Source organism: Balaenoptera borealis, assembly GCF_965194805.1.
Source record: "Balaenoptera borealis genome assembly, chromosome: 9".
In the NCBI taxonomy this organism is placed as follows: domain Eukaryota; kingdom Metazoa; phylum Chordata; class Mammalia; order Artiodactyla; family Balaenopteridae; genus Balaenoptera; species Balaenoptera borealis.
This window is the reverse complement of record NC_138873.1, coordinates 23534494-23606582: the sequence shown is the minus strand read 5'-3', so window position 1 is coordinate 23606582 and position 72089 is coordinate 23534494. Positions and strand designations below refer to the sequence as shown.

Below are 72089 nucleotides of genomic sequence, written 5' to 3'. Positions count from 1 at the left end.
ATGAAATAATCAACACCCATGTAACCACTCCTCAGCTTATGAAACAAGACATTACAAATGGCTATGAAAACCTCAGTGTCTGCCACTCCGTCACCCCATTTCCCCATTACAAGGATACCGTTACACTGAATTTGATATTTATTATTTTTACGCACATATTTTTTAACCTTACTGCAGGTACTTATTTTTTTAAACAAGGTACTTATTTTTTTTCTGCTAGATTGCATAATTTTAAACTTTATATAAATAATATTATTCTCTTCATATCCTTCTACCTTTTTCACTCAAATTTATGTTTTTGAGATTTACCCATGTTGATACAAGTAACTCTAGTTCATTCATTGTCTGTTATATAACACTGTAAGGATACAAAATCTATTCCTCCTTCTTCAGTGAGCATTTAGATACCGTCCAATTTCTTGCTTCACAAATGTTGCTGCTTTGCACATTTTACACATCTCAATATGCATAAGATCTCGCGTATTTATGAGTGGGATGGAAGGGGTATTACTATCTTCAAATGTGCTAGCTATTCGTTAAACTTGTCTTTCCAAGTGATTACAGTATTTAACATTCTCATTAATAAGAAAACTTTTCAGTAAAACTAGACTATTAATTTCATGAGTATGAAAATTGTCTCTTTGTTATTGTAGTTTGTATTTTCCTGATTATTATTGAAATTTCTTTTCATATTTTTATTGGCTTTTCAGGTTTACTTGCATGAATTGTCCCTTAATGTTATTTGCTTACCTTGCTATTTATAGACTGGATAGTTTGCTTAATGATTTTAGTGTCTCTGACGTAATCTCTACTAGTCTCTTAAGAGTTACATACATTGCAAGTACTTTACCCACCTGTAACTCATAGTTTTTTTTTTTTTCTTTTGTTGCATAAGCATTTTAAATTTTAATACAGTCAAGCATCATTTTATGTTGTTCACAAATATCTTTAGCAATGGCCATAACAAGATTATTTTATACTTGCACGTTGATCATTATGTGTTGGGTAAATTGGAAGTTCAAATTTATTTTTCATAGAGAACCATTTGTTTAGATTTTTAAAATCATTTCCTCACCTCTCTCTTATGTCATTTTTTCTTAGCTAATAAGCCTGTGTCTAGGCTTATTTAGTTCCACTGATCTCTTTATCTATCTGTGAGCCAACGAGACAACGTCTTGCTTCTATTGTCTGTGTTAGAAATACTCTGAAATTGGCACCATTTTTTTTTTTTTTTTTTAATTTTTGGTGAAACATCTACAGAACTATCAGGGGCAATTTTTTTTTGCCTTCTTCCTTTTCTCCTCTCTCTCTCCATTTTTCTGTAGATTCATATACTGATTCAATTCCTTCAATGTACTTGTAGATATATGGATGTTTGTTAATTCTCCTTAAGCCAGGTTTACTCAGTTATATTTTACTAGGAAACAGTCTATTTTGTCATATTTCCATAATTTTCCTAAAGTAAGTTAATATATTCACTTTTTTCATTTCTTAGCCTCTAGTTTTGTCTCCTTTTTAGTTTCTAATATTTTTGTTATTTCTACATACACTCTCATTTTCTTGATTCATCTCACCAGGGTTTTATCAATTTTATGAGCCTTATCAATTCAATCACTGGCTTTTTTAAACCCTCTGTTGCATCTTTGTTTGTCTTATCTAATTAATTTCTGCTCTATACTATTACATGTTATAACATTTTTGTGGATTATTCTATAATCTCTTTTTTTCAAACTTTTAAATGAGGTATTTGTTCATTTTTTTCTTCTTAAATTTAAACATTCAATGCCATAAATGACATTCAATTTATTTCTCCTATATCCTGTTGGTTGAGCTCTGCACCATTTTCATTAAGATTTATACCTAAGTATTTTCTAATTTCCATTATGATTCCTTCTTTGATCCATGATTCATTCAAGAGGATATCTTTACTATATTTTCACTAAGTTATTTTTACTTATATCTTAATTATGCTGCTGTCAGATAAAACACTCTTCACAATAATTATTCTCTAAAGTTTGAAACATGGCTTATGGGCCAACATATGTTAAATTATTTTAAAATTCCATGTGCTCTTGAGAAGCATGTGGATTTCTAAATTACTAGATTCAGGCTCCTATACATAGCCCTTAAGTCAAGCTTATTACTAATGTTATTTAAGGCATCTGTATCCTCAAGAGGCATGATCAACCTGGTACTTGAAGAGGGGTGTTAAAATCTCCCACAATATTGGTGAATTTCAAAACTCTCAGTAGTTATATTCATTTTTGTTTTATATGTGTTTAAGGCTATGTTATTTTGTAATGACAAATTTAAAATTGTTTCTTCCCAATGAATTATATTTTTTAATGTATGCAGTAACCTTTATTTTATAGTTTTGCCACCTAGTCTATTTTACCTGATCTTTCTTTTGTTTAATATTATTTGCTATTTACTAATATTGTTATTATATTGTGATATATAATATATATCATATATATATTATTTTCTCAGACTTTCTGTGCTTATCTATTTTAGGTGTGTTTCATGTAAATAACAGATTTTTTAAAATTGTATCTACAATTTTTCTTTAACAGGCAAATTAAGTCCACATGCACTTCCTATAATTATTGATATATTTGTATTTTTGCTAATATCTTTTTTGGTTCTTGCTTTTTACTCTGCATTTCCATATTCTTCCCCATATCTAATTGCATTTCTTCCTCATTTGGGGCTTATCATTCTTCTCCCTCTAGTACTTTGGACATCATATTTTATATTTCAATTATTTTAACTGTTATCCATTATTAAATGTTCATATTATTTTAGCAAAGTTTACAGTTAATATATTTCTATACTTTTCTTTCAAATAATTCTAGAACATTAGAAATTCTTAACTACAATTAACTCTCATTTGACTTGCATTCTACTATAAGCCAATATTTTAGTTCCACCTTATTTTTACCTACAAAAGTGACCATTTTGATTTTTGTTTTATTCAGTGAAACTTTAATTTTACTCATATGTTTACAGTGTTGTTGTTGTTGTTGTTAACTGATCATGTTACATCTTAGTCCTTCTTCTGGCTTTCATTTCTTCCACCCAAAATACACACTTTGGAAATTCCTACATAAGGGTCTTTTAGTAATAAATCTGTTTTTGTTTGCCTAAAAATATTTTTGTTTTGGCTACATTCTTAAATTATTTTGTGCATTATTATGAAATACTATGTTGACAGATATTTCTGTGTTATCACTTTCAGTATATTATTTTACACTCTGGCTATTACTTACTGTTGTCATTTTAAAAATATGCTGTCAGTCTAAAAAATGTGTGTGGAGGGGTTGGCATATTCAAATATTGTTTTTTGTCTTTGTGAGTTCTATAGATTTACTAAAATTTATCTAAATTTGGATTTTACAAAATTTATTTATTGGCTTAAAATATTGTGTGAATGTATATAAAATCAAACCCCAGATCTGCATGCAGATATGCTTCTTTTGCTTAAAAATATGAGTTATAACTATTTTTACCCCACTCAGAATTTAGGCCATAACTGACAAGTCCTTGTTGTCTTACTTTGGTTTTTTTTTCTTCTATTCCACTATTGAATTAAGGGACTCACATATTGCTATCTTACATAGAAGACTCAATTACAGTACTCCAGCCTGCTGGGTCTCTTTCTATGGATTTCTTAAAACTCAAACTTTTCTGTTACCAAGACTGGCAAATGTAGTACCTGACTACCCACTTTATTTTCTATTCCCTCTTATTTTTGATTCCTAAAAGGTTATTTACCCATGATTTCTAGGTGTTACTTAGTGAGGTGTTTTTCAGGTTATCCATTTTACTATACATATCTGCTATATAAATTGCAGGTAATTAGTATCATCTGCATTTGATGTTTATTAAGGTAGCTTGCAAGTGTCTTACTCAGCTCATTTTGGGGTATTGAATTTAGTATTTACAGCGCTTTTATACTGTTTCTTTCCCTTCTCTAACACTTCTACCCAATGCCACCTCAAAAAAAATTAAAAAAAGAAAATAAAGAAAAAAACATGTAAAATGCTTTTAAAGGAGGTGAAATGGTAAAAAAGAAATACTTAGAAAACACTTTGAGTGTTTAGCATATGTGCCACCTACACAATGGAGCTTATTAAATACTACTGAATAACTACAGACTAAACCAATTTGTCAATCAGTAAATTAAATTGAATTTCATACTGTAAGAGATGGATTTATGCTAAGATTTATATGATGAGGGAGCTATAATCTGTGAATAAGAAGATATGTTCTCACACTAACATAAGTTCTTAAAATATGTATTCTGACTGACTAAATTGGCTTTATGATTCCAAAATTTATAGTACAATTTTAAGCCTAAATAGTATTTTGGTTTTTAAAAAGTAAAAAACAAAAAAGTCAAAAAAAAAAAACAACTTGATATTGTATTTTAAAAATAACTATAAATAGATTATAAAACATACTTAAAGCTCTTCAATTTTTCCTGTTTGCTGAATAACCTTATTTAATTATCTTTCATAAGCACATTTGGACATGCAGGTTTTGAATGAAAAGCAAATGATTTAGAACCTATTTTTGCCATTGAAATCATATTTTTGTCATTTTCATGGTTCATTTTTTAAAGAATATAGGAGACACCAAAATTTGCAGGTCTTAGTCATAAGTTCTGAGACTGGGCAAACACTAACATGAAGAATATTTTAGAATATTAAGGATAATGTCCATTCTTATAATGAGGTCAAAATGTTTTATTTTCTGCAAAGAAACTCAAATACATATGATTAAAATCTCAGATCAATGATAATTATATTATATAAAATAATATATATCCTATTACACTGGTATAGAATTTAGTAACCTAGAGAGATGGTGACAGTTTTGAGTTTCTACAAATTCTCCTACAAATGACTGAACAACTCAGATAACAAAACCAAAATATCCATAGACAATAACAATAACAAAACGAGTGACACAGTATATAAGAATGGGAAAAAACCCAGGAAGATCACGAAGACCTTTGTTGTATCAGCTTCTTTACAGGACAAAGTGGAAGGTAGAAAAAGACGTTTCTAGTGCCTTGAGAGCTAGAAGACCCATACATCATTCAAAGGTACTCACTGGATGATTTAGTAAGCCAATCTCAGAAGAAGGTTAAATGGGATTTTCCAGGTTCAATTTGAAGTTGAATGCAAGAAAGAAGTGCAAGTGAGTGCACATCAAGTTTATGTTGTTGACGCTTTTAGGTTCTATGAACTCACACAACTAACCAAATAAAGTTTCCTTCCAGGCATAAACATACTGTGAAGAATCTCTTAATGTAGAAACCATATTGACAAGACTAGAAATAACCCAAATGTCCATCTATAGGCACTGGTTGAATAAAGTATGTTTCGTTCACATGATGGAGAATTATGCAGCTATACAGGGAATAAAGAATAGCTATATAGACTACTACCAAATCTTCAGGGTACAAATTATGTGAAAACTCAAGAAAGAGACAATGTATACAGTTTGGTAATTCTTATCTAAGAAAGTTATAGATAGAATTAAACATGTTTGTATTCTCTTATTTAAAAAAAAAAACATACAGTGAAAGATACTGTTATTTATGTGGGAGAGGAGAGTGTAGGATGAGTCAGGGGCAACATCTAGACTTTTCTGCTAGATCTTGTGTTTTAGATTTCATGCTGGAGTCACGTAAATTTTTTACATAACAAATGAACTGAAATTTGCATTGAATTGACAGCTTAGACAAGCAGAAAGAAATTATGCCAAGTGACCTAAAAACATTGTAATTTGACTGTAATACCAATAAGGAAATATAAATTAAGAGTAAAAAAGAACTGTAAAAATACCCTAGAATTATGTTCAGTAAAAACATATTTGGGGTCATAATTTTGGTATTGTCATTCATAAACTATTATATGTATACAATATATAAACTAAGGTATTACTTAAAGTCTTTAAGAACCAGTATTTTAACCAAAGAGAAAAGAAAAATAAATATAAAATAAAAGAAGCTAGGTAAAATGCTAAAAATATTTTATTCGAATTGAAAATATCAGTATGAGTCAGTGAGGCAATTTCTGTTAAAGAAACATTATCTCACTCTAACTGCTGAAAAGGCCAAAAAATAGGGAACGATTCAGTAACCATCAGGAACCAAGAGCAAAGGCTATGTCTCTATTCTCTACATACCACAGGAACCTGTGCTTTTTGGAGATTTGGCTAATTTCATTTCTGCAACAGGAAGTGGAAAATATGAGCTTGGACTCCCTGTTTTATCATAAAACAATGAAGCCACCAAAAACTACTCCAGTCTTGTCAAAAATGCTCAATATCAACCTGAAAAGACTTGCATTGATAATACAGAGGACAGTTTGAACTCTCATAAGATTTTAACAGTAATGGATTGAAGAACATTAAGTATGTTACAATTTTTTATTTCAAAAATGATAGTACTAAAGAGCACAAACAAAAATCTTCTTTAGACATATTTGGAAGATGTTACAGAGCTTCCATTGTCCTGAAAACTGGTAAATAAAGGGAAAGAATCAAGCATCACCCTGCCTTCCCTTCAGGAACTGTACCTCAGGTTAACCAAATAGACAATGAGGGGAATTCCCTCTCTACAGAAGGAACCCAGCTGATAAAAAGAGAAATGGTAGATCAAGAATATCACCATTTTACAAACACCTGTTGAAAAAAAAAAAAAGATCTTGGCAAGTTTCCTCAATAGCCACTATAATCTCACAAAAATAGGAATGACCAGATCTCATGTGACTCTTGATGAAAGGACACACCACCACTTACAGTGAATCTTTTCAAAAACCCTTCCCTGAATCAGATCAAACCTCCAGAGCTATCTACCAGTGTTCAGGAAATATAGAGACAGAGAAATGTTTTTGGTTTTGCTTTTGTTCTCCTTTAAGTGCCAGAAAAACTCAATCAACAAAAAACAGAACGTGAGAAATTATAAAACCAATACAGAACCCACTGCAGTTTATTCAAAACAATATTTTGAAAGAAAACAAATAAGAGAGAAGGATAAATTATATATAAAAGACATTTAAGAACACATTTACTAAACACAATATTTGGATCCTAATCCATTGGAAAAAAATGAAATAATCAGGAAAATTTGAATATTGTCTATTGGAGACTTTTAAGGTAGGTATTGTTGGGTTGTTAGGGATTATAAATTAATCATGGATATCTGTTTCAAAGTGTACTTATCTTTCGGAGAAGCTTATTGAAATAGTTATGAATTAAATATTATGCTTGGCATTTGTTTCCAAAGGGTAACAGTGAACATGAACAGAAACATAGATGTATGAAAAAAGTGATGATGAATATTGTAGCTGGGTAATGGCTTCTGTGGGTTCATTTTGCCATTGTTTTTTCTTTGCATATGTTTGAAATTTTCCATTAAAAAAGCTAATCTGTAACCTTAGAAAGCCTCAACCCATTCCATAGAACATGCCACAATTATCTAACTCCATTTTCCTAGCCTTCACATCTGTTTTCACTGCGTTATTTCCCTAAGCCTAAGGATAGTCCAAAAGAAGTCATCAAGTTGGTGATATGAACTGATCAAGTTTAGGAACCAAAATCAGAACTTAATCTTTATTGTCATGACTGTCTGTTGTTCCACTTAGAATGAGAGCTTGACAAGGATAAAACCGCATCTTATTTTTTATGATAACAGCAAGGCTTACTACAGCATCTGGAACTTTTAGCTATTCAATCGGTGTTTTAAGTAAACAAGAAAATTCATTAACATATATGCACAATTATTTTCAAAAGGATGTTTTGATTAGTTTAACACACTTTTTTTTATTATGATTAAACTGGAGACCCCTAATATGACCAGTCACTCTAACACTTTTACATATTTTGAAGGATTCAAATTACAGAATTAACTGCACTCACAATTTGTTTTTGTTGTTTTAATAACATCAGATTTGTTTTGAGAGAAACTGTTTAACAACCTTGGCAACATATGTTGGTCAGCACTCAGTCTTCTCTGGAAAAACTGAGAGTCCTCAGACAATGTCTTATTTCCTTCTGATCAGTAAAATAATAAAATCTTTAACTGTTTGATGAGATTGGGTAATGATAAAAAAAATTCAAGATCTTATTTATAAACTTGTGGCTGAGAAACTTAAGGGGCATTCATGACCAGTAAAGGCGAATACAATGCATTATGATATCAAGAAGAGTTGGGTTGTAATTATAACTGAGAAAACTGAACTCTAACAAAATGGAGAGTATTCTGTTTGAAGGAAAAATATTAACCAATCACAGGGCGTAAGCTGTATTCAGTCATGAAAAAGGGTTTGGGTCAATGTATCTACAGCACTGAGCAGATGAGAGAGAGCCCTAAAAAGTAAAAGTGCCTACTTGACAGGTATATCCCCAGAATAAAAATCTGGGTTTCATAACTCAATGACAATGCTCAATATCAGCCAATAAAATGAGAGAGAGAGAGAGAGAGAGAGAAGAGAGAGAGCAGAGAGAGAAGATTTGCTGATAAGCTGACATAAGAATTCAGTTTCCCTCCAGTTATTTTTTATTGCGATTAATAAATTGATAGTCTTCTTAAATGTGTATTTGATGAGTATGTCAGGACCTAAGGAATGAATAACTTCTGGGTAGTACACTGATAATAATCACATTTCTAAAACTGCCTTAGTAACCTCATCAAGACTCTGAGGGAGAGAGAGAGAGATTTTAACGTTTCTAACGAGAGCTATTAAAAAAGAAAAAATCACAGTATGTGTTCTAGGCATTAGTAAAAAGAGCAAAGAATCCTAATTTTATGTTTTGACAAATAATTATCCTAATGGTAAACAATTATACCTTATAATTATGATTACTATGCCTTATTTTGTTTCTATTAACGTGTCTACATTATATTCATTCTTATTCCTGATATCAAACCCCTTGAATACAGTGAAGTCATGCTAGAATGGCCTGTTTAATGTTCCAAATAACCAATCATAATGATTTAATTTACAAACACGGGAGCCATAGTCCCTGAGCTCTAATTCTACCTCTACGGCTTACTAGCTGTGTGGCTTTGTTTAATAACCTCTGTCTTATTTTGACCATTTATAAATTGGACTTATTAATGAAACTTACTTCATAAATTGTCCATTGTTACACTGTTATTTTTCCTTTTACATCTGTAGCACCCATCACTCACCACCATTAGTGATGCATTTAGGCTAACACACACACACACACACACACACACACACACAAATTACTTTTAAGATTCTTCCTGCATATAAATTATTTCCTCATATAAATCTTTATCAATCATTATTGCCAAAAAGAATATGATATTTTAAATATCTTTTTCCAAAAGATTTTTTAACTTGTAAAGACCAAAATACTGGTAAAAACTGTCTTAGGAAATTAGCTATCTAAATGCTGCCATCTAGGGTTTCCCTGGTGGCGCAGTGGTTGAGAATCTGCCTGCCAATACAGCGGACACGGGTGCGAGCCCTGGTCTGGGAAGATCCCACATGCCGCGGAGCAACTAAGCCTGTGCGTCACAACTACTGAGCCTGCGCGTCTGGAGCCTGTGCTCCGCAACAAGAGAGGAGGCCCGCGCACCGCGATGAAGAGTGGCCCCCGCTTGCTGCAACTAGAGAAAGCCCTCGCACAGAAACGAAAACCCAACACAGCCAATACATAAATAAATAAATTAAAAAAAAAATGCTGCCATCTAACGAAAAATATTTTAAGGGAATTTTAAGGAAAAATATATTTTAAGGGAAATATTTTAAGGAAAATTTAATTCATCAAGTTTGTTATTCACGCTTATTGTATGAACCGGTCAGAAAATTTTTAGGGTAGATATCATTATTATTACCCTCATTTTGCAAATAAAAAACAGACTTGGAGAAGTGACTTGCCTAAGGTAGTTTAGTTAGTGGCAGCTGGGACTTGGGACAGGTTTGATATTTGCTGGTGGTCAGAGCCCTGTCCACCAAGTTGTCCACAACGTATCACAGAGCAAATCCAGAAGAAAAAGTGTAGTTATTAAAATGTACAGCCTACTGAAATGTACAGCCATTCGTATGTTGAAGCCCTAAGCTCCAATGTGACTGTATTTGGAAACAGTGCCTTTAGGATGTAATTAATATCAAATGAGGTCATAAATATGGTCCTCGATCTGGTAGGATTAGTGTCTTTATAAGAAGAGACACAAGAGTTCCCTTGCTCCACCTACCCTGCAACTGCCTTGTGGGACACAGCAAGAAGATGTCCACTGCAAGCCATGAAGAGACGCCTCATCAGGGTCTGAGGCTGCCAGAGCTGGATCTGGGACTTCTAGCCTACGGAACCGTGAGAAAATAAATCTCTGTTGTTGAAGCCACCCAGTCTGTGGTATTTTGTTATGACAGCCCGGGCTGACTAATTCTGAGCTTTGCTCTCATTCTCAGAAATATCAGCTGGATTTGTGTAAAATATGATGAAAAAGACTTGCAAATCTCACACGGAGGAGTTTTCTGTTTTATACGTGTACTTTCTTTAATCTTGCATCTCCTTTCTTATGTTCCCTGGGCCTTGAATTATTAGTTTCTGGGTACAGTTTAACATACGCTATTCCACAGGTCTGGGATTGTTCATTTTGCCAACCTTACATTTCCTAGCGGCTATGGCTATGCTCTCCTTAAGTTTCAGTTCTTTGGAAAAGCCTTCTGTTTTTATCATTTGGACACAGTGCTTGGTGATAATAGAGAGCCTATGATTTTTTGTCTTCCCTCTGAACTAGAATTCAAATGACGGATATGCTAAACACAGCTGTTGCTGTGTATAATGACGTTCAGTATGTGGATGCTGCGTCCAGATTCCATTTTAGGGCAGCCATCTGTCCGTTAGCTGGCAAAATATTGGAAGATTTATACCTTAATAAAACCACACGCATAAGTGCAACCTATACTCCTTCATGGGCCCTCCAAGAAGCTTCACATTCGCTAGTGAATTTTCTTTAGCTTTTTAGTAACTTTAAGACTATTTGGTAGTGAGATTTTAGACCTGTTAAGCCTGAATACGAGGATTTTAGCATAACATATTTCTCACTTGGTATGGTTTTCAGTAAATCTTCATAGATTGACATGAATATCATGAAATTTAAAAGATTAAGAAATAGTCTCTATTTTTCTAGACCTATGCAAACTAATATTTTTTAGCACTGCAGAGCTTATAAAACCTTTTCCCTTCTCTTTAAATTTAATATCCAGAGCAACCTGTGGGATTGCTCAAGGTCACACAATCCATTAGCAAAGAAACCAGGACTCAAAAGAAAATGTCCTTTCTCCAAATACCGTGCCCTTTTCATCACCCCTCATAGTTACCTATTTATCTATGCACTGAATTATTGTACATTATTTTAGTTAATTATAGCTATCAATAATAATGATAATTTACTGAACTCATTATACACTAGGAACTTTACTTACTGCTCTAAATTGCTCCATTTGATTGTTACAATATGCTGATGATATAGACATCATTTCTTAAAAATATATTACATAAGAACTTATAAAAAACAATTGTCTACATACATAAACTTACGCACTTTCTCCTTAAAGTATAAATAAATATTTTATGTGTGTGTGTGTGTGTGTGTGTGTGTGTGTGTGTGTGTGTGTGGTAGGGCCTACTAATACTTCCTCACCCCTAAATTCTTTACCTTCTTTAGTTAGGTTTTTTCCATATTTAAAAAATGTTATAATCTCAGAAGTCCTGTTTGTTTATTAGTTGGTTTTTATGCATTGTTAAAAGAGTCTGTCGTATTCTTTCAACCTCCTACTAACTCTAATACATATTTGACTTTCCTATTTGTTTTCCATAATTTTGAAGTACAAAGATGTACATTCCTGTCTTTCATATGATAATCCATTTCAATCGATTAACCACTTCTCAAAATATTATTATAGAATGCCTACCATGTGCTAAGCACTGTTATGAGCACCAGATTCATAGTGGAAACAAGACAGACAAACACCCCTTCCCTCATGGAGTGTATACCTTGGTGCGGGGGTCTATTCTCTTTATACATTTCTATTCTCTTGTCTTTGTATGAAAAGCTGGGATATCTTTCTGTCAGTGTTCTGGAGGCTGATTTGGGGTATTTATACATGTATACGTGGCAGCAATGCTCCAGCTGGGGCCTGAGCACCCCCAGCGCTGCCATAGTTTGGGTAGAGATGCCAAGCTCATGGCCCACAACAGGTCTACTGAATAGATCCCAACGTCATTTGCATTCACATTGAAATTTAAGAAGTGCTGCTTTATATGTATTCAGCAGAAACAATATTCACCTGAGATGTCTTTTCCTCTAGGTGGTCTTCCACTCCTTTGTGCTTCAGAAGCAAGAACATTTCCCTACAGATGCAGGTCCCATTGTGTCTTCAACTTGATCGCAATGTATTGTGAAGTCAGAATCTCTCTGACACATGCAAAAAGCTAGCAACTGATGTATTTTTTATTGAATGAATAAATGAATGATGAAACATTTTAAAATATATATTTTTGAGAAAATAACTTCAATTTAACATTTCTGAATTATACAATATATTGAAATAAGGAACAATATAGTCTGTGTCCATAAAAATATTTATCTAGATACCAGTGAAGCCTGAAATATAATGTATGGTAAAGCTGAAAAAGTTAAGTATTTTCCTAAATTTAAAAAAATATATACATATAAAATATGTATGTACCTGTCCACATGTATTTCTTGACATTGTTAAATAAAGGACAGACTTTTTCCAAACTGATAAATCACTACTTCGGCAGAAATTGACACGCAACCAAGAGAAATATATTCACAATTTGCCTTAATTTTCAAACTCCACATACCAAGCAACCAAAAAATTCACATATTTGCACTCACAGCTTTGTATCTGTCTATTTTTAGGACAGATGGCTACTTCTTTCTCTCCACACTGCAGGGAAACTAAACTTTTCTTGGAAAGTGTAGTGCATTAATCCTGCTCCATACTCAAGGCTCCACACAGATAATTGTTGTTGTGTATTAAGACAGCAGGCAGGAAAAATTTTCTTCTTCAGAACACAGTGAATTACTTTGCTTAAGTGTATATTTCTAACATACTAGTACAAGACTATTTCAAATATTAAATTGTAAAAATGACCAATTTTTGAATTTCATTTTCTTTCCTTATATTTTCCCTCTGTGCATAAATCGCTTATTGTAATCAATATCCCAAAATTGAAAAAAAATTGCAAAAAAATAGATGAGCAATATATACTCTGATTCTGCATCCACTTCCAATAAACACTTGATTTTATATATTAAATAGGTGTGTCTAACAGCAAAGCTTCTCTGATGATATAGCTTACTTTTTCTAAGGCATTATTCTGTAATTCTTTTAAGTGTAAAATCTATTTTAAAATTTTTCATTTTGATATAAATTTAGACTTAGAGAAGATAGCAAAGAGAATACAGTCCTACATATCCTTCACCCTGTCCCACATTATCTACCCCTACTATGTACATATTCCTGTCTCCTGGAATCTGTGACATTTTCTCCACCTTTCTTTGTTTTCCATGACCCGACATTTTTGAAAAGTACTCAAATTTTAAAATAAAATGAACTTCAGTTTTGTTTTGTCTGAAGTTTTCTCGTGGTTAGACTGAGGATATGGATTTGGGGGAAGCACAGCATGTGCCCTTCTCATTGCTTTGTATCAGAGAATACATTCTATCACTATTTTTACTACTGGTGATGTTAATCTTGATCTCTTGGTTAGGGTAGTGTCTGTTAGGTTTCTCTTCTTCACCGTCAAGTTGCTCTTCTTTTTTTTTTTTTTCTTCACTTGCTGTACTCTATTTATAGAAGTGGGTTAGTAAGTCCAGCCCATGCTTAAGGGGAGAGAATTAAGCTCATCTCTTGGAGGAAGGAGTATCAAAAAATTTGCGAACATGTTAAAACCACCACAGTAAATAATAAATATCTTGGAGGAGAAGCTTTTAAAAGTTATGCAAATTTCCTATTTCCCCTTAGGTTTCTTCTACTAAATTTAGTATTACTTAATCTATCTTTCCTGCAGCAATTATTGGTGTGATGCTCTAATGGCAATTTCTCTAGTTCCTTCCTTCCCTCTACATATATAAACTGGAATCCATCTGTAAAAAAGGAGTTGTCTTTTTTCCTCCATTTAATCATACATTGAATTATTTACTTATATCACTATAGCATCAGGGAGTTATAATCCAGGACTATCATTGTTTATCTTATGGATCAAATTGTTTCAGTTTTAGCCAGAGAAAGCTTTTTCCAGTTTTCTCCTTTGTCATCATCTCCTCCTTCTCCTTTTCTTTCTCTTTCATCTCCTCTTCCTTTTCCTTTCCTTCCCCCCTCCCCCTTCTTCTTCGTCTCCTTCTTGTTTCTGTTGTTGTTGTCACTGTTGCTACTATTGTTTTTATTTTTGATACTACCTTATCTTCTGGCACTGAAATTTACTCCAGGATCATCTTGTATTTTCCCTGTCACAGCAATTTCCCCAAGAAGCCCTGGTTGCTTTAATTGGACAATTGTATTTGGAAACCAAAATATGGGTGCTAACTGTTTTCTTTGGTAGTACAGAGACCATTTCTAGCCTCTCTTGGCATTAACAGGATTAAGAAATGTATATTTGTATACTAAGCCATGTATACACACATCTATATTCATCTCTGTATCCATCCATATGTATACATATTATAATGAATATGTGCTCCTACTCATATCTCCAAGTTCAATCCAACACCATATCTATCATTTGCCCATTGCTTATTTACAACTTTCTTCTCCTAAGGTGAGAGATTTGGCTCACATTATCTATATTATATTGAATTATTTGTTCAAAAATCATATATATGTATAGTTATTTCAAAATGACCTAGCCCTTTAAGCTTTTCCACTAAGGCACAGTATTTGGGTATTATTTTTGTCTTTCATCTTATAGTATCTAGTCAAAATATTCTGAGTTACTTAAGGCAGCTCTTTTATTTCCCACGTGTTTCACTGTGGTTATGTCACATATTAGTAATATGGTTAGATATATTAGCCACAGTCTGGATTCCATATTGGTGATCCCCCCTCTTTTTGTCAATCTGGTTGATTTTTTTTCAAAAATCTGCATGCAGTAAAATTCACTCTTTGTGGTTTACAGTTCTGTGGGTTTGACAAATGCATTGAGCTGTGCATCTATCACCACGATACTGTGCAGAATAATTCCATCATTCCTCAAACTTCTTTCTGCTGCTGCTGCTTTATAGTCGGCTCTCCCCTTCACACCCATTCCTGGCTATTACTGATGTATTTTCTGTCCCTATAGTTTGCCTCTTCCAGAATGTCATACAATTGAAATCATACAATGTATTGCCATTGGGTTGTGTTCCTTACACTTAATAAAGTCCTTTGAAAATTTTCCATATATTTGTAAATACATAGTTATTTACTTGTTTAGCTGAGTAATAGTTCACTTTCTGGATGCATCTAAGTGTGTTTACCATTCATCTGTTGAAGGGCATTTGGGTTGTTTCCATATTTTTTCAGTTATGAATAAAACTGCTATAAACATCTGCATGCAGATTTTGGGTGAATATAAGTTTTAAATTCACTTTAATAAATACCTAGTGGTAGAATTACTAAACCTAATGGTAAGTATAAGTTTAACTTTATTAAGAAAAAAACTGCCAAACTATATTTCAAGGTGGCTGTACCATTCTTGCCTTTCTCCCAGCAATACAGGAGAGTTCCAGTTTCTCAGCATCTTCAAGAGCTCTTGTCATTTCCAGGTTTGTTTTTGTTTCGTTTTGTTTTTAGCTATTATAATATATGTACAGTGGCATCTCATTTTGGTTTTAATTTGCATTTTCACGAAGATTAATGACATTGAGCATCCTTTCACATGCTTATTTGCTACCCATATACATTGTTCCGTGAAGTGACTGTTCAGATCTCTGCATGTATATTTTTGGCGGGAATTGTTTGTTTTATGATAGTGAGTTTTAATGATTCTTTACATACTCTAGAGAGAATTCCTTCGTAACACATAAGGGTTGCAAAAACTTTATTCCAGGCTTTGACTTGTCTTTTCATTCTTTTACCCTTTGGTGACTCTAAGTTTGTTTTCTATGTCTGTGAGTCTGTTTCTGTTTTGTAGACAAGTTCATTTGTATCATTTTTTTTTTTAGATATTCCACATATAAGTGATATCATACAATATTTGTCTTTCTCTCTCTGACTTACTTCACTTAGTATGATAATCTCTAGGTCCATCCATGTTGCTGCAAATGGAATTTGGGATTAACAGATTCAAACTACTATATATAAAATAGATAAACAACAGGACCTACTGTATACCAGAGGGAACTTTATTCAATATCTTGTAATAACCAGTAATTGAAAAAGAATATATACATTCTTTTTCAGAATCACTTTGCTGATTCTGACAGTAACTACACCTGCCACTAACAAAATATTTTAAATCAAGTATACTTCAATTTAAAAAAAAAGTATCTTTTTATCAGCTTATATGGTGTTCAAAAATTTCTATTCAAAATAAGAAAATCCTAAAATCCTTGTTTTCTCTGCAGTCACCTGTTTTTACCCAGGTTTTGTGCTATTTGATTGCCCTTATTGATCAGTTTTCTGAGTCCAAGGAAGTAATTACTTTTAAGTTTCTTCTGCTCTTTCTTTTATGTAAGGATGGAAATGGTGCTTCTCCTAGCTTTCTACATGTCAAAGTTGAGACAAGAAGTCTGCCATATATATTTTTAGCAATATTATACACTAGTGGAATTCTTGAGATTAAATTCCTCTATTTTTTCATAAACACAGAATATAGAAAATTAAGGAAATCAAATAACTTCATTTCAATTCCAGTTATATATAATAATGTGTGGTTTATTCCAAAATTAATCAGATGTATATGCAAACCTCTTTCTTTTCCTTTATAAAAGATGCAAGAAAAATATCTATGTCAGTTTATAAAATGTGTTTCTAAATGATATATTTTGTACTTTTGGATGTGTTTATGAAGTAGTTATGGAATTTTGTACTTATCCTTAAAGAATCTGAAGCAATCAGATTAAACTTAATGTTTAATTGGTAAAATAGAGGAAACTCTACAGAGCCTATTGGTACTCTATTTTACCAATTTTTTACCAAAAGTTTAACTGTTCTGTTATACTTTATTCTAGTAGATCATCTGGCTGCTTACAATTCATGTCCTAAAAAACATTAAGTATAAAAAGTATTTTTAAATAATTTAAATATATAAGTCCATAATACACAAAACAAAATATCCTTTACTTCATTTAAAATAGGCAATATTTTATTTTATTTTGTTTTCCTAGAATAATAGCCTATATCTGTTATATGCTTTTTAAAAAATATATTGTTTTCTTTAAAAAATGTATTTTAACCTCTGGAAAACACATCTCACTTGTATCTTTGGATATAAAAATTATCTTCCTAAGTTTGTTATTATTCTTTCAAAAAACTTATCTTTATTTAATAACTATTGTTGAATGTTTCCTAGGAGTGTTGTTACCCAGTAAGGAGAATTAAAAACAAATAATCCTTAGGGGTAGAATACTCAGAGAAATAACATTAGCATACTTTATATTTTAATTTTTCTTGTTAAATATTGGTGATTAGTGCCACTGAATCTGAATCTAGGTCACAGTCTAAAAGATTTTGGATATAAAAGACAAAGGGGAAAACAATTGAACTAATACTTATTTAGATGCCCCAGACACTCAGTTTCCATATGTAATAAATGTGTTATCCAAAATGGAGCAATTAAAGATGTAAAGAGAATAAAACTTGTTTACATTCTCCTTTATCACCAAGAATTTCCACCACTAACTCACTATGCCCTATATTTTGAATTTTTTTTTTTAAAAAGGCTTAGTATTACTACGTTATGTTTTCATACTAACTATCCTGTTTAGGCTGATTAGCAGGTATGGTAATGCAAATGAAAATATTCTGCACAATCCACAGAATGTTTCTCTGCAAAATGCTCTAACCACTTTTTGAAGCAATAGCTCTAGGCTAAATTTTTCCAAGTTAAAGTTTGTTTTCAATACTTTTACTCTCCAGGATGCATTTAAATAATAAAATACCTATAATAATAATACTCATTTTTAATAACCCTGAGATTAAAAATAATTCCCCAATTAACCTTCACTGATGGAACTGCATATATCTTGCAGAATATCTGAAAGAGGAATCTCTACAGAGCCTAATACCACAGGTGATGGATCTACCTCTAGTCAGTGTCACTGGAACTATAGTTAACACTGTAGTGCTATTGAACACTTGCGAAGTCACTTCAAATTAGCTCAAAACACAGAAGTTGACAAAACAATCCCTGTTTTAATTCTACGTAGACATCTGCATAAACACAAAACCATTTCTTTAAACACAAACATACGTGTTGACAGCCAAACTATTGACAAAATAAATCAAAATAAATATTTTGGCCAAAGCTTTGGCTTAGGGTAAATGTTTGATATAAATTGCAGCTCAAAATGTATATTTGAGTTTTCTTGAATCTTACTGAATGACACAATAATGGCCTTAGCTCCATTGAAGTACAAATGAAATAAGAATGCAAAATGAAATATAACTGAAAATAATTCAGCATTGGTTTCTCTGATAAGTAGTTGCTATACATATACAGTTTGAGTCATAAAAGATGAAAACCATAGCATATGAGTATTGAAAAGTCCGCATAGCAAACTAATGAAAAGTCTGTTGGTTACATTTTAGGGTTTTTTTTTTTTTTTTAATTATTTTTTATCTTTTAATGCTATTCTTGTCTGCTTACATTCTTTTTATGTATGTATGTATGTATGTATGTATGGTATGGCTGTGTTGGGTATTCGTTTCTGTGCGAGGGCTTTCTCTAGTTGTGGCAAGCGGGGGCCACTCTTCATCGCGGTGCGCGGGCCTCTCACTATCGTGGCCTCTCTTGTTGCGGAGCACAGGCTCCAGACGCGCAGGCTCAGTAATTGTGGCTCACGGGCCGAGTTGCTCCGCGGCATGTGGGATCTTCCCAGACCAGGGCTCGAACCCGTGTCCCCTGCATTGGCAGGCAGACTCCCAACCACTGCACCACCAGGGAAGCCCCATTTTAGGGTTTTAAATAAATAGTATCAGAATGATAACTTCTTCTAGAAAACAATGTTTTTTCAGCAAAAAATGTATAATAATTATAATTAACATGTCGTATTTGTCAAAACTGCGGGTAAGATTGAGCTGATCTCTGAATAAAAATTCACGAGACAAACAAACAAACTGGCCTTCATAGACGAATAATACACAGAAAAGAAAGATGGTGATAATACTGAAGGGCACGCCATTCTAAATCCAAAGGATACATGTCCTTCTGAATACGGAGATCAGAACAGTACCACAGTCAACCAAATACACTAAGTGCCAGCAATGCATGGGTCACTGTTCTAGGTGCTGGGGACATAGGGATGAAGAAGACAAAAAGCAAACTTGCCTTCAATGAACTTAATCCTACTGGCAAGAAACTAAAAATTGACAAAGATATAAAAGGGATAATAATATGTTAATGAGTGATTCAGGGAATGGGAAGCAGCTTCAGCTGGGAAGGGACAACTTCTTTTAGGAGTTGATACTTGAGTTGATCTAATGATGAGAAGAAAGCACCCATGAGATCAGTGGAAGGAGTCTTCTGAGCATAAAAAAGATAAAGTTAAAATATAAAATAATTCCTTGATAAATACATGTTAATGATGTTTGCAAAGTGAAGAGTCACATGGGAAAAAAATTTGTCATGATTTAGTAAAGTTAAATGTATGTACACATCCTATGACCCAGTAATCTCACTTTGTTTATATTTTTTAGATAAATTACAAGAATGTTCATGACAAAAAATTAAAATTAGAAACAAAGGAAGAACAGATCTGTATGTGTATGGTCGATTCATTTCGTTGTGAAGTGGAGTCTAACACAACATTGTAAAGCAACCATACCCAAATAAAAATTAATAAAAAAAAGGAAGAATAGAAAACAACTCAAATGTACATCAAAAAGCAATGAAAGTGAATAAAGCACAGATATAGATATAAATATATATAAATAAAGAAACAATTTTGAAGCATAAAAAATTTTTCAGAGAACTGCATGTAGTATGAGACCATTTGTATGAAGTTTAAAACTAGTAACACTAAGTAATATATTATTTAGGAATAGGTGCCTGTGAGATAAAACTATCAGGAAAGGAAAGGAAAATACTTAAGATAAAATCCAGAATATGGTCATCTATGGTGAGAAGGAGAGGAATAAAATTAAAGGAGACACAATGGATTGGTAAGGTTCTATTTTTCAAGTGAAGAAGTGGGTAAATGGGTCTTTATTACAATTCTCTAAAATATATAGATAGCATATATTCCCTTCTATATATTATTGGTACTTTTCAAACAAATTGTTCAGGAATAAAACACAAGATAAATAACAATATAACAAAAAGAATTGGGATAAAAGTTACAGCACAGTTAAATGTCATCTTCAGAATAGCTCTCAAAACATAAAATAAATTGAATTTCAGTGACACCACTGATGTTGGATGCAGTAGCAGATGTCATCAATTATTTTCCAAATAAGTATAAATTTAACAAGGATTTTAAAAAATCACTGATGAAACTTTATAAAAATTTTCTAAATTTTCATCATTGTTTTTTATCATGATACCTTTAATTCATTCTAAAATAAATATTGGGGTTGTAGTTAAAATTCACACACAAGAAAATACTATTTATCAAAAATAACAGCTCTTTTGTGTGCAAATATAAGTGGTATTATATTTTTAATTTCAAATTTTACTTGTTCATTGCTGGAATATGAGACTGAGATTGACTTTTCTATATTAGCCTGGTATCCTGTAACCTTTCTATAACCTCTTATTAGTTCCAGTTCCAGGAGAGTTGGGGTTTTTTTTCCTTTGTTTTGTTTTTTGATTGTTTTGGATTATCTACATAGATGATCATGTCATCTGCAAACAAAGACAGTTCTATTTCTCCCTTCCCAATCTGTATACCTTTTATTTCCTTCTCTTGTCTTATTGCATTAGCTGGAACTTTCAGTATAATTGTTGAAAAGGAGTGTTGCGAGGGCGACATCTTTATGTTGAACCTGATCTTAGTAAAATAGCTTTGAGTTTCTCACCAGTTTTTCTCAAATTAATTGTAGGTGTTCTGTAGATATTCTTTATCAAGCTGAGGAAGTTCCTTCTCTATTTAGTTTACTGATGTTTTTAACATGAATGAGTGTTGGGTTTTGCCAAATACTTTTTCTGCCTCTATTGATCTATCTATATCAATCTATATGATCATGTGCTCTTTTTTTAGCTTGTTGGTATGATGGATTATATTGATTGATTTTTTGAAAGTTGAACCAGGCTTGCATATTTGGGATAAATCCCACTTGTTTGTGGTTTTTAATTCTTTTAATATATTGCTGAATTAGATTAATTAATATTTTGTTGAGAATTTTTTCATCTATGTTCATGAAAGATACTGGTCTGCAGTTTTCTTATACTGTCTTTGTCTGGTTTTGATAGTAGCATAAGGCTGGCCTTACAGAATGAGTAAGAAAGTATTGGGTTAGCCAAAAGTTTCCTTTGGTTTTTAAAGTAAAAATGAAAGACACATTTTTCATTTTTGCCAAGAACTTTATAGAACAATGTATTCACCGTTTTGTTACACTACCTTCTGCCATTTTTCAGGCAGCTTCATAATTCCATCTTCCCAAAACTTTTTATCTTTTTGAGCAAAGAACTGTTCCAGGTGCCTTTTACAGTCTTCCAGGGAATTGAAATTTTTTCCATTAAGAGAATTTTGTAAAGACTGAAATAAATGGAAAACTGAAGTGCAACGTTTGTTGAATACAGAGGATGAATCAGAACTTCCCAACCAAGCTGTAACAATTTTTGCCTGGTCATCAAAGAAACATGCAATCTTACATTATCCTGATGGAAGATTATGTGTTTTCTGTTGACTAATAGTGGACGCTTTTTGTCGAGTGCTGCTTTCATTTGGCCTAATCGGGAGCAGTACTTGTTGGAATGAATCGTTTGGTTTTCCGGAAAAAGCTCATATAATAGAGGACTCCCAATCTCACCATATACACAACATCACCTTCTTTGGATGAAGACCGTCCTTTGGTGCAGTTGGTGGTGGTTCATTTCACTTGCCTCACGATCTCTTCTGTTCCACATTATTGTACAGTATCCACTTTTCACTGCCCATCACAATTTGTTTTAAAAATGGAACGTTTTTGTTACATTTAAGTAGAGAATCGCATCTAGAAATATGGCCAAGAAGGTTTTTTTTTTTGCTTAAATGAAACATTATAACAATTATAAAGTTATGTGGAACCCAAACACCAAAGCGATTCACATAACCAAGGTGGTGAAAATGATTTTCAATGCTTGATTTGGATATTTTGAGTATGTTGGCTATCTCCCACGTGGTATAACGTTGATTGTTCTCAATTAATGTCTCGATTTGATCGCTATCAACTTCAACTGGTCTACCGACCGTGGAGCATCGTCCAGCGAGAAATCTCCAGCATGAAACTTCGCAAACCACTTTCAACATGTTCGATCATTCATAGCACCTTCTCCATACACTGCAGAAATCTTTTTGTGCATTTCAGTCGCGTTTTTACTCTTGAAATAATAAAGCATAATATGCCAAAAATGTTGCTTTTTTTCTTCCATCTTCAATATTAAAATGGCTACACAAAAATTCACCAATTTTGATTTTTTTTAAAATGCATGTTGATATGACAGCTGTCACAATACAATCTAACAAAATTGTTTAGAATGAAGTTAAAGACAACTAAATACTACTGATGCCATCTTGCGGAAAATAACAAACGAACTTTTTGGCCAACCCAATATTTCCTGTTTCTATCTGAAAAAGATTGTAGAGTATTGGTATAATTTCTTCCTTAAATGTTTGGTATTGATATGTATTTCTATTATTTGGAATCTTTACAAGACATATAAATATGTCACAAGGTAGAAAATAATGACATTTTTGTACTGACATAATCCTATGAGAATGATAATGTTAAGAAATGTTGCTTATGTCAACAAAAATCTTAATTGTACTCAATTGTTTTTTATGGCAGACCATTTTAAATTCAACTTTCGAGTTGGTAATTGTTTTTATGTGACATTAACTGACTTTAATTAACATCTGAATTACATAGTATATACCTAAAAAGGAAATGTGAATTGGCTCTTTTTGAGGTGAAAGGCTCTGTATAAAATTCACTACATTAAATTCAGCAAAAAGATTAAATTAAGATGTTGCTTTTAAGATTTTAAGCTTTTTCTTTTTTTCCTTATTAGCAAATTATTTGGAAAGGAATGAAAGTATTTCAGTTATTTCCTAGAGGGAAGATTTTGCTTCATAGTCTCTAAAAATATGTGAATTTAGAAGATTGACTCACAGGCAATTAGAAAAATCTTTATTTTAATAATAAGTAATTTCTAATTATGAGGAAATTGCATCAAATTACCACATTATATTATGCAAGTTTATTATGTATAGTATATAAAAAGTGACTACAATGACCACTTTCAATATAATAAGTACTCTATTTCTGACCTTATTTCTCATCAGAGACTAAGGATTCTCTATGGGAAACCCAGCAGACCAATTAGTTGCCTGTGTGCTCTGGATGTTAATGAGGATTTGAGGGCTGTTGAAAATGAAACTGATATAGTAGAAGGAATAGGGGAAAGGGCATATTTTTTTCTATATTATAAAAGTAAATTTAATGTTAAGTTTATTCCTCTTTTTCTCACTTCTAGAAAACATGCAGCATTTTAAGTTAACTATTAGTATGTTTCAATTAAAAAAAGAAATTCAAGTCCATTATTATTATTATTATTGTTGTTGCTGTTGTTATCGTTACTATTACAGTAGTAGGAGAAATAAATTTATGCATAGAGTATTTTGTCTCCCAAGAAATTAAACTTTTCTTAAAAACTATACTCTGGCTTAATAACAAAAACAATAACTTTAAAAAAGAGATTTAAAATTTCTGCATACAATGTCTCTCTCTGAAGCAAGGACACATGTTCAAGCACATTTACAAAATGATCCATGTGTGCTAACATTTCCCTGCATTCACCTCCATCACTGCTAGAGCTCAACATTTCTGAATCTGTTCATGTTGAGTTCTTGGTTTTTCAGACTCTACCTGTATTTATCAGTTAATAAATTTAAATACTAATTATTTTTCTTACCCAAACAGTAATGATTGTTTTCTTCAAACTACTGAATTGAAATATAAGCAAACTACTGTTTAAAAAAAAATGAGGCACAGGGGAAAAAAATATTAGTCTTCCCCTCAATCCGGTCAGGCTTCTTTGGACAGAATAAACATACATATCTGCAAGATATAACTCACTAACGGACAGGGAAAGTATAAACTGTTATTTCTAGCCTACATCAGTGAATAGATGGTATTTAAATGGTGTTTTCCATTTAAATGATAGTAGAATTTTCAGAAGAAGAAACTATGTGGGTGAAGATATCATGGCTAGAGTTTGGGAGCTTGAGAAAATAAAGAGAATTTTTAAATCTTTCTCTGGATAAAAAAAAAAAAATTAGAGAGCTAAGTCTGAAAGAGAGAAAGATGATTTTTCTTATTAACTATGTGAAGTAATACAAGGAAAACCTTAGTTCTTTAAAAAATTCTCAGCCCAATAGCGAACACAAATCTTTCATTTACACAGATTTCCAATAGTAAACAAATGCATGGTATCTCTTTAGTGTATGTGTCTGTGACAAGCAGCTGCTATGGTCCTTCCCCGAATGCCCTGTTAGCCTAAAAGTTGTCATGCTGTGGAGGAAGCATCTGAGGAGTGTGAAGAAGCCACACCCTCTGACTTTGGGTCACGGTTCTTTCCCTGAACTAAGATGGGAAGGACTGATTCCTACTCACCGTCCAGCTTATCAGAGTCAGTGATTATGGTAAAGGTTGGGTCAGCTCTGTCTTTCTATGGATGGATAGCTAGTCATCCTGACCCGTAAAGACTGGGAGTTGAAGAAATTCACAACAGCCACTAATATTTTATTATTGTTTTTACTGTAAAATGAAACAAGGGAAATCTACTTAAAAATATCAAGGGAAAATATTATCCATTTTTAATAGGATTGAAGTTCCCTCTATGCAGTCAGTAGGCAATTAATTAACCAGGTTTTAAAGATAAATATTAACAATAACCTGTAACTGTTGTGAATACAGATATTTGGGAAACCTGGAATAGCAAAACATCATTTAAATGGAAAACGAATCAACAATAAGAAAAACCTGCTTATCTTTTAAGAGTGCAGGGAATAAACAGTATCAATACCATTTTTAAAGCCCTTTTGCTTTTTGGCATATGACTGAAATTTATCATATATACTGTCATGGCTAAATCTAGTTAGATAATATACAATAACATGAAGAGAGGAAAAGAAACAACTTTTGGGACCCTGTTACTTAACTGGTAGGTTAAAATAAGGGAAGAAAGAAAAGGTAAGTAGAACAATTTAAATAATTTCATTCAAAATATAAGTTGGATAGAAAGTAGTATACATCCCTAGGGGCCTCAATAGAAATGTGGAATAAACCCCAGAGGAAAACAATGGACTACAGCCTTCAGTCAAAATATAGAATTGTGTTTCTTTTTTTTTTTTTTTTAATCTTTGACCCTTTCCTTGTTAATATTGTATGCTGTGTTTTTTAAGGAAATGACAGAAAGTCAGATTATATTTTCTACATGTAACACAGAATAAATTCCATGGTAATAGACTTCAAAATAGTGACCGCATAATTTAATGGTATTTAGATTGTTTTCCTTCTTCCCTCCCTCCCTCTTTTTCTCTGTCATTTATCTAATATTTAACACCAACTAATTCAAATATTGTGTTAAGAGTCAAAAAATATAGATAGGTTACCATGCTCATTCTTTTTTACTTATTCTAAGCGTGAGTTTTTACATACTTTCAAATCCAAGAGTTAGCTTCCTCTAAGGTATTTTGGAAAGGGGAGATTTTACTATGTTATCAACATCACAATTTCTCTTTACTCTGGGTCCCAACTTGTGCAGGGGAGGAGTAAAGCACATCACTTCCCCACCTGTAACTTTTTGGGACAACAGACCTTGTGTGATAGGTTTATCCCTGTGTTATTCAGTTTAAAATAATAACAGCATAATCCAAGGTATGCTCTGCTACTCCATGTCCTGTCTCCTCCCAGTGTTCCCTGGCAGTTTGGGGAGATAAATCTATTAATTACTGTTGGTTGGCTAATAAGTAATGCTTGCATCAAACACAACCGCAACAACAACTACACACACATACACAAACCCCAAGGATAATGTCAACAAAGTCTAAACCTACATTGTAGAAGATAAATTGATTTAACTGCATCAAAATCAGCGCTGCTGTCCCGGCCAGGGAGGGCATGACATCACCATGCACAGCAGCAGCTATTTATGGGTGACCTTTTATTATTTTTTTAAATTAATTTTTATCTAGGTATAGTTGATATACAATGTTGTTAGTTTCTGCTGTACAGCAAAGTCAATCAGTTATACATATATATTTATTTACTCCTTTTTAGATTCTTTTCCCATATAGGTCATTGTAGAGCATTGAGCAGAGTTCCCTGTGCTGTACAGTAGGTTCTCATTAGTTATCTCTTTTTATAGTAGTGTGTATGTGTCAATCCCAATTTCCTAATTTATCCCTCCCCCCGCTTCCCCTTGGTAACCATAAGTTTGTTTTCTACATCTGTGACTCTTGTGTTTTGGAAATAAGTTCATTCATACCAATTTTTTAGTCCACATATAAGTGATATCATATGATACTTGTCTTTCTCTGTCTTACTTCACTCAGTATGACAGTCTCTAGGTCCATCCATGTCGCTGCAAACGGCCTTATTTCATTCTTTTATATGGCTGAGTCATGGGTGATATTTTATTCTTTCACATTCTGTTCTTTGTCCTATTATGGACCCATAGAAAGCCCCACCTACCTGGACGGTTACTTTATAACTTAGAGGCAAGAGAAGATTTAAAAATAAAGCTTATCTTTATTTCTCATACCAGATAATTCAAATATCTTAATCATATATATATATATAAATTAATATATACTAATTATATATGCAGTGCTATAAAAGCAAAGAACAATGTCCTTTCCTCCACAGAGGAGAGAATGATGAATTCTGCCCAAGACAGACTTTTCAGAGATCACACATAGGCCTTGAAAGAAGGGTAGAATTCAAATGCCTATGAAATGGGAGAGGAGAGCATATCACAGTGAAGAGAATGAATCAAGACACAGAGATATGAGATAGCATCTGTGGGGATAAGTAATGAGTCTGGAGTAGCTGGGATTTAAGTGTGGGGCTGGGGAGTAGTAACAGCAGTAAGGAAAGATGAAGTTGGAGAGATAGAGACTGATCTCTTCCAACAGATGAGTTTTCTCTTTCAATTATTAGAATTAGCATTGCTCAAAATAAATACTCCATCAGCTATAGCTTTCAAATGTTAGTCATAGAGAGTCTGATATTTTTGCAAATGACTTGATGTGAAAGTATAACTACATTTTTCCTACGCTTTAAAAATGACTCATCATTAGTAACAGTTGCACTTTTTTTTTTACTTATTATACCTTCATGTTCATTCACCTTCTAAAAATTCTCATTTCAAAAGAAACAGAGAAACAATTTACTGAGCTGAAGTTAAATTCCATAAGAGACTACCTCAAAGGAATTTCTCTTATTACACAAAATTGCTTTGGGTAAAATGGTACAAAGGTCTCATTCATTTTAATGAGCATTTGCTTATTAAAAATAATAAGCATTTATAATATGAGCTTTTGGTTTTTTAACATGAGGACACTTTTTCACTTTAAAATTTCCAGAAATCGTAATACTTACTTGCAAATTACATTCACTATTCTTAAACAATCTTAGCTTCTCCTTACTTTAAAGTCAAATGTTACTGTGAATTTTGTTGACTAAATTTGCTCCAGCAATAAGGTGTAATGAAGAGGGTTGATAAACTACCTGTATATCATGTCACAGTATTTTCAGAAACAGATTGTCTCGATCACTGTCGAATCAAGGTGCGTGAGCAGGACCAAGGGAATAGTTTCACCTTGTCTGCAGACAATAAAGTGGTGCATTTTAGAAAGAAAAATTTTAAATGGTAATAGAACTGATTAAAAGTCGGTCTGCTTTATATTAACACACTGTACTTCCAACTCTAAATATTATCAGTTATAGAAGTACTACTCCCTAAAAAAACTCTTTTTGCTCTACATTAATATTAATACATTGGTGGTGATTACTGCAAGTTTTAATTATAATATATATGTACACGTATATGTGAATTTCAAGAAGAATTGGAAGACAGGAAATACTTGAAGAAATAATGATTGAGAATTTCTAAAAGTTGGAGAAACAGATACATCCTTAGGTTGTAAAAACCTGTAAGATTCTAAATAGAAGAAGTTGGTGAGGGATTAACAGATATAGACAGCATAGTGAAATTTAAGAACATGAAAGGCAAAGAGAAGTTTCTAAGTCTCTAGAGAGGTAAAAGCAGAACACCTTCAAAAAAAATATCTGATTGAACAAAATTAGAGTTCCCAACTGCAACAATATATGCAAGAAGGCATAAACAAATTAATCTATTTTATATTGCATGGAATAAATTATAAATTTTATATAAAGCATAGTATTTAAATGTAAAATGAAAATATTTCCAGTTATATTATCACACACTGACCTTTCTGAAAATCATCTGAATGATTAACTCCAGCAAAATGAGCATTAAAGGAGTGATATTTACCATATAATTAAGAATAAATAAGACATAAAAATGTTTATCCATAATAATGATCATATTTATTGCTAATATTGATTGCTTATTATGTGCAAGGCACAGGTGGAAATAATTAATATAATAATAATATTCAAACTTCACAACACCCCTAGGAAATAAATACTATTATCATTCTCAGTTCACAATCTCTCAATTTGGAACTGAAATTTCAGATTACATCAGTATAAATTGAATTGAAGGGATGAGGAGGAAGGAACCATCATTTAGCATTTTATAAGGGTACATGTTTGAGAATAAAGTATACACATTGTTCAGTTTCAGATATCAATAAAAAAATTACACATAAAGATAGATTAAATGTTAAAGAAAGAAGTACAGAAAAGAACAGAATTATAACTTTTAAAACAATAGGGAAAAATTGATCTTTCACTGGAAGTTAGTATAGGAGAAATTCAAGAAAAAAGAAAGACATAAAAACATCTCTCCTAACTTACAAAAATTCTAGTCATTTTAAATGGGCTAAACTCACTAACCAAAATACTGATGTGTGCAGATCAGCAACTGCTCCCTGAAAAAAATTCAGTAATATATTTTCTACAAGGTATGCTTAAAATGATGCAGAAATATTGAAAATAAAAGGATAGAAAAAGTTATATGATACCTGTACACACTAACGAATGCTACACCAGCAAACATAACATCAGAGAAAAAGATTTTAAAGTAAAAAAATCAATAAAAACTTGGTTGCATACCACCAATGAAACAATAGATTGACTCATTATAATAGTTATATGGCCATAATAGAGACTTAAAATTGGCAAAGAAACAAGGTGATAAAAGGAAGAAATAGATAAATCAATAATTGAAGTCATAAATTTTAATATATCATTCTTGAAAACTAATAGAGAAGTTTTACATAAAAGTATAAGAGCTGTGAATATTGTGATTAATAAACTTGATATAATATATACGACTTTACATATCACTGAAGACACTCTTTTTACACATACATGTGATACTTATTAAAGAATCACATCATATTCTAGCTCCCAAGAGAATCATCAGTACATTTCAAAGAATTAATTTCTTAAAGACTATGTTCTCTGATCAAATAATTGAACTCAGAAATAACCAAAATAATGCTAAGATCCTCATATGTTCCAAAATTACAAAACATACCAGTGAATACATGAGACCTGGGTAGATGGAAAGGCTTTAGCCCATGGGTGAGATCTATGAGGCAAAATCCACCTTTGGAGAATGGGGCTGGCAAAATATAAGCCCAACTAATTGGGCTGGTGTGTGTAGGGTGAAAACGCTGTCCTGGGTGAAGGAAAGTAAGCGTATGGTCAGGTCTGGGGATCTAGACATTGGATCAACTCTGCACATTGAGTCAGCACATGGGGAGATGGGTGCTGGGGCAATCTCAGTAGTCTAGAGCCTTCTCAAGAGGCTCTGTACCCTGGGTCTCATTAGCAGCAAAATCGTTTGTGGAGACATGTTAGAGAACAGGAGTCAGTAAACAGGTCTTGGATTTTGAAGAGTCAAAATCTGTCCCTCTCTGAACTGATTTGGGAATCAGAGTATCCTCTGTGTGAAAACCCCTCAGTGGATTCACTTGTGATGAGTTGGGAATAGCAAAGGCCAGTACTCCTGCAGTCTACGTGCACAGATTCTCTTCTGCTTACATTCGGCACTTTTTAGACAAAAGGACTCTCTATTTTACTTTCAATCAAGGGCTCAAGTATCTAACAGTAGAAGAAACTAAGGAGAGTCTAAGTAGGGGTATATACATGGTATAGCACCATGCCGGATAGAGAGCAATGTAGAGAAAAGAGAGAGGTTTCAAACCACTGAATTTTCCATTACAAATGTGAAAATGTCCAATAGCCGAAGATTGCATTTGCTTCTAATGCATAATTTTTGATACATTTAAAAACAGACTTAGGGCTTCCCTGGTGGCGCAGTGGTTAAGAATCTGCCTGCCAATGCAGGGGACACGGGTTCAAGCCCTGGTCCGGGAAGATCCCACATGCCGCGGAGCAACTAAGCCCGTGCGCCACAACTACTGAGCCTGTGCTCTACCGCCCGCGAGCCACAGCTACTGAGCCCGCGTGCCACAATTACTGAAGTCCACGTGCCTAGAGCCCATGCTCCGCAACAAGAGAAGCCACCGTAATGAGAGTAGCCCCCGCTTCAAGCACCGCAATGAAGAGTAGCCCCCACTCGCCACAACTAGAGAAAGCCCACGCACAGCAACGAAGACCCAATGCAGCCAAAAATAAATAAATAAAATAAACAAATAAATTAAAATAGACGTAAAACCAAGAGAAACTATTTAATCAAAATATTTCATTCAAAGAACACCAGGAAAAAATCTCATACTAAAGTTTGATGTTTTCCCATCTAAAAAATCAAATTTAAACATTGCTAGAAAATTAACCACGTAATTACCTGCTATGTGGACCAGCTTTAAGTAAATTTTAACTTTTACTTAAATGATCAACATACCACCAGCAGGGGAAAAAATTAGCTAGCCAATGCTTAAAAGCAACTCTCTCTATGAAAATATCTAAAATTGTAGTAGTAATTATGGAAAGTTTCAATATCTGAAGTCAGTGAAAAACAATGGAAGAAAACATTATATTTTAAATTAAAATTCTATAAGTTACTTTTAAAATGTGACATTTAGAATGTCATTGATTAAATAATTGAGAGTGAATGTAAAAAGTCTGCAGCCACTGTAAAGATGAACGGGGCATCTCCCACCCCATGTGTTGCAAAAGAAAGTAACATGCGCTTAGACTTTGTTCCTTCCTCTATTCTTAAAAAACAGTAAGAAAAAACACATTGTGATTGTTTCCCAGTGAAAACTTCTACATTAGTCATTGTTTACAAACTATATAAGAAAAAAAATTATTTACAGATTCATATAATTGTGTTGTATTTGCTGCACAGACTCTTCTATTTATTAACTGCTTTATGAACACACAGAGCTTTCTTTTCATTCATAATTGATTAAATTTGTTATTTGGAGACAGATTATTTCTGAAGTTATTACTGGTATTTTATAAAGCTCCAAAGTAGCTTTCACCTTTCTTTTTAAAAAATCTATACTTCATGTGAGGTCAATCTTTAAAGGGAAACATAAAGGATTCAAGGGTTATTATTTCTTGCTTATTTGCCTGAAGACTGAGTTATATATGAAAATGAATAGGGTCATAAAGCATATCTTTTTCTTACTTCTCACCCCCCCCATATCTAATATGCCTTATAGTGAAAATGCTGCTTCTGTAAACAGAATATGGAATTCATTTGTGAGTAGTGTTTTTGCTCTGTGTAGTACTAGTGATAGAAACATTTGGTTTGAAGCCAAAAGATACTATTTTCTGCTTAGTATAATTTTCCAGCTGTTGTTGGGGAATGTTACACTTCCCCACCATTACACTGACATACTCGTCTATACATTTATATTTTGCTGCTTTTTCAAATCAGTGATGCAGCTGCCACAATATGCCTCCTCCTTCTAGCAGGTGGTAAATTATTTTTTGCATAAAATGACATCATTCCCTATCTTGCAGATAACATGCCCTCTGAGCTGAGGAAAGGGCAGAATCACCATGGAAAACAAAATTTAGAGGAATTTACCACATCGTACTTAGTGAAACTATATCATATATTTTAGGGAATTAACAACTAAAGCAACAAAATCAAGTTATTAATAACATTTGAAAAAAGAATCAGTAAAATATAAATAATTAAAGATTTCGATAATTAAAAGAGTAGTAATATTTTGCTTTCTTTGGAATGAACTTGTTTGTGTGCCCCTACTCTTATCTTACTTTTTCCCCAAAGGGGAAAAAATAACAATTTTTATTATACGTAAGATAATTCCTCAGATCATGAAGGTAGATTTAAATGATTATTTGCTGATATGTTTTACAAAGCAAAACCATAATAAAAATTTCCATTATAGCTAGACTGGCTCAAAACGTTTTTCCTCTCAAACAGAAACCTTTTTAACAGTAAATAAAATGGCTTTTGGCTTACATTCAATTTTGAAATGAATAAGAAGCTTTTTTTTTTAAACCAAGATAGAGTAGGAATTGTCAGAAAATCAGAACCAACTGGACTATCCAGTAACTTACTGTAGAGATGTGAGGCTATAAATAAGCATATAATACCATGATTCTTAACATGAATTAATAATTCTTTAGATGGATATTTTAAATTATCTGACATAGATAAATCAGCATATTTATACATTTTATTATACATATTTTATACACAAATACCCACAAGTAAATTCATGCTGATGTACATTTATCAGTATTTTCTTTTGTAAGTATTTTCATCTCTTAGTTATCTTTAAACTCATTAAAAAAAAAAGTAGTGTAAGAGACCAATAATTCTAGCTTCTACTTTTAGAAAGAATACCTTACACTTATGTGGGTTTTAGAAGGAGCTGGACTTTCATAGGGTAATGATTGCCTGTATGCATGACTTCACATATAATAAAATTATATCTGTGATAGGAAGAAAATAATTTTTTCAGAGGTGAAAGATCAGTTTCAAATTCATACTAGGGTTAGGAGAAACCAAATGTCCCTGGCAATAAACAGCACTGGAAGTGATTGGCAAGCCCACTAAAACTATGAAATACATTTATGTTGAAGGTCTACTGATTATCAGAGTAGAAGGAGAAGAGTTGATGGTATGGTTTTACAGGAAAGCTGTTGACTTATTTATTATATACTTTCTAGAAGATGATATACATGTCATGAGGAAAATGTTTCTAAAGTCTAATAGTTTTCTGTTCTAACAAGATGGGCCCAAGAAGATAGAGATAATAGATGGCAGTTATCTAGTACAGGGAAAACCTGTCTCTAATTAGTCTTGGCACACAGTGGTCCCAGTGAATCTTTGCTGAATGGCTGCAAGAATGAAGAAGTTATGCACCACATTTTTAGAAAAAGTTAAAAGTAGTGCCTCTCTCTGCTAAGGCAATAGTTAGCATGTGAAGCCAGTGTTGTGCTTTAAAATTTCCAGAAATTCTGTTTAAAATTTAAGATCAGAGTTAGATTCTATTAGGTAGCAAACCAATAACATATGTTATTAGGAGTGATGTTTATATTGTATATAGAAATAAGTTAATGCAATAGCATTAAAAATAATATATATATTCCAGCAGCAATTTTAAAATATTCACATAAACAAAAATAGGAAAATAACACATTTCCATGAGTCCACCAACCAGATGTAAGTATCATTATCACAGTAGTGTACATACTTCCAGCCATTTAGATATATGTAATTGGAATCTACAATTATTGGAGTCATAACATTAAATGGTGTTATTTTTCCTAAGAGTTGCAATAATCATTTAAACCAACCCTCACCCTCTCCCCTACTTACACATAACTCACATACTCCTTTCTTTTTGGGTAGCACCTTGGTCACTGGCATCTTGCTCTGATTCCCTTTCAATGTAGTCAGATAAATGACTCTACTTCCTTGGAGTAGAAGAGAAAGGTCACTGTCTTGCCCTGAAATGCTTCTTAATTTTCCCTCTTCTATTTGTTCCTGAGGCTTTATCACCTCTGAGTGATAAAGGTGTCAGATCCCAACTGTTGTCAGTTCATTGTTGGCTATGTGAATTTAGAACGGGTGATTTGGTACTTAGCAACTTTTTGAATTCAGCTTTGTGCCTTGGGCACAATTCTGGGACAATAGATAGAGTTTTACTTAGGCATACACACACACACACACACACACACACACACACACGTCCACAATTTTTGTAAATGGGAATTACTACACAGATTGCTTTGTGACCTGTTTTTAACATGCATGATAAACAATGTTTCATATTAATCTTTATCAATTACAACTTTTATCTTTTCCACACTACAGGGATAATGCATGCTTCTTCCAACAAGTGAAACGATGTATTACAAAATGTATAAAGGCAAAGCTAATTATTGATACCTTTCTTTGCTTCTCTTTAACATTGAGACAGCCAATGTTAATGGCCTTATATGTATACTTTCATTCCTTTTCTCTTGCCCATAAATATTTATACAAGCATATATTCACATATAGGATACACAGTATTTTCTTTGTTATTAAGGTAGGATTATGTGATATACATAATACTCAACAACTTTCTTATTCACTGAAAATAGATTCCCCATAAGCTGGAAGAGAAATATTTAACAGCTTTTCTAAACAATCTACTATAAAAACAACACATACACAGATATCATTTTACATAAATCGATTTTATTCATGGGCACACCATTTTCTCTCCTTCTTTTTCCCCAGGCAATCTGTGCTAAAAACCTAGAGTATAATATTCTGTTCTTTTTTTGGTAATCTTCTGTACATTTCTTCACACACACATATATATACACACACACTTGCATGTATATATAAAATAAAGCAATTGATAGCTTCAAACATTCTTTACCGCATACAATCTTTTTAAAAAATCAACAGTAAGGCCTGAAATGATGGTTGTAAAGTTTCAATTCAAATATACAGCTCCTTTTCAGATTCTGGAGTGCATACCAAGACTTAGGATATTAATGGTAACAATGTAAATCTTTCTCCATCATGTCCAGTAACCCATAGATCTCTGAAGAGATCTCCAGGACTTGCAATATTCACATTCTTACTCCTGAACCCTCTGGTTGTTCCTCAAGCTTCCAGACTACCTAGATCCTAGATCCTGTATTTCTAAGGCAGGGATTCAAAATCATTTTGTTTGGAATCCCTTTATATTCCTAAGTTATTTGGGACCCAAATTACTTTTGTTTCTGTGGGTCATAACTCTGAATGTTTACATTAGATATTAGAACTAAAAAATTTGAAAAATATTTATTTATATTTAAAATAATAATAAATGCATTACATGTAAACATATTTTTTCTAAAAGTTACTATCATGTTGAAAACAATATTAAGATATTAATGCATAATAAGACTAAATGTAATATATAGGTGCTGAAATTGACTATGGAAAGTTTTGTGAAAATCACATGTATGAATAAAATTCTCTTCCTATACTCATAAGCCTATATTTTTTTAATTTGATAATTTAAAGATAGATTCTGTATTTGCAAGTGTTCCCGGATAGAAAATGCTAGTCTTGGCTGTTATGGAAAGAAACAGAAATGACTTAAGACCCAAATATTTGATAAGCTACTTACTGTCACCAAAACTTCCTGAGAGAAATATAAAGTTGACCCATCACGAGAAAATCCACACTATGCATTGTAATAGAACCTTAGTCCCAAACTTTATGAAATCTCCTTAGACACGAGATCAGAATAAAATAGCTAGTTGTGGCTCCCTCAACTTTTCTTTCACATACAAAACTTGGTACTTCTCACTGAAGAGAAGAGATGTCTAAAGACAGGGGAAGCAAGAACCCAAGTACAGGCCCATCTCTACTCTGTCACTGGGCGCTCCTTGTAAAACAGATGGTTTGTTTCCTTAGCTTTGACTCACATTAGCTCTGTGACTGTGAGTGGAGTCTGGAAAGAGTGAGAGTGAGTGAACAAATAAGTGAATGAGTGAACATGTGTGTTTTTTAGGGAGACTGTTGGCAATCAGCTCCCCTACAAGTTATAGACTGCATCTCCTAATCGATGAAGTTAAAATTGTTAAGATACTAAATACAACATCAGGTTTGCATATGCTCTATATGTATACATACGTGTGTATGTAGAAAATACTGTCTTCAAAAGTTAGCTCTTCAAACTTTTGGGTCTGTCATAAAGTCAGAGTAGGTTAGAACCAGAAGGGAAAATAAAAGTAATCTTGATCAGTAATATCATTTTAAAAACAAGAAAAATAATACTGATTATAGAAGACATAGATTTGAAATTTACTGGCTGTCAGAATTTTTAAAATGTGGACATATATCTCACAATCATGATGTTCTGTCTTTGCTTTTTTAGTGTTCATATGTTTTTGAATTAAAGTGCTTTAACTAGAATTTATTATAGAGTTTTTAAATAAATGTTTTTAGATTTACAGAATTGTTACAAAGATAGCACAGAGTGTTCCAGTATATCCCATACCCAGTTTCCCCTACTGTTGACATCTTACAGCAATATGGTATACTTTCCACAGTTAATGAACCATTATTTATTTATTATTATTAACTAAAGTCCATACTTCATTCAAATTTCCTCAGTTTTCCTTAATGTCCTTTCTCTGTCTCAGGATCCCACTCAGGATATCATATGACATTGTTGTCCTGTCTGCTTAGTTTACTCTTGTTTGTGACAGTTTCTCAGACTTTCCTTGTTTTTGATGATCTTGACAGTTTTCAGGGTTACTGCTTTGGTATTTTGTAGAATGTCCCGTAGTAGTGATTTGTTTGAAGTTTCTCTCATAATTAGGATAGGGTATTGTGTTTTGGGTAGCGTTTTCTTTGGCCTTAATAAAGTAATTACATTAGAATTTGTTGCTTATAGCCTAGTTTCCTAAGAGATGGACTTCAGGGAGAATAACCGATAGCAAAATGTGACCCAAAATTTCTATGTTTATAAGTGCTCAATGGTGCTTTGACCTTTACTTTCGGGAAGTTTTTACACTCATATAAGTATTGTATTAGTTCATATAAGGCTATTCAATACTGCATATATGAAAGGACAATTATCGTGAAAGTTAACTCACTTCCTGACAAAGTTATAAAGTGGCCTCATAATAGGGTAAACATTCATCTCAATTTGGCAAGGACATTCCCAGTTTCTAGCTGCTGTCCCACTGTCATGCTCAATAGCCCCTCCTCTTTTAAAAATATTGCAGATTGTATGATAAATCATTTGGTCATAGATCCGTTTCCCATTGTTGTTGTAACAAATCACCACAAATTATGTGGCTTAAAACAACACAAATTTATTATTCTACAGTTGGGGAGGTTGGAAGTCCAAAATCAGGTTCACTGAGCTAAAATCTACTGGCTTGTCACTCTTCCAGCAATAACATCATGTTGACCTCTGCTCTGTCATCACTTTCCTTGTCTGACTATAACCCTCTCACTTCCTTTTATAGGGACCCTTGTGAATACACTGGGCCCATCTGGATAATCCAGGATAATCCCCCAGTTTCAAGACACTTAATCACATCTTCACAGTCTCTTTACCTTCTAAAGTAATATATTCACAGGTTTCGGATTAGGGTATGAATAGCTTTGGGAGGTCATCATTCTGCCTACGATATACCCTAGTAATGAAGAATAAGTAAAAAGTTTAAAAGAAATTCAGTTTGAGCTGGAAAAGTGAAGTTGTTAGGTGTAAGGCTTAAGTCTGCGAATGCATTTCAATGTAAACCCCTCACCTCTCCATGCATTTCTACCATTCATTTGCTGTTAAGATATAGGAACAGGAATTATGGAAATTATGATATTATTTGGTGGTAATCTGGGATAAGAAAAGAATGCAACATGAATTTATAATTATGTTTTGTTTATTAGACTAGACTTCTCTCCTAAGTTGGAATGTGGACCTAAGCAAAAGCATAGAGCAGGTGAGTTTATGTGGTAAAATAATAAACTTCCTGAACTAAATTTTTTTGAGAGTTCTAGGGTCTCATATCACTTTATCAGTTTTCTGCTTTACTAAACTTTTAACATCTTAATAAAGTAAGCAATATATACTCCCAAAGTTAAATGCTTTCAGTGAGAGATTCCTTGGTGAAAGCTTGGTGGATTTCCTTGAACCAAATTAAGCAGACCAAGAGTTGCCTAAGGAGCCATTTTTTTCTTTTTTAAATTAGGACTTTTAAAATTTATTTAACCTTTACTTTAAAGAGAATATTACACAGTTTACTTAAATTAAACAGAAAAAACTTTTGAATATCTATTATTTTCAAAGTATTAGAGGACACAAAAATAACCACATGCCAGACACTTTTCTAATCACTTGGATTATAATAGTGAACAATAAGAAACAAAGACCCTGCTCTTATCAAACATAAATTTTGGTGATAAGAAACAGAAAATATACACATAAACAAATAAATAAATGCATGATATGTCAGGCTGTGCTGTCTTTTATGGTAGCTGCTGGTCACATGTGGCTATTTAAATTTAAATTTTATTAAAATAAAAAAGAATTCCCCAGTCATACTAACCACACTTCAAGTGCTCAATAGTCTTAAGTGGCCAGTGTCTACCACATTGCACAGTGCAGACTAGAGAACCTTTCCATCTTCCCAGAAAGTTCTATTGGCCAGCATAAAAAATTAATGCAAGGTAAGGGTAAGTGTTCAGCATAATTTGAAAACTGAGAGGACTAAAATCTTCCATAATGTCTCTTTTAGAACATTATATGGATCTCTTTATTAAGTGCCTCACAAAGACCAGAACAATCAATGGCTGATTAACTTATCTTAGAGTTAAAAGAAGGAGGTGGATTTGTTTTCTGCAGCATTCATTAAGAGCACAGTTTAGAATTTTGCTAGTTTTCTTTTAAAATCCCTCTATAATAAACAAAAAGGAATATATTAATAATGGTCTTTCTTCTTCTGTGGTATGAATTACACAAAGTATTTAAAGATGCTATAAAACAAAAAGCTCTTTTGTGTGTTTATGGCTGATCTTTTTAAAAGTTGAGAATATTATAGTAAAAAGTAATATAATATTGAAACTTAATCTTAGTCATAATTTGATTCAAATTTTAATTTCTAGGTAAAAACATAACTCATAAAATATTTCAAGAAGCTAGAATTTTAATTTAGTCAAATATTATTGAATAAGATAAATCAAACTTATCCCTTTGGCTAATTTCATTTTAATTGGTTTTCAGTTATCATCTTCTTTCTTTGTTTCATCAGGAAGATCTATACCTGCACTCAAATTTTTGTGAGATCATTATTACTTGCATATAAATATTTCTAAATTACGATCATGATATATTACTATTTAAATGTATTTTAGGTAAAATGTTAATGAGGTACAAAGGCTTACCACTGTACCACTGAGTTAAAAAGCTAAAACATGAAATGCTACATTAGGAATTAGACAAAACAGAAAACATCATTCATAAAATTCAGGAACTATTTAGGATAGGAAACTCATACCAATGCTGGAATAAAAAGAAGCTTCTTTTACTTGCAGAAAACTCTCAGTAAATTATCTGATGTTAAATCAGAAACAATACAGCAATAAATATTCAGTTTTATGACATTTATTCTACATATTATGAGAGATCTTAGCTTTAATATTTACACAAAGAAAAAAAGAGCTGTAATAATTAGAAAGAAGGAAAAAAAACTAACAACATTCATGAATAATGTGATTATTTTCACAGAAGTTTCAACAGTCATCTAGATTTCTACGCAATGACAGAAACATAATTTTGAGGATCTCATTATGATAGAAACAATATTATAATTTGCTTATGAATAAATGTTTAAAAAAGAATGCATGCAAGTTTTATGTAAAAAAGTACTTAAATATGTTGAAAGATATTAAGAAAGTTCTAAGTACATGAAAGGAAATACCAAACTCAGGGATAAAAACTCATTTCATAAAGATTTCTATTCTTTTAAAATTAATCTAGAGATTCAATAGAATTCCAACTAAAATACCAAAATGTACGAGGTGGACAAGCAGATTTTAAAATGGAGAAGAGAAGAGCCAAGAATAGTTAAGAAGAAAGACAGGACTGAAGTGGGGAATATCTTCTATGTGGAAACTTATTACAAAATCATAATAATTAAGAGGATCTGTTTTGGCTCGGGGATAAATATACAGAGCAATAAAAAGAATGGAGAGAAGATAAATCTACCCATATTTGATAAATAACCAATATGCTACTGTTTATTAGTCAGAATATTTTGAACATCTCAACAAATGGTGCTGTGAATTTTAGTAATCCACATTGTTTAATGGGAAATTTTATATACATAATGCCTAAGATCAAGCCCAGACTAATTTTAGAGTAAAATATAGAGGAATATATATCTTCCTTCTCTCAGATAGGAATTTCTCAAATGAGATACAAAAAGTATGTTTTAAAGAAGTTTTATAAATTTGTCAACTAAAATGAAATTAAGACATTTGTCTAAGGAACAATTGAGTAAAAGACAAGCTACACAGTAGCAGAAGATATTTGTAACATATAGTACAAGAAAACGATAAATACTTCCTATAAACCAATAAGAAAAAAACACAATCATATAGAAAAAAAGGACAAATAGGTACATGGTAAGAGGAAACATGCAGATCTGTTTTATCTTAGTTCTTCTCTTCTAAGCTCATAATGAGATATCAGATTGAAGAACTAGATTGGTAAAAAATAAAATAGACTGATGATACAAAAACGTTGTCATGGAAACAAAGAAGCAGAAACTCTAATTAGCTGCTGGTGGGCTTGTAAATTATTATAAATATTCTGGAAAAGCATTTGGCAATATCTAATAAAAGTGAAAATAGGTATATTTTAAGGAAAAATAATTTTATTCCTTGGAAGGTACCATAGATAAAACCTTATACATACAGTACAGAATTTATCTATCTTGATAGAGCACCTTTTTGGTAATAGTTTAAAACTGGGAGCAATATGAATATCTATTAATAATAATAACAAACAGATATATGTTGATATATTCATACAATAAAATATTATATGTGAAAATAAATGAACTATAGTTACACATATCAAAATAGATGTCTTACAACAAAATAAAGGGTTAAAAAACATGTCCAGAAGAGTATGCACAGAATGATTTCATCTGTGTAATTTTAGAAGAAAAAGTTGACCAATGTATTATTGTGATAAGATAGGTAACATGTATACTTTTTATTTAAGGAAAAAAAATTAGTATTAAGATAAACTCCACATTTGTCAACTGCTTTCTCAGTAACTGGTACAAATCTTTCTGATAATCATAAAATCTATATACTATATTAAAAAATACTTTCCTTAAAATCACCTAGGAAGTACCAAAATAGTGAAGTTTCTTTGGGCTGAGATATAGAATAGAAAGAGAATCCAGAGAAATGGGCTATTATTTGGAGGCATTTTTTTTTTAACGGAAAAATTTCACCATTTTCCAGGGAGGTTAATGAGTGCTTTCACTAATTCTTTGGGGTTAAGGATCCATCAGGGATGAAGACTCTGGTAATCATCTTCTTCTTTGGGTTGGGAATCCTACAGTGTTGCTCTCAAGTAGGGTAAACAAGAATATAATGTCTCTGCAAGTATTACAGTTTGACTTTGCATTATCTGGGTGCTCCAGAACCTAAAGCATTAAGGTGTCCCAAACCACTATGACCCAAGAACTAGGAGAGACAAATGAAAATTCTCTCTAGCAGGGGAAAACAGCATCCTATGTCTGACATTATTGAAACAAATAATTTTGCAAATACAATGAGCAGTACACAATCAAAGATGGCATGCAGTAGGAGACAACTAAGAACTGGTTTGCAAAACAAAAAGACTGGAGAAACATCATTGGGGCACTTGAAAATAACTATCCTTGCTATGTTTAAGCATGTAAAAGCCAAGCACAAAATTCGTATAATGAAATTGACATTACACATTTGAAAAACATAAGGCATTCTATTACAGAATTGAAAAACATAATGATTAGGAACCCAATGGGCATGTTTAACAGTAGATTAAACAAAATTGAACAAAAAATTGGCATCTGGAAGATAGGACAGAAAGAATTATCCAAAATGAAGCATTAAGAGAAAGAAACATACCGGGCATATACCCAGAGAAAACCATAATTCAGAAAGACACATGCACCCCAGTGTTCACTGCAGCACTATTTACAATAGCCAGGTCATGGAAGCAACCTAAATGCCCATTGACAGACAAATGGATAAAGAAGATGTGGCACATATATACAATGGAATATTACTCTGTCATAAAAAGGAATGAAATTGGGTCATTTGTAGAGATGTGGATGGATCTAGAGACTGTCATACAGAGTGAAGTAAGTCAGAAAGAGAAAAACAAATATCGTATATTAACGCATATATGTGGAACCTAGTAAAATGGTACAGATGAACTGGTTTGCAGGGTAGAAATGGAGACACAGATGTAGAGAACAAACGTATGGACACCAAGGAGAGAAATGGCGGGGGTGGGGATGGTGGTGGGATGAACTGGGAGATTGGGGTTGACATGTTATACACTGATGTGTATAAAATAGATAACTAATAAGAACCTGCTGTATAAAAGAATAAATAAAATCAAATTAAAAAAAATGATTTCTGGAATGCCTCAAATACAAAATCCCACAATATTCTGTGTGAAAGAAACACAGCTAAAACAAACTGAATTTTAAAAGTTACAGTTTAGAAGGCAGGTAAACAGATACCACGAAAATACTATTGAGAAAAGAGCAAGGTTACAGATGAATAGCTGACGATATTTGTGCAAATCTTAGAGTTGCTTGAAATAATTTGCCAGAAGTAGAATTTCTGGGTCAAAAATAAGTGTACTTTACATTTTGTATAACATACTGCCTTCAGAATTGCTAAGTAGTCGAAATAATTTATATTGGCACCAATAATGTATAAGAATACACCATTGCTACAGACGAACTGGTTTGCAGGGCAGAAATAGAGACACAGATGTAGAGAACAAACATATGGACACCAAGAGGGGAAAGTGGGGGGTGTGGGGGGGTGGAGAGATGAACTGGGAGATTGGGATTGACATGTATACACTGATGTGTATAAAATAGATAACTAATAAGAACCTGCTGTATAAAAAATAAGTAAAATAAAATTCAAAAATTCAAAAAAACCACAAAAGAATACACCATTGCTAACCTTGGAAATTATCAATCTTCTTCAATTTGTTAACTAATATGAGTAAAAAGAAAAAGCATTTGTTTTCATTGGCATTTCCCTGACTAAAAATGAGGCTCAGAATCTTTATGTATATATTGGCATTTGTTATTTCTTCTGTGACTAGCCTGTTCTATATTTGTCTAGCTTTTATGGATTTGTAGCTGAAATGTGTGGAAAGTAATTATTTACCTTTCATATGTAAATACTTCCAAGATTATAAAAATATCCTCATATCTTTTTATAATAATTTTATATCTTTTTTTTTGTTTTCAGATTTATCTCTTTAAACTTCTGGAATTTATTTTTGTATATGGCATACATAAGAGTTTAAATTTATGTTTTCTTTATGGAAAAAAAAGAAAAAAGATGAAAATACAGAAGAAAGTATAAAATATCTTTAAGATATAGTGAGAAGGATTGACATACAATTTAACACACCTCGCAGGAGTAAAGAGAGAGAAGATAGTAAAGGTGATATTTGAAGGAAAAGTTGCTGAGATTGTTCTAAAACTAATGAAGGACATCAGATTCAAGAAAGCCACTAAATCCAAAGTAGGACAAAAGTATTGTACATTGTCACACTGCATAATAAAAACCCAAAGAGAAAATCTTAAAGTAGCTATAGTGAAAGTTAAACTTGCTTTAAAAAGAGCTAGCTAGGCCAATAGCTGACTTCTTAACAGTGGAACAACAGAAACCAGGAACAATGGAAATCAGAAAATTATGTTTCCATTTGTGGCAGAAAATAATCACAAACCATACTGAGATACCACTACAACTTTATTAAACAACTAAATTTTAGAAAGCGCAGATATAGAGAAACTGGAACTCTCACATACTGTTCATGAGGATAAAAATGGTATAACCACTTTGGAAAACAATTAGGCAGTTTCTTATAAAGTTAAACATACATACAATTTTTCAGAATTAAACCTGGATTTCTACCTGTTCCTGAAAAGAGCCCTAGCCTCATTCATGTACATGAATGTACATGATATAAAGTTAAGACTGTTTTCTTTCACTTCTCCTAGAAACATTTTCACATGCTGTAAGGATTAGATCTGTAGCCATTTGTTTTCCTAATGACAGAACTAATATATGTGATTCAAAAAATGATAAAAACTTCTCTTATCTCCCCCATTCCATGGTTACATCCAGGGATAGGTCTCTATCTTAACTCTTGGCAAGCTACTGGTGACTAGAATATTACCGTCCTACTTACTTACATTTCTAGGAGGAATTTGGCCCCTGACCTTGAAGACATCTCTAGTTCTTACAATTTGAGGCTATCTGGCTCTAGAAGAGATCTTATTTACATATCAAGAAATTGGAGTAATGAGAAGATCCTTTCAGAAGCCAGAAGGATCGCTGCCTCTTTCTCTTCTATAAGCAGAGACAAATCACTTTTTTCTCTCCTGTACCTAGGGAGTGTTTGGCTACTTGGGTAGGAAATATTTCCATGGGTTCTCATCGTGTTGCCTCAGGGACAAGGCTAGAATAAGGAAGGGAGGGACAACACACATTAATCGCTATGTGAAATTAGTAAGAAATCTTTGTCTGATTCAGAACACTTCATATACCCAACAAGGATAAAGTTAATAAAAATGAATATTAAAAATCCAACACCCATACAACTCAAGAATTCTACACATAAATATTTTCTCAAAATAAATGAAAACATATATCCTACAAGGACTTCTGAATAATTATTTACAGCAGTTTTATTCATAATAGTCAAAAACTTTTAACAAACCAAATGTCCATCAGCGGGTAAATGGATAAACAAATCATAGTATATCTTTATGATGGAATACTCAGCAATAAAAAGTAATAAACTGGTGATATGCACAATAATATGGACAGATATCATGGACATTAAACTGAACATAAAAAGCCAGACACAAGAGAGTGCATTTTGTATACTTCCTTTTGTAAAATGTTTTTTAAGAATCTAAGATATAAACAAATCTATAATTACCCAAAGCCAGGAGTGGAAGATGAGTACTCACTGGGAAGATGTATAAGAAAACTTATGGGGTGATGAAAATGTTTTATATCTTGATTGTGGTGGTGATTATGTGGATAGACACACTGGGTAAAATCCATTCAACTTTACATTTTAAATGTATACATTTATAGTATGTAAATTTTACTCAACACAGTTGATTTAAAAATTCTGTAGGGGTTGTCACAGGGGAGAAGTGTGCTAAGACCCTTACTATTCTAGAAGGAAGATACTGCTTAAGAGTAGGTGTTTTGTTTTTCATTATTGGACTTTATTTTTCAGAGCAGTTTTAGAATTTTAAAAACATTGAGCACCAAGTACAGAGAGTACCTTTCATCCTCCTCCCGACAGTTTCCTCTATTATTAATATCTTGCATTAGTGTGGTACATTTGTTACAATGGTGAATCAATATTGATCAATTATTATTAACTAAAGCCCCTAGCTCACATTAGGGTTACTCTTTGCATTGTACAGTTCTATTGGTTTTGACAAATACATAATGACATGTATCCATTATTACAGTAACATAGATAGTTTCACTGCCCTATAGGTTCCGTGTGCTTTACATATTCATGTCTCCCTCCCATCCCCAAGCCCACGGCAACCTCTGATTATCTTGTCTCTATAGTTTAGCCTTTTCCAGAATGTTATATACCTGTAATCATATGATATGTAGACATTTCAGACTGGCCTTCTTCACTTGGCAGTATGAATTTAAGTTTCTTCCATGCCTTTTCATGGCTTTATGTATCATTAGCTCATTTCTTTTTAGTACTGAATAATATTCCATAGTCTGAATGCATCACTTTTGTTTATCCATTCACCTATTAAAGGGCATCTTGTTTTTTCAAAGTTTTGGCAATTATAGATGAAACTGCTATAAAGTTTCATGTGCCCGTTTTTGTGTGGAAGCAAGTTCTCACCTTATTTAGGTAAATACCAAGGAGTACTACTGATGGATCATATGGTAGGAGTGTGTTCAGTTTTATAAGAAAGTGCCAAACTGTCTCCCAAAGTGGCTGTACCATTTTGCACTCCTACCCAGCAAAAAGGGAAGTATTACTTGACATTCTTGCCGGCATTTGGCTTTGTCAGTATTTTGGATTCTGGCCATTCTAATAAGTATGTAGTGATATCTTTTTGTTGTTTTAATTTGCAATTTCCTAGTGACATATGATGTTGAACATCTTTTTCTATTTTTGTTTATCCTGTATACCTTTTTTAGTATGGTTTCTGAACAGTAGCTTTTGGTCATTCAAAGTTGGAGTTATAATTTCAAGTTTAACCAATAAAGTAACTAAAAAAGAGTATAAAAATGATAGGAAAAAAAGAAAGGAAAGATTAAACAATACTCACTTATTCCAAAATAAGGCAACACAAGATATTAAAAGGAAAAAATAAGATTACTGAATCAAATAGTAAAAGATTAGCTTACTAAACTTAAACCCAAAGATATCAGTAAGTACAGTAAATGTAAAGGTATTAATTACTCCAATTGAAAGAAAAAAACAAAACACAACAAAAGTCAGTGATATCTCTTTTGTAAGAGACACTATAAAATATAAGATTAGTGGTAACATAAAAGTAGATGATGGAGAAATACTAACCTACATAAATATGTTTTAGCCATGTTAGTATTAAAAAAGTATACTGAAATCAAAAATCCCTTTACTAGGAAGAAATATAGATCTAAGTAGTCTTAGTAACATAATTTCAGAGTATATAAATGATATGCTGAAAGAACTAAAAAGAGAACAAATTTGTAACCATAATGGGAAAAATAAGAACAATATCATAGGAATTATAAAAAAAATTAGACAAAAATCAGTAAGGTTGTGTAATGTTAAACAAACAAGAAACACACTACTAAATTGTCCCAATGGACAATTCTTGAAATAGAAAACAAAACAAAAATGCCTGTTATGACTGTCCAGCATTGTACTGAGAGTACTAGTCATTAAAATAAATCAACAAAAATAAATATAGGGAATAAAAAAGGAGCTCTAAATAAGTGCAGGATATATTATGTTCTTTTATGTATTGAAAGATCCAAATTTGTGTGTTTGAGTGTGTGTATTTGTGTGCATATGTATGCCAATTTCTCTCTGAATTGTTTGTAGATGCAACATAAACTCAATTAAATTTTCAACAGGTGTGTATGTGTGTGTGTTGCTCTTTTTAAGCTGATTTGAAAGTTAAAAGATATGTAACCTCCAAGAGTTGCGAACAGACTCAAAGCAGAAGGATATTATTGGAAAACTTACTCTACTGGATGCCAATATTATTAAATATCTACAATAATTAAGACAGTTTGAATAGATGCAGAAATAAACCAATACATCAATGGAACAGAAAAAAAGACAGATAAGAACAAAAAGATGTCAATGCATACTAGGGGAGTAGGAAAGTATTTTCAATAAATGCTGTTGGGACAAAATGTTTGTCCATATGGGGGGAAAAAAATGAGCCTAGCCCTCTACTTCAAACCACACACAAAAATTCCTTGCAGACAGAACATAGATTTAAAGGTGAAAGGGAAAGCAATCAATGATATAGACTTTAAAATAGGTGACACTCTAAATGAACACATGGTAGGGGAAGTTTTCTTAAACAATACACAAAAAGAAAAAATCATAAATGAAAAGTGAATGTATTTGACAAATTAAATTAAAAACCACCTGTTCATTAAAAACCACTATTAAGAAATTGAAAACATTAGATATAAGAAAAAAGATGAATATGTGCAATACATAAACAAAGTGCTCATATTCAGAGTATGTGTGTATATTTGTATGTGTGTGTATTCCACTCTATAACCCAGTAGGTACACACACAGAAAAAAATAACTCATACATCTGTATACAGGAGACATTTACAATATTTTTTAACAGCATCCTTGTTTGAAAGAGTCAAAACTGAATACAATAGAAGAGATGAAAAATTTATGGCATATTCAAATACTAGATTATCATACAGCAATAAAAATGAAAGAACTACAGTTAGAGACAACACATCTGATAAATTATTAAATGATAATATTGTGTGAAAGAAACCAATCAACACAAAGCACGAATATTTTTTGAAGGATTATTATTTAGTAACACTATACAGAAACGCAAAAAGTTACACAAGATGTTCCAAATTATATTTTTCAAGCTCGGTGGTGGGTCCACTGATGGTTACTTTATTATTTTTATTTTTATTATTAAAACTCTGCATGAGTACTATATATGCCTATATGTCAGAAATATTTAAGAATAAAATTTTCTTTTTAAGAATCAGTCAAGTTGTTTTGTTCTAAAGCATAAACAGCTTATAAAAAAGTAACCAGAGATTTAAATTTATGAGAATAAAATTGAAGTTACAACTTGGATCCCAATTATAAATTTTGTTACTTTACATTTTTCATATACTATAATAGAAACCATAATTAGAATTAAAGCTTTACACCATTCTGGTTATCATTGCTAACAAAATAAATATGTTTAGTATGTTCATCTATTACTGCCACAGAGAAGGGGACAACTAGCCCCTGCTAACTCTATGTGTGTGAGACAGGAATACTCATTCTCAAGGATAAATTTATAATTTGATACTGAACAAAGCTAAGTCTGACACTGAGAAATCTCATCTCCCATTAGAGATCTTTAAAAAGTGAGTAACATAATTAGCGTCAGATTATGGAAAATAACTTGCTCACCATCTTCTGTTTTGCTTTGTGTTATGGAAGAACCAGGTCAGGCCACAGTGCTTTTGTTCCCTTATCATAACATTTATTTCATTATTTTCTGTACTACATTTCTATGTTTTTTGGTAAAGCTTTCTTTCCATGTATTATTTCTATTTTAGTACAGGAATAATCTAATGTAACAAAACTTATGATTGGGGTTCAGATTATGGATATAATGTCATTCCTATAAATTTAAATTCTCTGTGATACTTCTTCATTAGTTCTCATATTTGAAAATGTGAAAGCTTTCTAGACTATGTCTTAGTTTAGGAACTTCTTTTAGAAAAAATGAATGATTTCTCAATTCCTTTTAAAGAAGGTAATATATAACTATAAATACATACATAATAAAGTAGTAGAAAGTTACCTTATATAGTCTTGATTTAAAGAACCAAATCAAAAGACTGTATCAGGATAACGTCCCATGCTATTAATTTGTGTTTGTGTTCTGTTTTCTTAGTATTTTTCCAACCCCTATTAACTTGGCTGACAGAAGTTGCCAGAGGACAATCTCCCTTCCGGCTTTCATATTAGAAACCTGGGATTTATGAAGCAGAGTTTGCTGGGGGAAAGAGAAAAAGGTAGGTTATTGGGGTTTTTGAGGTTGAGATAACAGTAGAGATTTGCACAAGGCCAGCAGGGAAGTTTAGTTTGGAGTTAAAGAGTGACTGTGATCTACACCCCACCTCCTGAATCCTGGAATTCGAGTTAAGATTTCAAAGGAGAATGATTTAATTGCCAAATAGAAAGACAGACCAAGGCTTCCAGTCCGGGAAAAGGACAAAAAGCCTAACCATTGAATGGATGCCTCAGCTTTTCCTGCCTTCATGGGGCCAGAGGGTTAGGATAACATGCGTACCTGCGGTTACCCACCTGGCCAGAAGACCAAGCCTCCCTGAATGCCCTGCTTTGAGTTGGAGACTTTCCACTCTGTACCCCAAACTCAGAACCTTGTTCAAATCTTGGTGTGTGTGAAAGAAATCAGGGTGATGGTAAAATTGACTTTCCTTCCAAACTAATGGGGAAATAGGATTTCAAATACAAATTTATTTTTGAAAAATAATGAATTATATCTTGTACAACTGAATTTGAGCATGTGTACCTGGAATTATATTTGTGTATTTAGAATGATGTTTATTTTACTAAATCACAGTCCTCTGCATTCTATAAATATTTTAATAGTTTTTCAAATAAATTATATATTTATTTTCCTTCTCATGAGTTCACTTAAATGAAGCAAGGTCCACTTGATATTCATATAACATTAAAAAACAAACTGTTAGAAACAGTAATTTGGCATTGTGGACATAATTGTTGGACTAACTTCAACTTTTTTTCCCGTTTTACTAAATTCAGTGATTTCAGTCTGTTTCGGACACTGTTTGCAGCTTTTTGCAAGGAAGATACATGTTCTCATATGTTTTACATAATTTTCATTCAGCAAAGATGAAAAAACTAATTAAGTATAGGTTTATGAAAAAGTTTATATAAAAAAAGAGTAGTCAGGGAAAGTAGTAATTTAGAGAAAAACTCATGTGAATTATGCTTTTAGAACCAAATTTAATGAAATTAAATTGGGATGTGTTTTATCTAAAGTATTCTGCATAATTTTAAGCCCATAAATACATAAACACAATTATGATTCCAAGTTAAAATGTTCTAGTGTCAAACTTGGTGCTACTGCCAAAATATTAATGAAAAACAGAATATTTGGCACAGAGAACCTATCAGTATTTTTGAATAATGCTAAAAATTATGGGGAATAGACAATATTTTTCATCATGTAGTAATGTTGATATTCAGTTGTTGAAATAACAGAGAACTATAAAATGAAAATGAGTTATAAGCTTTCTTTGCGGGAATTTTAGTGAAAATAAGAGAAAGAACACCCCATATTAAAAATACTTCCAAAGCCTCATTTCTTTAACACACTGGTTAAGTCAGAACTGAAATGGCTGGTGCAAAGACTCTGACTTTGAGGAGAGTTCTTGGTTTCTTTTATGAATTCTACTGACTCACATTTAAAACATTAAGCTCACACATTTTATTTTTTGTTTATCCAGAACCAAGCTTGTAATTACAGTAGAAGAAGCAGTTTAGAGGTTAGAGTTGGCAGACTTTTTGCCATAAATGTGGACTCTAACTTCAGACTGCAGTGAGGAAAGATAAATGACAGACAGCTATGGAGGATAAGAAAGATCAACAGGAAAACAACTTGCATAGAATTACAAACGCATAATAACAATTGTGATTTAAAGTTAAAGGAGGAATTTCCCACATTAACGTCGTACCTTATACTAGAGCAAAATTATCTCCATAACCGTAATTTATGTCATATAGAAAATTTTAGGAAAAATTGACATTTTCAAGGAAAATAACATATGAACCTCCAACATGACAGATAAAGAACAGATACACTCTTTTAAATCCTGAGAATTATATATTTTTCAGAGTAAAATGTGTTATATTTACTTACACTATGAAAAGATTTTGAAATTGCATTTATTTCTTATACATCTCATGATAGGAACTTTACAAAGTGTTCAGTGTTTTTGGATTTGTTTTTAAAGGTTATAAACAACAAAGCTTGATAGAGAGGCTGATGCTGGAGAAGGGTCTAGGGTGATTCATATATATGTGTGTATATATATATATATATATGAGTACATATATACATGTTATGGGATATTGTTTAAAAATCAGGAATATATGGAAACCTCACTAAACTCTGAAGGATATTAAACAAAGCCATATGGTAGGCAGAATGTCCTCCCAATACTGTCCACACTAAATTTCCCAGAATCAGTGAATATATTAGATTATATGGCAAAAGGGATTTGCAGAAATATTGAAATAATGCTTGCACGTAACCATTTTTGATAATTTTTTCAAATTTCAATTATATAAAACCTCTTAGTCATCATGAAGATATATTTGCAAGGAAGAAGGTAATAAGTTATTTAATTTTGTAGTTTGTTAATTGATATAAAAATTTAAATATTTAGACATATATTATGTGGACCTCAATTTTTACCCCTGTACTCTGTCTGTATAGGTTTGAAGTTGACCTGCCAGAGGAATTAAATTATTGTTGATGTCAGGGTATCAGAGAGAGTGAGCTGGAAATCTGGGAATCAGAGAAGCATGCTGAGAGATTATTGGTAGATTGCAGTTTGGGGTGACATTCTGGGATATGATTCTAAAATGAATGTTTGAGGTAGGGTGAAGGAAAAGCTTACTCAGAAAAATAATTCCAGATTATGATGGGCTGAGTTATTGAGAGTATCATTTACCAGAATATTGAAATTATCAAGGATTTAAGGCAGGCGTATTGAGGAAGAGGATTATGCTGAGCTAGAGCAAAAGAAATGTAAATGGGAATGGAAAAAAATAAAGGGACTTGATTTGGGGGTCAGTAGATCATACCAAAAAGGTAGGATGCTGTGTGATATATATTTATGGTAGATTTAAACTTAGATGACATTACTACAGGACTCAAGACTTACCCACAATGTTAACACTATTTTCCCATCATATTTTACCATGATTTCTCACATAATTTAAACAAAGGGTGAGAAGGATAGATAAACAGATAGAAAAATTTTCAGCTCAATTCTCCAAAATACATTAACTTTGCTGTTTTAATCAGCTAAATCATTAGGAGAGGCACTTCTTTTCAGCTGGAGGATAAATTTAGTAAATAGTGATTGTAATGTTGGAAAGAATAGGAAAAGTGCTTTGGTGAAAAATAAATTTTTTGAGTCCAAAGTAATAAACAGAAGGAGATGTTATCTGTTATCTTATCTGAATGTTGAAAGAAAAATAAGATTTCAGAGTGATGAGATGAGAAAAGACAACACAGTAGAGAATACTGTAAGTAAAAGTTCAGGAGTAGGAAAGCACATTATTTTTGTGGAATATTTACAATCTGGCTGAAGAATTTGTTGGGAAGGAGTAGGAAATAAAATTAGAAATGTAGGTCGGGGGCTTCCCTGGTGGCGCAGTGGTTGAGAATCTGCCTGCCAATGCAGGGGACACGGGTTCGAGCCCTGGTCTGGGAAGATCCCACATGCCACGGAGCAACTGTGCCCGTGAGCCACAATTACTGAGCCTGCGCGTCTGGAGCCTGTGCTCCGCAGCAAGAGAGGCCGTGATGGTGAGAGGCCCGCGCACCGCGATGAAGAGTGGTCCCCACTTGCCGCAACTAGAGAAAGCCCTCGCACAGAAACGAAGACTCAACACAGTCATAAATAAATAAATAAATAAATAAAATAAAAGAACGTGAATTTCTTTAAAAAAAAAAAAAAAAAAAAGAAATGTAGGTCGGGCTCATACTGTGGAGGGACTTGAATGTCAAGGTTATTCATTGTGTAATGTTGTTCCAAGTACCAATGGGCAAAGTAAATATATTTGAAACCCGTTAATCTAAATTTATATTTGCTTAAATGTTCATGGAAAAGAAATGTTAATCTCTATATTAATATATTCATGCCAGTGTATATATCCATTATTTTATTGTACAATATGTCCTAATATATTATATTCCAGATTTACCTTGTTTCTAGGTTCAGAAAGATTTATTTCATAAATAGAATATTTTATTTCCGGATTTGCTGAGATAGCATTTGATCACAAGCTTCTTTTTTCTTTTTCTTTTTTTCCTGTACCATGGATTTTACTCATTAAGCCTTTTTCCCCAAAGGAAGGAATGTAGTAAACAGGGTAAAATAAATTACAACTCAATCTAGCTTTTGAAACTTTCTAAAATATTTGTATACCATAAAAATCATGACATTTGAGACTTCTCTTTGAAGTATACATATTAACTTTAGCTGTTCTGCTGCTATCTTATAATATCACTTTCATCCACTACAGTCCTCCTAAAGAGTAAGATCTGAAATACTGTAGACTTAGTTCTCCTTCAAACTAAGGAACACATTTTTTCATTAAATTTACAGAGCACTCTATTGAATTCTATACATTTTTTTTCTTTTGGTGTGTAACTCCAAAAGAAAGGAAGAAAATATGTGTTTTATGCTTTCCACAAGAAATGATTCAGAATCAAAACTGTCTTCTAAGTTATATTTTTTCAAAAAATACTATTAAAAAACTCAACTATCTGATGGAAAGTTTTAAGACACTAATTTTAACATAAAGAAAATTACTAACTTTCTATAAAAATCTTACATGCAAAATCGAACCAGTGCTGGAATACAATAATAAAATAGCATCTCTGAAAATAAGTTGGGAATCAGAATGACCACTTCTTAATTCTCCTTACCTTAAATATTCCTAGACAAGATAGATTTTTCAGATTAATTTTACCAGTGTTTAAGAAGTAGACCATCTGAAGAGGAGCTTCAACATGGCAGAAGAGTAAGACGTGGAGATCACCTTCCTCCCCACAAATACATCAGAAATACATCTACATATGGAACAACTCCTACAGAACACCTACTGAACACTGGCAGAAGACCTCAGACCTCCCAAAAGGCAAGAAACTCCCCACGTACCTGGGTAGGGCAAAAGGAAAAAGAAAAAAACAGAGACAAAAGAATAGGGACGGGACCTGCACCAGTGGGAGGGAGCTGTGAAGGAGGAAAGGTTTCCACACACTAGGAAGCCCCTTCGCGGGCGGAGACTGTGGGTGGCGGAGGGGGGAAGCTTCGGAGCCACAGAGGAGAGCGCAGCCACAGGGGTGCGGAGGGCAAAGCAGAGAGATTCCCGCACAGAGGATCGGTGTCAAGCAGCACTCACCAGCCCGAGAGGCTTGTCTGCTCACCCGCCGGGGCGGGCGGGGGCTGGGAGCTGAGGCTCGGGCTTCGGAGGTCGGATCCCAGGGAGAGGACTGGGGTTGGTGGCATGAACACAGCCTGAAGGGGCTAGTGCACCACAGCTAGCAGGGAGGGAGTCCGGGAAAAGGTCTGGAGCTGCCGAAGAGGCAAGAGACTTCTTCTTACCTCTTTGTTTCCTGGTGCACGAGGAGAGGGGATTCAGAGCGCCGCCTAAACGAGCTCCAGAGACGGGTGCGAACCGCGGCTATCAGCGCGGACACCAGAGATGGGCATGAGACGCTAAGGCTGCTGCTGCCGCCACCAAAAAGCCTGTGTGTGAGCACAGGTCACTCTCCACACCGCCCCTCCCGGGAGCCAGTGCAGCCCGCCACTGCCAGGGTCCCGTGATCCAGGGACAACTTCCCCGGGAGAACGCACAGCATGCCTCAGGCTGGTGCAACGTCACACCGGCCTCTGCCGCTGCAGGCTCGCCCCGCATCCGTACCCCTCCCTCCCCCCAGCCTGAGTGAGCCAGAGCCCCCGAATCAGCTGCTCATTTAACCCCGTCCTGTCTGAGAAAAGAAGAGACGCCCTTAGGCGACCTACACACAGAGGCGGGGCCAAATCCAAAGCTGAACCCCAGGAGCTGTGCGAACAAAGAAGAGAAAGGGAAATCTCTCCCAGCAGCCTCAGGAGCAGCGGATTAAATCTCCACAATCAACTTGATATACCCTGCATCTGTGGATTACCTGAAGAGACAATGAATCATCCCAAATTGAGGAGGTGGACTTTGGGAGCAAGATATATAAATTTTTTCCCTTTTTCTCTTTTTGTGAGTGTGTAAGTGTGTGGTTCTGTGTGTGATTTTGTCTGTATAGCTTTGCTTTTACCATTTGTCCTAAGGTTCTGTCTGTCCGTTTTTTGTTTTTTTTTTTTTTTTCAGTATAGTTTTAGCACTTGTTATCATTGGTGGATTTGTGTTTTGGTTTGGTTGCTCTCTTCTTTCTTTCTTTCTTTCTTTTTTTTTTTATTACTTTTTAAATTTTTTTAATAATTATTTTTTATTTTTTATTTTATTTTATTTTATCTTCTTCTTTCTTTGTTCTTTTTTTTTCCTCACTTTTATTCTGAGCCGTGTGGATGATAGGCCCGTGGTGCTCGAGCCAGGTGTCAGGGCTGTGCCTCTGAGGTGGGAGAGCCAAGTTCAGGACATTGATCCAAAAGAGACCTCCCAGGTCCATGTAATATCAATCGGCGAAAATCTCCCAGGGATCTCCAACTCAACACCAAGACCCAGCTCCACTCAATGACCAGCAAGCTACAGTGCTGGACCCCTTATGCCAAACAACTAGCAAGACAGGAACACAGCCCCACCCATTATCAGAGAGGCTGCTAAAATAATAATAAGGCCACAGACACCCCAAAATACACCACCAGACGTGAACCTGTCCACCAGAAAGACAAGATTCAGCCTCATCCACTAGAACACAGGCACTACTCCCCTCTACCAGGAAGCCTACAAAACCCACTGAACCAACCTTAGCCACTGGGGGCAGACACCAAAAAAAAATGGGAACTACAAACCTGCAGTCTGCAAAAAGGAGACCCCAAACACAGTAAGTTAAGCAAAATGAGAAGACAGAGAAACACACAGCAGATGAAGGAGCGAGGTAAAAAACCACCGGACCTAACAAATGAAGAGGAAATAAGCAGTCTACCTGAAAAAGAATTCAGAAAAATGATAGTAAAGATGATCCAAAATCTTGAAAATAGAATGGAGAAAATACAAGAAACGTTGAACAAGGACCTAGAAGAACAAAAAGGGCAAACAAACAGTGATGAACAACACAATAAATGAAATTAAAAATTCTCTAGAAGGGATCAGTAGCAGAATAACTGAGGCAGAAGAACGGATAAGTGACCTGGAAGATAAAATAGTGGAAATAACTACTGCAGAGCAGAATAAAGAAAAAAGAATGAAAAGAACTGAGGACAGTCTCAGAGACCTCTGGGACAACATTAAACACACCAACATTCGAATTATAGGGGTCCCAGAAGAAGAAGAGAAAAAGAAAGGTACTGAGAAAAATATTTGAAGAGATTATAATTGAAAACTTCCCTAATATGGGAAAGGAAATAGTTAATCAAGTCCAGGAAGAACAGAGAGTCCCATACAGGATAAATCCAAGGAGAAACATGCCAAGACACATATTAATCAAACTATCAAAAATTAAATACAAAGAAAAACTATTAAAAGCAGCAAGGGAAAAACAACAAACAACACACAAGGGAATCCCCATAAGGCTAACAGCTGATCTTTCAGCAGAAACTCTGCAAGCCAGAAGGGAGTGGCAGGACATATTTAAAGTGATGAAAGGGAAAAACCTACAACCAAGATTACTCTACCCAGCAAGGATCTCATTCAGATTTGAAGGAGAAATTAAACCTTTACAGACAAGCAAAAGCTAAGAGAATTCAGCACCACCAAACCAGCTTTACAACAAATGCTAAAGGAACTTCTCTAGGCAGGAAACACAAGAGAAGGAAAAGACCTACAATAACAAACCCAAAACAATTGAGAAAACGGTAATAGGAACATACATATTGATAATTACCTTAAATGTAAAAGGATTAAATGCTCCAACCAAAAGACATACAGTGGCTGAATGGATACAAAAACAAGACCCATATATATATGCTGTCTACAAGAGACCCACTTCAGACCTAAGGACACATACAGACTGAAAGTGAGGAGATGGAAAAAGATATTCCATGCAAATGGAAATCAAAAGAAAGCTGGAGTAGCAACTGTCATATCAGACAAAATAGACTTTAAAACAAAGGCTATTACAAGAGACAAAGAAGGACACTACATAATGATCAAGGGATCAATCCAAGAAGAAGATATAACAATTGTAAATATTTATGCACCCAACATAGGAGCACCTCAATACATAAGGCAAACACTAACAGCCATAAGAGAGGAAATCGACAGTAACACAATCACAGGAGGGGAATTAACACCCCACTTTCACCAATGGACAGATCATCCAAAATGAAAATAAATAAGGAAACACAAGCTTTAAATGATACATTAAACAAGATGGACTTAACAGATATTTAGAAGACATTCCATTCAAAAACAACAGAATACACTTTCTTCTCAAGTACTCATGCAACATTCTCCAAGATAGATCATATCTTGGGTCACAAATCAAGCCTTGGTAAATTTAAGAAAATTGAAATTGTATCAAGTATCTTTTCCGACCACAATGCTATGAGACAAGATATCAATTACAGGAAGAAATCTGTAAAAATACAACACATGGAGGCCAAACAATACACTACTGAATAACCAAGAGATCACTGAAGAAATCAGAGGAAATCAAAACATACCTAGAAACAAATGACAATGAAAACAAGATGACCCAAAACCTATGGGATGCCGCAAAAGCAGTTTTAAGAGGGAAATTTATAGCAATACAATCCTACCTTAAGAAACAAGAAACACCTCAAATAAACAACCTAACCATATACCTAAAACAATTAGAGAAAGAAGATCAAAAAAACCCCAAAGTTAGCAGAAGGAAAGAAATCATAAAGATCAGATCAGAAATAAATGAAAAAGAAATGAAGGAAATGATAGCAAACATCAATAAAACTAAAAGCTGGTTCTTTGAGAAGATAAACAAAATTGATAAACCATTAGCCAGATGCATCAAGAAAATGAGGGAGAAGACTCAAATCAATAGAATTAGAAATGAAAATGGGGAAGTAAGAACTGACACTGCAGAAATACAAAGGATCATGAGAGATTAATACAAGCAACTATATGCCAATAAAATGGACAACCTGGAAGACATGGACAAATTCTTAGAAATGCACAACCTTCTGAGACTGAACCAGGAAGAAATAGAAAATATGAACAGACCAGTCACAAGCACTGAAATTGAAACTGTGATTAAAAATCCTCCAACAAACAAAAGCCCAGGATCAGATGGCTTCACAGGTGAATTCTATCAAACATTTAGAGAAGAGCTAACACCTATCCTTCTCAAACTCTTTCAAAATATAGCAGAGGAACACTCCCAAACTCATTCTATGAGGCAACCATCACCCTGACCCCAAAACCAGACAAAAATGTCACAAATAAAGAAAACTGCAGGCCAATATCACTGATGAACATAGATGCAAAAATCCTCAACAAAATACTAGCAAATAGAATCCAACAGCACATTAAAAGGATCATACACCATGATCAAGTGGGGTTTATCCCAGGAGTGCAAGGATTCTTCAATATACACAAATCAATCAATGTGACACACCATATTACCAAATTGAAGGAGAAAAACAATTTGATCATCTCAATAGATGCAGAGAAAGCTTTTGATAAAATTCATCACCCATTTATGACAAAAACCCTCCAGAAAGTAGGCATAGAAGGAACTTTTCTCAACATATTAAAGGCCATATATGACAAACCCATAGCCAACAGCATCCTCAATGGTGAAAAATTGAAACCATTTCCACTAAGATCAGGAACAAGACAAGTTTGCCCACTCTCACCACTATTTTTCAACATAGTTTTTGAAGTTTTAGCAACAGCAATCAAAGAAGAAAAAGAAATAAAAGGAATCCAAATCGGAAAAGAAGAAGTAAAGTTGTCACTGTTTGCAGATGACATGATACTATACATAGAGAATCGTAAAGATGCTACCAGAAAACTACTAGAGCTAATTAATGAATTTGGTAAAGTAGCAGGATACAAAATTAATGCACAGAAATCTCTTGCATTCCTATACACTAATCATGAAAAATCTGAAAGTGAAATTAAGAAAACACTCCCATTTACCACTGCAGCAAAAAGAATAAAATATCTAGGAATAAACCTACCTAAGGAGACAAAAGACCTGTATGCAGAAAATTATAAGACAGTGATGAAAGAAATTAAAGATGATACAAACAGATGGAGAGATATACCATGTTCTTGGATTGGAAGAATCAACATTGTGAAATTGACTATACTACCCAAAGCAATCTATAGATTCAGAGTAATCCCTATCAAACTACCAATGGCATTTTTCACAGAACTAGAACAAAAATTTCACAATTTGTTTGGAAACACAAAAGACCCCAAATAGCCAAAGCAATTTTGAGAAAGAAAAACGGAGCTGGAGGAATCAGGCTCCTGGATTTCAGACTATAGCACAAAGCTACAGTTATCAAGACAGTAGGGTGCTGGCACAAAAACAGAAATATAGATCAATGGAACAGGATAGAAAGCCTAGAGATAAAGCCACACACATATGGTCACCATATCTTTGATAAATGAGGCAAGAATACACAATGGACAAAAGACAGCCTCTTCAATAAGTGGTGCTGGGAATACTGGACAGCTACATGTAAAAGAATGAAATTAGAACACTCCCTAACACCATACAAAAAAATAAACTCAAAGTGGATTAAAGAACGAAATGTAAGACTGAACACTATCAAACTCTTAGAGGAAAACATAGGCAGAACACTCTACGACATACATCACAGCAAGATCCTTTTTGATCCACCTCCTCAAGAAATGGAAATAAAAACAAAAATAAACAAATGGGACCTAATGAAACTTAAAAGCTTTTGCACAGCAAAGGAAACCATAAACAAGACGAAAAGACAACCCTCAGAATGGGAGGAAATATTTACAAATGAAGCAACTGAGAAAGGATTAATCTCCAAAATTTACAAGCAGCTCATGCAGCTCAATATCAAAAAAACAAACAACCCAATCCATAAATGTGTAGAAGACCTAAATAGACATTTCTCCAAGGAAGATATACAGATTGCCAACAAACACATGAAAGAATGCTCAACATCATTAATCATTAGAGAAATGCAAATCAAAACTACAGTGAGATATCATCTCACAGCATTCAGAATGGCCATCATCAAAAAATCTACAAACAATAAATGCTGGAGAGGGTGTGGAGAAAAGGGAACCCTCTTGCACTGTTGGTGGGAATGTAAATTGATACAGCCACTATGGAGAACAGTATGGAGGTTCCTTAGAAACTAAAAATAGAACTACCATACGACCCAGCAATCCCACTACTGGGCATACACCCTGAGAAAACCATAATTCAAAAAGAGTCATGTACCACAGTGTTCATTGCAGCTCTATTTACAACAGCCAGACATGGAAGCAACCGAAGTGTCCATCAACAGATGAATGGATAAAGAAGATGTGGTACATATATACAGTGGAATATTACTCAGCCATAAAAGGAAACGAAATTGAGTTATTTGTAGTGAGGTGGATGGACCTAGAGTCTGTCATACAGAGTGAAGTAAGTCAGAAAGAGAAAAACAAATACCGTACGCTAACACATATATATAGAATCTAAAAAACAACAAAAAATGGTCATGAAGAACCTAGGGCAAGATGCGAATAAAGATGCAGATCTACTAGAGAATGGACTTGATACGGGGAGGGGTAAGGGTAAGGTGGGACAATGTGAGAGAGTGGCATGGACATATATACACTACCAAATGTAAAATAGATAGCTAGTGGGAAGCAGCCACATAGCACAGGGAGATCAGCTCCGTGCCTTGTGACCATCTAGTGGGGTGGGAGAGGGAGGGTGGGAGAGGGAGGGTGGGAGGGAGGGAGACTCAAAAGGGAAGAGATATGGGAACATATGTATATGTATAACTGATTCACTTTGTTATAAAGCAGAAACTAACACACCATTGTAAAGCAATTATACTCCAATAAAGATGTTAAAAATAAATTAATTAATTAATTAAATAAAATTTAAAAAAAAAGAAGTAGACCATCTGGATTGTTTATAAGGTGCTTCAGAGAATAGAAAAAGAGAAAAATCTCTCTGTATCATTTTTTAACAGCTTTATTAAAGTATCAGTGACTTAAAATTAACTACCCATGTTTAAATCACATAGTATAATGTATAGCAAATTTGTTTATGACCATGAAGCAGTCACCATAATCAAGATAACAAACCAATCCATCAGTCCTAAAGCATATTCTGCCATTTTGTAATTCATATTTGCAACCACTTCCTGTCTGTTCTCTAGGCAACAATTGATCTGCTTTCTGATAATATGGATTAGGTTTTGTTTTATAGAGTTTAAAATAAATGGAATCGTGTCTGACTTCTGAAACTCTGGATAATTATTTTTTGATTCATCTATGTCATAGACACTGGCAATAATTGTTTGTTGGGTTTCTTGCTTTTTGATATTGTGTTCTATGAGCTATTTATATATTTTGGATATTAAACCCTTGTCAGTCATATCATTTGCAAACATTTTCTCCCATTCCATAGATTGTCTTTTTTTGTTGTTTTCTTTAGTGTGCAAAAACTTTTAAGTTTAATTAGGTTCCAATTGTTTATTTTTGCTTTTATGTCATTGATTTCTAAAATATTTCTCATTGTATTCAGAGCATTTACTTTGCATGATTTTATCCTTCCAAGTTTTTTGAGACTTGTTTTATGGCCTAGGATTTGCTCTACCTTAATAAACATTCTGTGTGCATATGAAAATAATGTGCATTCTAATGTTGTGTGAAATATTCCATAGGTGACATTGGTTGATAGTGTTCAAATCTATATCATTTCTGATATTTTGCTACTTATATTATTAATTAATGAGAGAGTATATTGAAATGTCCTAATATAATTGTGGGTTGGTCTATTTGTCCTTGAAGTTCTACCAATTTTACCTCCTGTGATTTGAATCTCTGTCTTTAGGCACATAAATGTTCAGGATCATTATGTCCTATTCATGAACTAACTCCTTAATTATTATGAAACAAACCTCTTTATTCTTGGCAATTTTTGCTCTAAAATCTACTTTTGTTATTAATATAGTCACTTCAATATTATTTTAATTAATGTTGGCATAGTATATCTTTTTACATTATTTTACCCTAATTTTGTGTTTTCATATTTAAAGTGTGTTTCTTATAGGGCAGCATATAGTTAGTTCTTAGTTTTTTATCCAATCCAATATTGATTTTTTTCCTTTTGTTATTATCAGTTATATTTTTCTGCTTCCTTGCCTGGCTGATAATTTTGTACTGAATGCCAGGTATTTTTAATTTTAAATTGTTGAATGCTGGAAATTTGCATATTTGTACAATATTCTTGGGCTTTGTTCTGGGGTATAGTTTATTCACTTGGAAACAGATACCTTCTGACTTTGCTTTTATGATTTTTTTGAGGGACCTGAAACAATCTCTGCTTTGGGCTAAATATTCACCGAGTAAAAGCATTTGTTATTATGGACTGAATTGTATTCCCCCCAAATTCAAATGTTGAATCCCTAATCCTCAATTGGACTGTATTTAGAGATAGGGCCTTTAAAGAGGTAATAAAATTACGTGAGGCCATAAGGGTGGGTTCCTAATCCAATAGGGCTAGTTTCCTTGTATTGGGTTGGCCAAAATCTTCGTTCATTTTTTTTCGCAAGATGGCATCAGGAGCACTTAGTTGTCCTTAACTTAATTCAAAACAATTTTGTTAGGTTGTATTGTGACAGCTGTCATATTAACGTGCATTTAAAAAAAACTTATCAAAATTGGTGAATTTTTGTGTGGACATTTTAATATTGAAGATGGAAGAAAAAAAGCAATATTTTCAGCATATTATGCTTTATTATTTCAAGAAAGGTAAAAGAGGAGGAAAATGGATTTAAACTATTTTAAGATTCTTGTATTATTTGGAATTCTTACATTGTTTGACATATATTACAATTATTATTAATCATACTGTAATATCAAAGATAACATTGTAAAGAATAACACAAGAAGTTAAAACTAAAAAGCTAAAACAAGAGAAAAAAACAAAAAAAATTAATGGTATTGTTAAGAAAATGAAGCAGAATGGTGGTCTGAGGAACTCTTTAGACCCTCTCTCCCCAAAATAACCACTTAACTGTTGAAAATTATCTTAAAACACAATCATTGAAAGTCTCCTGAAAGAGCATACCTTATATGGAGAAATATAACCAAACACAAATAAATGCTTATGTCATCTATTGCCATATACAAGAATTTCCACAAAAAATTTATTTGTGGAAGCCAAATTACCTAATTTCAGTCAAAATTAGAATGAAAATATATTGTGGTATATTCATATGAAGGAATAATATACAACAATGAAAAATAAATTCATATATATGAATATATATAATAATATATTATTATTGCTGCATATAATACTATGGCTGGATCTCACAGAAATGATGTTGAATGAAAGGAATTAGACAAAAAAGGATAGCTACTGTATGAATCCATTTATATTTAGTTCAAAAACTGGCAAAATCAATCAGACTAGGGAAATTGTTGACCAGAAATGGGAATGAAGAAGTCTTCTGGAAGGTAGAAAATGTCCTATATACAGACATATGTATATATGTATATGTGTGCATGGGTATATACATAATATATATGTATATATAGTGAAAGATTTAGAAAAACTGCCAAGAACCAAACTCAGAGAGAGGAGCTTATATAAATAGAGGGAAAGGAATCCACAAAGGGCGTTGATAGAGAATAGCCAGAAGGGTAAGAGAGAAACCAGGGGTACTTGGTATTATAGAAATCAAAGCCAGAGAAGATGGTCTATTGAGAAATTTTTAAAGTGAATTTAGCTACATGAAGGGCACATAAATCCTTATCAAGAACTTTTTTAGTGGTGTTGTGGGCCAGATAGATTTGGAGTTGAATACTTAATGAGAAGTGAAACAATGATGATGAAAAATGTTGAATAAAACTCTTTTTAGAAATTTTTCTGTGACATACAGGAGAGAGATAAATTGATAGCTCAAGAAAAGTAAAGTGCTATTATTATTATTATTGTTGTTGTTGTTGTTTTATAGACGGTAGGAGTCTACAACATGTTTAAATACATATAAAATATGCAGTAATGAGAGCATAGTTGATTACAGAAGGGTAATATAAATGACAGTGTTAGTGTTCTTAAAATGTTAGAGGGCATGATAGCCAGAGTAGTTAGAAAATGTGGTCATTGGTAAGCAGGGTGAAACTTCCTCTTTCATAATATGAGAAAAGAAGAAAAGGGTAGTTATGTGAGCAAGTAAATTTATGGGCTTCAAAGGGATTCTCACCTTAGGAAATATTTCTGTTTTCTCTGTGAATAAAGAGTTAAGGTTAGTACTTGAGTTGCTTCATCATATTCAGCTGAGGTGAGTACTCAGTTCTGGTGAGATTTTCAAGAAAGAGAATGTACAGAAAGATAATACTGTACATTTACCAATACCTTTAATATTCATATTCATTAAGTCAGTAAAAAGGAATTATCCAATATACCTTATAATTGGAAAAGTTTAGTCAGGTCATGGTTCAGCTAGGAACGGAAGGACATCATTTGAACCATGGTTATTCTTGACTTCTGAGGGAGCTTAACTTGTCACAGCTTCCAGGTTTCCAGTTATTAAATATAGCACAAAAAATATGTCAGTATTATAGTTTAAACCAAATTTTAAAGTGCAAGAAACTGCACCAAATGAATATGTCATGAAGTTCCATCATTTAGCCTCACAAACAATGGTATATTCAGGATGAATTAAATAAAAATGACAAAGAGAAGTTTAACATGGTCAACATGTAGGAATAGATGAATAAAGGCAAGAGATAGTATTAGAAGGAACTACACATTTTGTATGTTGTGTATAAAAATTTCCAATGATTTCAGGCTGCAGATTTTAATGTGACCATAATAGATGTGCTTTGCATATATATTTCTCCTAGTAATATGTTACTTTTCAGATATGTTTCCTATTTAGGAATGTGAAGTATTATGTAATTATTGGAAGAATAACAGAAGTGTGAATATATATATTGAGTTTTTACCTCTTTTTGTTTTACAATTTATTCTCAAGTGTTTGGTTATATTCCTTTTGCAGATAGTTTTTTCCCCCTGAGAAAATGCAAAAATAGAGAGGCAGCCCTTTATCTGGGGTAATATATTTGCCTTTCAGAACAATAGCTTTAGGCACTTTGGAATAAAATAAGGCAAGTCTGTTTAGAAAAGCCAAGAAGAAAACCTTATAGATCTCTAAAAATTAGTCACGATTAAGAAGGCTCATATAAATTAAAAAAAAAAAAAATCTAAAGAAAGGTACAAAACAGAATTCTTTCCCTGGATTAAGTCTCAGTAGAATCAAGAAAGTACAGTAAACAAGTGTTTCCAACCAAGGTTCAGACATTCTCTCTAAGAATGGGAGGGGATTAACAAACTGTGGGAGTTGAAGTGGGAGAATGGATAACATTTCTAAGCAGGGATTAGAAATTAGACTTCAGATCAGAAAAAAGGTGTTTGGAGGATGGGGTTAAAGTCAAACTTTGACACTGAGAAAGGAAAAAGAAGATTGTAGGAAAAGAGGTCAAAAAACTGGAAAAGTGCCACAAGACACATTAATTCCATTTCAGTGTATCCAGGGTATGAGGCAGAAACTCAGTTCCAAGCATTCTGGGGATGAGACAACTGTCCAAGAACTGGAGCCTCGAGACCAGAGCAAGACTAGCAGTAAACTGATCTAATGTCGAGAGAATAAGTGACACTAACTTGTATTTTGTTTGGCTAAAAATAGAGACAATCCTTAGGGTGCAAGTCAGCACTGAATTTCTAGGAAAAAAATAGTTGGGGCGACTGCAAAATATAAACACTGCAAAGACAAGAGCCCAATCTGTCCATTATATGCATAGTCCAATCCAGGATAAAAGAAGTTTTAAATATCTATGGTGACCCCACGCTCAATTATTCACAGATCCAGGTTGAAATAATGCAAATATATTGAGATGTTCACACAGACTATGGTCTTGCATCAAATCATCTTTATCAACCTAGACCCTCAGAAGTTCAATATTTGATATTATATTGGCATGTCACATCTCTAGGGATCACATTGTTCACACAAACAGAAATCTCCATGAGAGATGTCTGAATTTTATAAGATAACTAAATAATGAAAAGAAATAGATGAGAACCTAGGCTAGGAAATCTCCATTTTAGGTAATAAAATCACATCTGAAAGTCTTGCAGGATTTTTTTTTTCTCATATGGAATACTCAAGGAAGAGAAAAATGGATACAGAAGCCAATGTTTATTGTATGCTTTTTATGAGCCATATAGTTCAATATGCAGTTATCTCATTTGTTTCTCACAAAACCCACAGTTAATTTACCACCATTTTACATAGGAGTAGACTGAAGACAATACTAAGTATCTCATCACCTAGGTAACAAAGGATACAGTTCAATTTTAAACTACATTTGTATCTTTCCAAAGTTTGGCATCTTTAAAATATATCAGACTTCTTGCCTAATTATAAAATTGACTCTAATAGGATCATTTGGCTATTTATGTCATTTAAATAACAGGACACAGAATAATGACTTTGAATATGTCTCTGAACAATCAGATGGAGCATGTGGTTCTATATTTAGTTAGTATGTTTATGCATCTTTAATTTAGTGCTAATATTCCTTACTACTCAATTCTTTGGTTTCTTATTAGAGGTTTTAAATACACTCTAATTTCCTTTGATTAAATATTAAGCTCTTTTACAGTAAGACTGTAGGCAATTTATTAATAGTTTACATAGCACAGGAAATACATTTTCAATTATGTTCTACTGAACACATTCCAATTTCCTTTTTTCAGTATTGTTTCACCTCTTTTCTGATTTGTGTTACGGAGTGGTATTTCCCTTAATTAATCTTTTTAGATAGAATGAATAATTGGCTTTTTCTTGCACTGACAATGACTGTTTTATGAATAAGAAATATAATTAACATTAGCTCCATATTTCTATATCTTCTGACAACCTTTAATTCATTGTTCCATATATATTTATAAACACAAACTTAATGTCACACATTCTCATTGATAACAAAAATGACCAAACTCCGGAATATGTCAAGCAGCTTCATTTTACCCAAAAGATTCATTGTTTTTTCAAACATGTTTTTTTGACAACTTGCAGCAGAAAATCTAAACAGCATGTTAAAAATGCACATTCCTATCTCCTACCCCTAACTTACTAAATTAGAATAACTGGGAGTAGATTACATATCTGAATTTTTAATAGGATATGGAGGAATTCTTATGCATACAAAAGTTTGGAGCAAATGATCAGGTGAAAGTCCCTAAAAGAGTTACAGACCTTCCCTGAAGTTAGAAACTCTCTGTTGCTGGCTAGAGTGCTGCTATGAGGTAAGTGGCCATGTTGAAGAAGTGGGCACAGCAAGGAACTACATGTGGATGGTAGTTGCTGAGGACAGCCACCATTTAAGAACTTCTGCAGTCACAAGTAAATGAATTCTGCCAACAACCTGATGAAGTTTGGAAGTGGATCTTTCCCCAGTCAAACCTCTGAAGAGGCCACAGATCCCTCTGACACCTGGATTGCCTCCTGCTGAGATACTGAAGTAGAGAACCTAGGTAAGCCATGCTCAACTTCTGACCTACAGAAACTGAAAGATAACAAATGTGTGTTGTTTTAGGCCACTAAATTTGTGTTAGTTGTTATTCAATGATGGACTACTAATAGAAACATACAGCTAGCCATATATGTTATCCTATTAATGTAACACTCCTATGAGGTAGATTGATGAATATCTCCACTTTACTGTGGAGGACACAAGAATTAGAAAACTAAATATATTCATGGTCACATAGCCAATAAGTAGCAGAAGTGGTATTTGATTCAGAAGTGCCTGCGTCCAGAACCCATTCTCTTACAAAAACCCTTAGGGGCTAAATTGACTAAAAGATCAGTATCATCTGAGACACTGATGGGTGAAGACTTCTCATAAGCATCACTTTAATACCCTTCGTAATAATTTTAATGCTTCTACATTCGAAGACCAAGGAGATTGTGGATTTAATAGATTTAAATTAGGACAAGTATAGATGATAACTGTAAGAATTTAACACCTGTGTCTGCCATCCACCTGCGGGGTAGTCAAGAGCCACAAGTGATATGATCTATGATGGTCTAAGTTGCATAAACGTAATCCAAGGCTTATGCAAGATGCAGAGTATCCACTGTACAACAGGTAAGACAGAAATTGCTACTGAGAAGTAATTGTTTTCTAAGTCAGCATCTTAGTTCCAAGATGATGTACATGTCTGGATAAGGCGGAAACTCAGAGGATGGATTGAGGTCATAGAGGTAGAATCTATTGCCCTCTAACATCCTACCGAGAAACCCATGTTTGCAAGTGCTAGACTGGAAGTCATATAGGCTAAGTACCTATTTTGGAAATTCCTGCATGAGACTAGGAACTTACAGGCTATAGACTTGTAGGGCCCATGGGGCTCAAGAATTCCCTCCCCCACACAGAGGCACTAGGCATACTAGGTGCTTTAGAATAGGTGCTGACAAACTATGATCCCTGGGCCAAATGTGACCCACTTGTTTTTGTACAACTCATGAGCTAAGAGTGTTATATATATTTATATGCATATATATGTATATAAATAATTTTTAACATCAAAGAGATGATTATTTCATGTCATGTGATAATTTTATGAAATTCAAATTTCACTATCCACAGGTAAAGTTTTATTGGAACACATCCACACTTTTTTCTTTATCCCCTGTTTATAATTGCTTTCCTGCTACAATTGCAATATTGAGTAGTTAGGAGAGACCTGAAAGGCTACAAAACTGAAAAATTTAGTATCTGGATTTTTCCAGAAAGTTTGTTACTCCTTTTCTTACTATCCCCTGGTCAGAGATCAGGGCCACAACATATTTCTAGGCTTAGTTTACACTGGTTTAGGAAATGGAAATGGGTTGGTCTAGAAGCTAAAGCTTTTTACTTGTAGTTCTGAGGAATTAGGGTAGAAGGGAAACACACTAATTATGACTTATATGTTGAACAAAATATGCAATTTAAAGTTTTCAGGAAACTCTCCCTCTTACATAAACACACACACACATATGAAGGATTGACCAACTATAGTGTATACTAATTTTGAGTTAAATTCTGAGTAGCAGAAGCCTGTGAATATGAATTTTTGGTGAATTAATGTGAGCATTAAATTAACATTACTCTACTTTTCTTATTTTTACAGAGCATTCCCTAAAACTGAGGAAATTATTTCTGATACATATTTAGACTTGTCTTTGAGAAAAAGGCTTTAAATATTTTGCAAGAATATTTTCTTCTTCCTTCCTTAGGTTTGGAGAATGCAAATTTCTCAACTTTTGGAGAAGAAATATGTTCATACTTATGTTTGAACATCTATATATTTTCCTTAGCAACATTTAAAACAGTCACTTGTGTTTACATATTACTAGTGGTAGTTTTTGCACACTAATGAGAGCTTGCTCATGAAAATCATACATATTGTAAATGTAGATATGTGTTTTGCCATCTAAAATTATACCAGAATGCAACCAAAATTAGTATTTCCAAGGGACACTAAGTATTTTCTATATACAAAAAACAGCATTCTTTGCATAGTTCTTCAATTGTTTATAACTTTCTAAAGTGGCATATAGTTGGTTTTGTTTTGGGTTTTTTTTTTTTGGTTCTTGGTCTCATCTCAGTCCAATTTAAAGCAAAGTCTATTGTATGCATGTTTCTGAATCATAGTATTATTACTGAAGGTGTTTTGTCAACCCCTCAAACACTGACTCTCAAAAATATATTTAAGTTCCTCTCTGCCTATAAACAAGTTGATACCAAAGTCTAAAATGTATACCTTAAAAATGGTTATTCTTACTGAGAGGAAACATTGAAATGCACTTGAACTGAGAATTGTTGAAGGTGTTTTGGTATTTTAAAAATATTTTTGGTGGAAAACAGAAATGGATGTTGAGTTCCTATGTTGATATCCCAGGTAGAGTAAATGTCATGTAACCCCACAGACAGGAATAACTCACTTTGTATCTCACACACATCCCCCTAAGATATAACGGTCCCTGAAAGACTTAGAGTTTAGTCACTTAACCGAAAATAACTAGTCTTGAAGAATTAGCTTGTTCTAGATGAGCTTTTGGGTTTTGGTGAAGCTAATTCTATGATAAATGGTAATGAGTTTAGATATGGTGTTTGCTGAAGACAGTGAGAATACAGAGAAAATGCAGGAAGGTTCCAGCATCATCAAAGTTCTGTGGATGCATGGTTTGAACTGCCAACTATTCTTTTAAAGGCCAAGACAAACTGTGCATATTAAACTCTATAACACATTTGTTACTGATCTCTGGGGAAATGGGAGAAACTTGCCTCATGTTTTGGATGGCTCCTCTTTGTCAGAGAGATGTTCTCCAGGAAAAGGTATGTCTTACTGGAAGACAACAATTCATGTTAAATCCTCACAAATCAGCAGAAGAGGATCAGATTCAGTTCTGGAGTTATAGATATTTTGCTGGAAAAATAATTTAATCTTCTGGACTTTACCTTGTACATAGAAAATGATAACAACAGCAAACCAACTGGGTGAACAAGGTTCCTGCGCCTTAAGTCCAGAAAGTTTAAGTGCTCTTAACATGCAAAATTATTTTCTTTCTTGAGGGTTTGATTAAAGCTATTTGTCTGTACCTTTGTGCATATATTAACCCCGATAAAGTGAGGCATTGCTTACATCATCTTTTTTTTTTCAGTATTACAGGTATTGTTATAAGCTTCAGTTCATTTTGTCAGACACATTTCTTCACTTACTCAGGTGGATATTACAATCCCAATGCCAGTTTTATTTTTCAGATACACACTTGGCACTGTGAGAAATGTTTTTGAATCATTTTCTAGATTGATCGATAATTTTA

The 72089-nt window shown here is 33.3% G+C and overlaps 1 long non-coding RNA gene across 1 annotated transcript; it reads left to right on the top strand.

Moving 5' to 3' along the window:
* Positions 1–28922: 28922 nt before the first annotated feature.
* On the top strand, positions 28923–58401 carry LOC309634957. The gene is made up of 3 exons (XR_014248528.1): positions 28923–47612; positions 48497–53479; positions 53823–58401. It is a non-coding gene; the product is annotated as an uncharacterized lncRNA (long non-coding RNA).
* The last annotated feature ends 13688 nt before the right edge of the window (positions 58402–72089 follow it).